The sequence below is a fragment of the Thermobia domestica genome, chromosome 17 (assembly GCF_964235325.1).
Source record: "Thermobia domestica chromosome 17, izTheDome1.hap1.1, whole genome shotgun sequence".
Taxonomy (NCBI): domain Eukaryota; kingdom Metazoa; phylum Arthropoda; class Insecta; order Zygentoma; family Lepismatidae; genus Thermobia; species Thermobia domestica.
This window is the reverse complement of record NC_137470.1, coordinates 36,497,696-36,569,784: the sequence shown is the minus strand read 5'-3', so window position 1 is coordinate 36,569,784 and position 72,089 is coordinate 36,497,696. Positions and strand designations below refer to the sequence as shown.

The 72,089-nt window shown below is 35.1% G+C and overlaps 1 protein-coding gene across 1 annotated transcript; it reads left to right on the top strand.

Annotated features, from left to right (window-relative positions):
• The first annotated feature begins 41,147 nt into the window (after positions 1-41,147).
• On the top strand, positions 41,148-67,299 carry LOC145673932 (uncharacterized). The gene is made up of 2 exons (XM_081743742.1): positions 41,148-41,660; positions 65,001-67,299. Exons 1-2 carry the CDS (start codon positions 41,296-41,298, stop codon positions 66,772-66,774), a joined length of 2,139 nt encoding a protein of 712 aa, XP_081599868.1. The 5' UTR covers positions 41,148-41,295; the 3' UTR covers positions 66,775-67,299.
• Positions 67,300-72,089: the final 4,790 nt, after the last annotated feature.

Below are 72,089 nucleotides of genomic sequence, written 5' to 3'. Positions count from 1 at the left end.
AACTTAGTCGCAGCAGCTATCGTGGTCTATCATTATTATTATTATTATTATTATTATTATTATTATTATTATTACTATTATTAAGTGTATTATTATTATTATTATTATTATTATTATTATTATTATTATTATTATTATTATTATTATTATTATTATTAAGTATTCTACCTGCTGGCAGGTACTGGGACTAATGGGAGATGTGAGTGTGATTGTGTGTTTTCTTAGGTTCTGGTCTGGAAATTCTTCTCTCACCTTTCTCGATCTTCAGCTTCCTCTTTTAATTCCCAATATTTGATTCCATTCTTCAAATCATCGACCAACTGCATTCTTATTCTTACTATTCCTTTCTTATCTTTCATCTCTTACTTTCAACTTTTCTCTTCCTCAGTGGGTTGAGAAAAGCTAATACGTTTTAATCTGGTTCCTTATAATTATTACCAGACTGCAGTTTCCTCTATCTATTTTTGAATGCTATTTTTAAGAAATTGAATTATTATTATTATTATTATTATTATTATTATTATTATTACAGTAAAACCTGCCTTCAACGGACTCTTTATTAAACGGAAAACTGTCTTAAACGGAAATATTTCACGGTCCCGTGAATTTTCCAGTAAAAAAAAGTGTAAAAGTCCCTTCATTAAGCGGATTCTGTGTTATGCGGACAACGGAAAACAAAATAAACCTTTAACGGAAAATTCTGAGTTCCGGACTACAGCATTTAGACATCCTGTGAGAGGGGATACACATACATTTACACACATATATTCTCTCTCTTTATGGTCTATGGAACCCGGAGGTTCCATGCCGCGTTCACAAAATCTCTCCACTGACTTCTATCTTTAACCAGCTATCTGTGATATACATTATACTGTCTGTGATAAATTCTTCGTTCTTTTGTTAAATCTTTTTGGGCATTGTTGACCTTCCCCAACCATTACTCATATTCACCCCCACAGTTTGTCCTTAATCCCCTCACCTTAATCAAGAATCATACGGAAAGTCGGAAAGGAGAAGACGAGATGGAAGAAGAAGAGGAATACCGTGTTCCAAAAAGAGATTAGAATAAAGACGTATTAAGATGCTTTCAGAAGTTTGAAAGAACTGCAACAATTTGCCTTACGAAAAACTGACTCTGATTTACTTAGTGCAATTTCTCAGGCTAAAGTGTGTGCGGAAAGTAGAGCAGCCAAGCAGCAATGCATACAGAAAACACTGTTTGACTACTGGAAAAAATAAAGAAAGCATGTGCTTGGCATATTTTGTATTAATTTTAAGCTTTTTGTGTATTAATTCGTAGAAGAAAGAAATACTGTAATTGAAAAAGGTACGTAGAACATTTTCTCAGTATGTCCATTATAAGCATGTATTTTAAAAAAGACAACGTCTACCTCCATTAAGCGGAAACCTGACTTTAACGGAATTTTTTGCGAGTCCCGCTCGATTCCGCTAAAGACAGGTTTCACTGTATTATTATTATTATTATTATTATTATTATTATTATTAATAATAATAATAATAATATTGATATTATTATTATTATTATTATCGCGTCCATGTTCTGCTATTCTTATAACTGTTAGAGGAAAGGTTCATTTTTTTCTACAGTCTCACTCTATCTATAATGGTACTTCGGTATTATACTTAATGTTTAGTTAACTCAAGAAGAAGTGGATCTAGTTGTATGAATCCTCCATTTCATATTAGCTTTCGGTGATCATTTAGTACTGCTGAGCGAGGTAATTTAACAGAAGTACAATGTTCTTATAAATTATTCGTTGTAGTGTTATAAAGTAGGAAATGATACAAGACACTGTGTTTTCTAAACTAATGTTTTGGGATCCTCTAGGGCAATTGCTCCAATATTTTTAACATGCGCCCACATTCTTAAACCCTACATACTTCACGCCTACATCATTCGCGCATGTCTTTGACCGTTTCTGCAATTTTAGTTGCAGCATTGTATTCTCAAATCATCAGTAATAGCAACAAAAATAATCACAATAATATTAATAATCTATACTGTATATAAGACAATATAAGTGAGTTACTCATTATCGACCAAGCCATAATGCTATAATTAGCAAAAAATACTCTTTTTGACGAAAGCAAGGGATAAAGAAGGATTTTTGGAAATATGTATCCTTAGGAGCGTAAATAGGATAGTGTATCTTCCTAATCCCTGAGGTAAGGAAGAAGTAACTAGGCATATAAACTAACCATTAAAAATAACTGAACATGTTTCTCACAGTTTCTGAAAATTCCGCACCTAAAAAGGGACGGAGTAATTCGTATAACATTAATTTTTCAACTGTATTTTATTTCATTTATTTTTAGAAAATGATAAATGTAAGAATTCTTTATATTGAAGACGTAAAATTTCAAAATTAAAGTCAATTAGAAACAAACCAATACATGTTTAGCTTTTCCGAAAATTCTGTCCTAAGATGAGAATGGAGTCTACCTATTAAAATTTCTGCATTTGCTTACGTTTAAGGAGTGAAATTTCGCTTTGATTTCTTAACTAGAAACAATTGAACGTATGTTTCCGGAAATTCCCCTCTTAAAGATGGAAAAAGAGACGGTTTCTATAATATTAAAATTTACCACTATTTATTCAGAAAATGTCATGAAATGTGAAATTCGCTTAAATTTGAAATGTGAAATTTCGTATACCAACTGTGAACTAAAAATAATGGAATACGTATTTCAGAGTTTTCGAAATTCTCCTTTTAAGCAGAAGGAGGGAGGAATTAATTTACTTATTTCTCGACATTGAAATCGGCGTTCGCTGTCTCATCATCACAGAATGTTCGAAAATAACTACTGAACATACTTAGAACTACTCTAGAGCATGGTTTCATCATATCACTTTCACTAAAATACGTATCCTAAGGGGAGGGGTCAAGGTTTGAAATATTTGCTAAAAATACAGTATCTTGCAAATCTCTCATCTATGAAGATGAAATTTAATATAAAAACCAAGTAGACACGCAACCCAGCATTCTAGGAAATTCCTCTTCCGTCTCATCTCATGAAAAATGATTGAGAATTTTATAACATAGTTAGCACTTGGTTGAAGCCATTTCTTAACCATGTCACATTCATTAAAATTCGTATCATAAGAGGTTGGAGGAGTTAATATATACAGCGAAAATTAAATATCTTCCAAGCCAAGGAGATGAAATTAGGTGTATAACTTTTACTTAACGAGGTCATCATGTGGACATGCCCAGCGTTTTCGAAAATTCTGCTTCCAAAAGAGGTTACAGTGTGGCAAAGTGTTTGAAACGTCTGAAATGAATTTTTAAACATATTTAGCATGTGGGACATTTCTATTTTATCAACTCACTTCGAAAAAAAAAAGAATCGTAAAAGCAGAAGAGAATTTAGATTTCTTGCAAAGAATAAATACTGCATCGTATGAAACACATTTTTGAACATGGTCGAGCAATGGGTTTTATTTCACTTTTGTTCAAATAAGTTACGTAATGGGGAAAGAGTGATCAAATATAACTTTCAAATATTTCCCATAAACCTATTCTACCCGTACGAAGAACGGGCTTGCATATAATAATAGTAAATAATAATAGCCATATTCTCTCAAATTTATATTTATTTCCAGCATGATTCCTGCCTAGCATTGTAGTGCAGTGGAATATTATATTTTACGAGTTTTGTAAATGAAACCACAGTTCTTACAGAATAGTTATTTCGTGTTTAAATATTTAATTCAATGTTTATTGCAGCATTCGTAATATTTGTAATTTTAAATTTAGTTCTGTCAGAGACTCGCACCCCTAGATTAGGAGCCACTGATCTAGGGACTACCTAGAAACTTTGAATTTACGCCTACACCATTTGTGACGTGGGGTACCACTAAGAATTTTTTTTTAAATTCACGAAAAGAGGAGGAATTGGGGTGAGAGTTATTTTAATAAGATACCCTTATTTCCGAAACGTATAGGACTGGGAACTTAAAATTCGGTATTTGGATTTCCAATTTCAAACAATTTAACACTTGTTTCACCATTTCGTTTATATCTTAGTAATAAAGGAGAAGGAAAAGGTGAGAATAGGAATTATTACTCTTATAATAGCATATCGGTATCTCAGAACCTCTGAAAGTTACAAACATGAAATTTGGCTTTAGGACTTCTCACTTAAAACAAAATCACTTAAAGAGAGTAAATAGAACCACCCAATATTTTTCAATTAAAATTGAAACCAGAAGTTGTAGTAGATATCTACAACTTAGTGTTATTTACTAGTGATTAGAGTGGAGATCGAATATATTCTAGGGACGCTTAATCAAATACAAAAACCGTGCCTATCTATTGCCGTTTGTCATATACAGTCTTATTCAATAAAACTTTGCCACTCACCTCTCTTTGAAAAGGCCTGTGGTCTTACCTATAGTTAGAATTAAATGAAATAAATATGAATTTTGTTTGGTCGATTAAGAAGTTTATTTAGAGCCACAGCATTATAATTTCCTTTTGCGGTTGCAAGAATATCATCTTTCATAGCAGGATGAGTGGTCAAGATTTCTTAAACAAGACTGTACAACGAAAAACGTTAAAACCAGAAGTGGTTGATTTCTAATAATTACGTTTGATAAGAGTAAAAGAAGAGATGGTACCTATCTTAAGAACGCCAACTCAAAAAAAAAAAAACCTCTTCTCGCTGTCTCTTATAGGTCATGTTCTATGTATATTACATTGAACCTGGAAGTCATACTGGATTACCAGGGTGTCTATCGGTCACTAAAAGGATTAAAGAAAGTCACGAAATCAGAAAATGGTCATGAAAGTCAAGAAATTTTCCTTTTGGGTCACGATTCATTTTATCTGTACAAATATAAGTACATACTTGTAAATGTTGTTCTATAAAATGCCAAAATTCACCACCAAAAACGTATATGGTTTTAGACGCTACCAAGTCACAAGTAAACCACGCTTCTATCACGTGGGTGAAAATTGGCCCAAGTCACATTCAAATTCGCTTTTGAGAATGTTACTAAATTTAATGGTTTGTTAAAGAAAAGGTCATGAAATTTCATTTTGTCATTTCTGATTCTGTCACCCTGTCATTTCTGATTTTATTAGAGTGTTATGGAAAGACAAAATGTATTCTTGGGATGCTCCGTCGATTGTTGAAATCAACTTCTCGCTATATATTACAGCTTTTGCTCCACAGTAATGAAAAGTAAACCGAATATTCTTGATTTTTACCAGTTCTAGTTTTATCAAAGTGTTAAGAATAGAAATGAAAGGTGTTCTTGGAATCTTTTAGTCGATTTCCCAAAACTGCTTCTCGCTATATATTACCGTTTTTCCCCATTCAAAGTTAAAGCGGGAACTTGTTTATTTCTGCCACTTTCTATTTCAATACAGTATTAAGGATGGAGTTGAAAGGTATTCTTGGGATGCTAAATAGACTGCCGGAAACCGTTTCTTGGTATCTATTACCGCTTTTGGTTTACAGGATTAACGTTAAAAGCAAAAATGGTTGATTTCTACCACTCCTGGCTTCTGATCCACAACCTCCAGGTTTATGATCCTCTACTAACGAACTCTTTCGAGATAATTACTTTAGCTATCAATTGCAAAAAAACAGAAGTAAAATTTAGTTTCGTTCAAGAGTTTCGTGCGGAGTAACGGACGGGATGGACGAAAGTACTACTGTACAATATTATTATAAATCTTACTCTGTAATCCCAATAATTAGATACATATTTCAGCGTTTTTGATTTTGATCTAGAAGGGGAGAAAAGGGTTTGGAAGAGAATAGAGGTGGATATTACAATTATTATTATACTAAGATGTTTATATCTTGGGATCCCGTAAGGTTGAATATATAAAACGTGGTATTTGAACTGAAATTGGTATGCTTCTTGATATATAAAGTGCAGGGCCATAGGCCGAACAAACACGGTGGCCTGGGAGGAAAGCCCCCCCAGGTATTTCAACTGAAATTCAGTATACTTGCAGGTATGTGAGGTGCGAGACCGTAAAAATAGCAAACACTGATGATTACAGGTTTGAGATGCAAAGCGTTAGACCGAACAAATTTGCGAGTCTGAAGGCAAAGCCTTCTGCAAGACGAAGGCTTTTATTGAATAAAGTCTGATGAAGACACTAAGGAGGCTCACACAATATTTTCTTAATTAATAATGAAATAGGATGTGATAGTAGATTTATACAACTCCCGGTGTTAGTAGAGGGATTGGATTGGTGACACAATTATATTCTTGGGGTGCTTAATTGATTGCAGAAAACTGCGTCTTGCTACCTACTTCCGTATAGAGGTTGATATCTACCAGTTCCAGTTTTAGTAGAGGGTAAAGGATGAAGATGAAGTGTATTGTTAGTCGATTGTAGAAAACCGGGTTACGGTTTCTTTTCTGCAGTGATCAACGTTAAAACCGGAAAGGGTTGAGGTCTACCACCTCCGGTTTTAGTATAGGGTTAAGGATGGAGATGAGAACGGATGGTTAATCGATTATGGAAAACAGCGTTTTGTTATCTATTACAGTTTTTCTTCCATAGCAATCAACGTTAAAAACTGCAAATAGTTAATCGCTACCACTTCCTGTTTTACTTGTAGGTTAAGAACAGAGATAATATGCATTCTTAGGACGCTTAATCGATTTTCAGAAACAGCTTCTAATTTTCTACTAACGTCTTTTGTTCTACAGTCATCAATCTTAAACCGGAAGTCGTTGATTTCTGGCACTTCCAGTTCAAGATTCACCTCCATTAATTTTAAAACATTTTATCCTACATAATTATGTAACACTTGGTTTAATTCCAACTAAACGTGATACATATATGTCTTACAATTTGGAAAAAAAATACGCGGGAGGGTAAGGAACCCCTAGCATCACAAGGAGTGGGGATGGGAGAGCTGACATTTTAAAATAATTGTAATGATCGATATTCGTGTTGAATCCATAGTTTTCGGGTGAGTCGCTGATATGGATAATGACTGTTTCCATGCCGTTCAAGTTCATCCCTGAAGAATCGGGAAGAGTGACATTTTAAAAGTAATCGAAAACGACGGATATTAAAGGCGAATCCATAGTTCTCATTAGTGCTAAGACGAATAGTGGTACTTTTGATACAATTTAAAAAGAAGTTAGAATGCAACTTTTGAATTTAATTAATGTAAACTTATACATTAAGAAAAACTATACTATTTGCCATCCAATGTTGTAGGTGCGACTGTAGAGTTTTTTATAATTATTATCTTTAAAGTATACTTTTAAGTAGCACCACGACATGGGAGGGAAATACAGTGAGAAATTTCTGGCCTTTTCAACATATTCTTAAACGTTTATAAAGATTTTATTAAGATTGTCTTATAATTTTAATTTGTGTTTGTTTCTTATAATGCAAGTACATACAACTTGTAAGATGTCAATACAACTTAATTTTGAAGAGACTAAAAATGGTGACGCCATTTTCGGTGTTCTAGTAGCTAGCACGCGCGCCTTTCGTGCACGTAGTTGCACGTTCGATTCCCAGTGGGAGTCTCTTACAAAATTTGGACGATTACTCTGTTTGAGTTTCATCATAATCTTTGAGTCTACATCTCATATAATCTCGATGCAGAAATGGAATCCTAAACTTAAATAATTAACTAACTCGAAACCGATGAGTGTTCAAAACTCAAGGTTTCGACAGAAAACTATCACAAAACATTGGAATAGAAAAAGTATCAAGTATCCAGTTGAAGGGGGAGGGAAAGGATGCGAACACGGACATAAGACCATAAAACACATTATTGAAATGGCAGTCAGTAATTATTATAGAGGTGGCTCTTGGGCCTAGAGCTTCGAAATTCCCTCTAGGGCATTTCCCGAGCGTGCTCAATCTGAGTTAACGGAATTTTCACAGTACTATATTCACCCATCGTTTATTCAATCCCTCCGCACTGGAAAATCTGAAATGAACATTGTCTCCTATCGTGCTCAATATGAATTACATGTATTTTTGCAGTACTGCTTTTCACCTATAGTGTAATTAAATTCTTCCACGAGAAATTCTGTAATCAACACTCAGGCACGTAGCCAAGGAGGGGTCTATGGGGTCCGGACCCCCCTTCGAGACCAGAAATGAAAAAAAAATAAAGAAGGATAAAACAAAATGAAATGAGAAAAAGAAGGATCAGCTTTAAAAGTTAAAAAGGAAACTACATGAAGCTTTTGCTTACTCTTTCTTATGAGGAGATTTGTATTACTTGCAATATGGTGGCGAGGTAAGCGAGGTATTCTGGAAGAATCAGAGAGTTTGAAAAATCAAGAAAAGTTATGGAATTCTCAGAATTCCTGCTACTAGTCAGGGAGATTTCAAGCTTTCGAAAACTTAAGTGCCGTTGTGTAACAGCGTGGACATTTTTAATAATAACTTTTCGTCATCAAACATGTTATTTCAAGGACAATTTTCTGTTGCTCTTTTAACCTGTCATTTAGAACCGACAGTAGTTGACGGAATAATACAAACAAAAAAAATGTTGAAATAAAGTTCTGTTAGAATTTGGTTCAAGAGAGAAAGGAACGCATATATTGCAAAACTACTTGAATATACACATGCTTCCCACAGGGGCTGTATTTGGAAATCAACGCCTGTGGGAGTATCACCATTGATCTCAGCGATCGCGGAAACTATGGATTTGACACTAATATCGGCCATTTTGGATTACTTTTATATGTCTTGGTATCTCACCCCCTCCGGTGACCCCCGGCAAGGAGCCGAATAGCGTGAATTTGGAAGTTAATGCGACTGAAGTTTCACCATTGATTTCAGCGACCGCGAAAATATATTTTGTGTATTAAAAACAAAAACTTCCACACTAATAAGAAAATTACCTACACATATGTGATACTATAGACTACACAAATGAGTATCACGACTTCATAAATTTGTTCATTAAAAAAAATTACACCAAATTTTCATTTTATGAGAATGAAATTTCACTTTTAGCCAGTTTGCAACGATATGGATGACTTTGATTCAGCATTTTTCGAATCAAGGTTAATTCAAACATCCGCTTTGCTCTTCCATTCGGGCGTTGTCTTGCTTCAAAGTTAACACACAAGGAAAATTTTAGTGAATTTTCGGAAGTTTTGCGTTTAAATAACGATAATATCGCAGGGATAAAAAGATTCTTTGTCGCCGTTTTTCGTGTGTTCACTTTTCGCAAGTTTATCGGGCGTAATCACAAAAATGTTTGATTGGAAATTGGTGACGTGTCCCGTTTTCGTCTCCTGGTGCTCAAGATTTAACACGTTATTTTTGGTGTTATTTGTGTTACCTTAAGTTCATAAACAACGCTATTGCTTAAGTAAGCTATGCTAAATCTGGCATTATATGTAGTAACTAGTGGATAGTGACAGAGACATTCCTAACATAAAAAATGTGTAAAACAACAATAATCTACAATTACAAGGGTGAGTACAATGACTATAATATCAATATTTAAATATTTAAATGTGTATATGTGTTTACAACTACTTAATTAATTATCCTATCATACTACGAAAATCAACTATTTATTTATCTATCGCTAGATACCTGAAACCAAAACCCGTTTAAGATTCAGGGGTAATGAATCGATGGAATCTTGTATTTCCCCAAGACTCTACAGAGCGTTGGTTGTTAAACGGCTGCTCGACTAGCCGTCCATCCTAACCGTGAATTGTTTCCAGTTATCATCGTTTACTACCTACTAAAATATATACAAAGCAATAAAAAGTCTGACTTGTGTTGATTTAATTGTTTTTTAATCCGATTCTTCTCCATACTTATATTTTCTTTTCTTCTCTCTTTTTTTTTCAAATAATCACTTCATGACAAAATTACAATCATATTTACTTAATCAATATTCGACTAAACTTAACGTCTAATCATTCTAAATATAGTCATAATCAGTATTCTACCTAAGTTATTCGCAATGGTGGCCAACCAGAAGCAAAATCACTTTGGCTAAATTCATATTCCTTTATTAAAATCCTATAAATTGAATATTCGCGCGTTATCAAAATGATTTTATTATTTATGTATTATCTTATTCTCATTATTATCATTATTATTAAAACTATTATTATATATTAAAAGTGCCAACAAGGCCTATCTTGTGAAACAGATCACTATATTCGGTCATTGGACTACGATATTTTCTATCCGTCTCGAAATGTTCTTACTTGTTTAGGGATTTACCTTTCAGAAATTACTCGTCTGTTTTTTATCCCCAAATCTAAAACGCTTTTTTTCTCTACTATATATATATTCACTTATATATATTCTTCGTAGCATGCTATATCTTCTCTATATATATATCACTTATTTCCTCTATAGTACTATATTTCTTCTATTTTATCTATTATTATCTATTATTAATAACGTTATTCTCTTCATTCTTCTCTATATTTATATTTATATTTCATTTACTTTACGTCTATATCAGGTATCTATATCTATTAATAATAGTCTTAATCTGCTATTTTTCTAGTCTCATTCTGTTTGTTTATTTAAATGCTATCATCACCTATCTTAATTGATCTATTTTATTTCTATTTACTTCTTCTTTCTAATCACATTCCTTCCAAATTCTTCTCTATTTCTTCACTCCATGTACAAATTCGTGAAAATTAATCGCTAGATTTAATTCCTAACAACTTCAGCAATCAACTCAAGATATAACTCTATTGTAGCTATCCTAGGATGCTATCTTACTAGATATTAATGAATACCCTCCTTTTTAACTCATTAACGTTATCCTATAACTACACACTAGGATACTAAAAAAAATTCGGTAACTTATCTAAATTTTAAATCTTAATTCCGTATTCTCTAGGTTCTTGGCTAAAAAGGAAAGATTTCACCTAAAAAAAAAAGTTCACTGCTTTCACGTGGCAAACGAGGCATCTCCTGTGTCTCTTCAAACCTTGCCACTGAAGACTTATGTGACTACCTAAATAAAATATTCTCGTCGACGTTTTGGTAATCGCCCATTTTCAACTCGGCGAGAATGGGATTTCCTTCCTAATTAGAGTTTCCCCTATTGAAAGGTTTGCCAAATCTCAAAGTTTCACCATTCTTCTCTATATTTATATTTATATTTCATTTACTTTACGTCTATATCAGGTATCTATATCTATTAATCATAGTCTTAATCTGCTATTTTTCTAGTCTCATTCTGTTTGTTTATTTAAATGCTATCATCACCTATCTTAATTGATCTATTTTATTTCTATTTACTTCTTCTTTCTAATCACATTCCTTCCAAATTCTTCTCTATTTCTTCACTCCATGTACAAATTCGTGAAAATTAATCGCTAGATTTAATTCCTAACAACTTCAGCAATCAACTCAAGATATAACTCTATTGTAGCTATCCTAGGATGCTATCTTACTAGATATTAATGAATACCCTCCTTTTTAACTCATTAACGTTATCCTATAACTACACACTAGGATACTAAAAAAAATTCGGTAACTTATCTAAATTTTAAATCTTAATTCCGTATTCTCTAGGTTCTTGGCTAAAAAGGAAAGATTTCACCTAAAAAAAAAAGTTCACTGCTTTCACGTGGCAAACGAGGCATCTCCTGTGTCTCTTCAAACCTTGCCACTGAAGACTTATGTGACTACCTAAATAAAATATTCTCGTCGACGTTTTGGTAATCGCCCATTTTCAACTCGGCGAGAATGGAATTTCCTTCCTAATTAGAGTTTCCCCTATTGAAAGGTTTGCCAAATCTCAAAGTTTCACCAATTCTAATTTTCTTATCTAGGTCATAACTTAACATAAATTTGCACCATTCATTGTCTTCTAGAGGAGTTGTTCATTCTTGCCTTACTTATTACTAATTTTCCCTGATCTTATTCTCTGATAGCAAAATCATTCAATTTCTTTTCTGTTTTCTTCTCCATAGTCACTTTTACTCTCTCACAAATCTAATAAATCTTTCTCTTTATCTGAAAATAATCCATATCAATTCTATAATTATACCATATTCTAATATACCAATTTTCTAAAATCTATATTTATATGTCTTGAAGACGTAATCAAAATTTATCTAATATTCAAATCTCAGACTTTCTATATTTAATTAATCAATAATACTAATAATAGTAACTTATATCTCTACTTGTCCTGTATACTTTAATTCTAATTACTATCTCTAATTACCCTTTAAACCTAATTATTAACTATAACAACACAAATAATTATACTAAAACTAATACTAATAACTCAAAAATATCCCTTACATTACCATATTTATTCATAATCTATATAACTAAAATATTAACCATAAAAATAATATATAACTATATACAATGTAATTCTCCTGTCTTAGCACATTTTTACTGTGACAACCACGGTGTCCTCTGTTTGAATAGTGTAGCAAAAGCTACCAAATCTAGAGATAGTCTATCGCTAGAAATAACGAGCTTCGCTTGTTTCTCAATTTGAGCTATCGTGGTTATAAAATCAGAAATTCTGATCGCTTGTGTACACTCAAACTTGTGCCTAAAACGTTCTAACCATTGATTAACAGTTTCTTGGCTTGTGCCAGAAGTAAACAAAGCACAGATTTTATTTTTTAGCTGGTCAGTTTTTATAGCAAAGAATATGGACTCACGCACTAGCGTGTTTGTTTCGGCAATGCCAGTAACAACTGACAAGAAATGCCGTCTTAATCCAAGTTCTACTAAATCGTCTATACTAAAGTTCTTGTCGCTAAATTCAATCATGTAATAACGTTTGTACTTAAGACCTAGCAGGTTATTTCTGAACACTACCTCCTTATCTTCATTATATGTAGGATTAAACTCTACGAAATGCTTTAAAACACCCAAGTCCAGGTAATAATATCTCGACTTGGAAAACATTGTGGCTGGTTTTCCATTGTCCTTTAAAACAGGATAGTGCACCCTGTGATTATTCTTTAACGATAGCATTTTCTCAAAATTAACCTCTACGGTCCCCTAGTGCTCATTTGAGTACATTCATTTTAATATTACATAAATATATGTTGTTTCATTTCAATCGCATCCTTAGACGTTTTGATACTCAGGTACTTATTCGAGGACACATTTAGTGGACTCCGGGTCTATTGGATGGCAGCATTGAGCATACAGTGTGAGATTCAGAAGAATGGCTGCAGCAGGAGAGGAAACGATTGAAGATCCTGAAAAAAAACTTGAATATATTCTTTTATTTACCTTCGACATGGTTTAAAAAATTATTTTCTTGTAATTTAATATCAACTTCTTGATATAAAGGTATTATTTGTAGTAGGGACGTTCTGTACATTTCAGAACTGAGTAAAAACTACCGTGTACAAAGTAGAAACTGGATGCAGTTAGCTAAGGATAGAAGTCAGTGGAGAGCTTTTGTGACCGCGGCATTGAACCTCCGGGTTCCATAGGCCATAGAGTTAGTTTAGTTAGTTAGTACTCAAATGAGTACTTTGGTACTTACGTATACATTTCCCTGTACTCACTTGAGTACATTTCATATTGCTAGATATTTTTTTTTCTCTCAAAAGCTATTTTAAGTTTTGTTATGTTTTAGTTGCATTTAGAAATAAATACGCATTAGATGCTGGATTAAGATGTGTTAAAAGAAGTTGAGATATAAATAATGTAATAATGTAGGTTTGTATTGTAATATTCTCTTTATAACAGTTTTACGTCTATTTATGCTACGGGCGTAAGCCGTAATTGAGGTTACCGACCATAACATCGATTTTAACCTTTCTCTGTGTATGCTTTTAACTTGTTTTCCGATTAAGTTGTGTTAATGAAAGTTTTAACTGCTGGAATATCATGAGTGGGATCGCTACTATAATTTCTAAATATTTCAATATTAAATTGCGCTCTTTCTTTGTTTTAATTTTACCACCTTTTCTTTGCTTGCGAATAAATTCAAGTAACATTTTTTAAAGAGTAAAGTTCAGCAGTAGCTACTTAAATTCTAAGGAATTGTTCTCAATTTATTTCAGGATCTTACAGAAGAAAAGTACTGTATAATCCTGATCACATTCTAGAAATTTAGGTAATGTCCTAGTGACATTTCAATATCAGAGGACAATGAGGCCAGCAACAGTGACTTCACATTGAATGAAACCAGTATCAGTACGGTATCAGAGTATGATGCTCAGAAGACTAAGATGGAATTAGATTCCATTTCTTGTTTTCTAAATGAAGCACCAAAAAGAGACATGATATGGGAACACAGCATGTGTGAATTAGATCGATGTGATAGTTAAGGACATTAAGAGTGTTCTCGTTAAAGTTATTCTCGTGATGTAAAATGTATGATTGTTCTAATGAAACATTGACGGTACATGATTATGATAGCAAGCATCTTATAAGCTACTGAAGGTAAATATACAATTAATACATTTTTCTTCGTTTCTTATTTTGTTAGAATACATCACAACAATATAGCCTATTTTGTTCCAACTTTGTTGTAAACACTAAAACATTTTTGCCATTAACATTCGATTTTTCATTTAACATTTGCAAAATGTCGTTTGTGGTATGGAGTGAATTCAACAAAATTCTCAGGAGTATTACATTCATACTGAATGGATCTTGAATGATGTTGAAAGAAAGAATTCTGCTTGAAAACGAAAGTAAATTAATTTTTATTGATAACTAGCTGCTAATATTTGCCTCATTCCTAGCAAAAACAACCGTTATTTATTTTTATATTTAGAATAAATACATGTAGTACGCCCCAAAAGTACTCAAATGAGCACATGCCCTCCCTGTGCCCCTGTGGCACTTTTTAATAAGAAATATCTTTTAATAGACCGAAATACATATATTTAACTAGAAAATATTCAGAAATAATTATTTGGTGCAGTAAAAGAAGTTCAGGTCTGTAGAGGTTAATGTTACCACTAGCAATAATACTTAAATTTAAGGGTGGGTGGGTGGGTTTTACCCTATATTCTAATTGTCGTAACTTTATAATTAAACTAATTTTAGTTTCTTATTCATATTTTCCCACTGCTTGCGCTCGACCTTGAGCCGTCGCTGAGGATGGATACACAGAGCCTCTCTCTCTCTGATTTCGTGTACCGTCCGTGACGATAGGGAACGCTCGGAATTGATATCATTAGCAACTCTCTTCCTACAGCTGTCAAGGATTCACACAGCGTACCACCTTGCTTCATTCATTAAATGAATTCATAACTTATTATTTTACGTAACGTATGTATGTATATACTTCTAAATTAGCAGCAAAGGTGGGTGGGATGGGAATTATAAATATTATGGATCACACCACTACAAAATTATTTTTTTATGAATGCTATAAATCACAATGACATTGGTGGGATAATAAAACTAGAACGCATGACAATACGCTAAGTCTATCAACTGGGAATCGAACTCATGACTACTGTACCATAACATAGTAAGGACTTAAAACTAGAATCGCTACATAGGCGTAAGTATTTCTCTACCATGACACTGTGTTATATACTATTAAAATCCAAAGCATACTTCACCATGACCTCGGTGAGGGTGGGAGGGTGGGAATTATATTCATTGACTACACGACTTAAAACCAAAACTAATAATAGACCGGGAACGAACCAATAGCATCTCCAGCGTGACATGCCGCATACTATGGAGATTATATAATATAAATTACCACTCTAATATAAATTATTAAACCGGGAACGAACCGCTAGCATCTCCATCATGACAACCTCCTCAGTTCGTGTCTAAAACGGGGATGAAAATGGTGAACTGAAGAAGTCACCTTCCACTCACCATCTAAAATGAGTGGGAACGTTTTCTATTCTAAGCGAGAGGTTAATGATTCGTACATACTCTTATAAGGTTTACCATAAAATGATAACTCAGATATAAAATTAATAATAGATGTTTGTATTTCTCATAATTAATGTCGAAGTGTAAAATGTGATGTTTAGTTTCGGGTATTTAGAATGATCGCCAGATCGAGCAACGCAAACCAAGCATTGAGCTGTTGATTACTGTCATTAAGGTTACACATACCTCTGGATTCAAATTCAGCTGGTGGTCCTTGGTAGTCTTCTCCGTGACGGGTCTCTGGTTGGAAGATATCGCCTGGGTTGATATCTCTGTCGTGGTTTGTGCCTCAATGGGTAAGACACTCCGCTGCAGTCATCGACGACGATGGTGTGATTTAACTCCACATCCAATGTACTCAATGAATAACCCAAACGTTAGTTCGCTAACAGTAGTAGAGTTGTGACTAAGGGTTAGTCACATTGGAACTAAACTTCTCAGAGCGATTTCTGGACTTCAATCTCAACTCCTGTCTCCTGTCCTTCTGTCGCACTTCTGTCTCGAGACCTCTCGTCCCTCCGTTTTTGTTTGAACTTCCGTACCAAGGAATTCGACTGTGGCGAATGACGTCAGACACGTGCGTACTCCTTTCTTGAGGAAAACGAAGTCGCTTCCTCAGAGCGATCAACAACTGGCAACACTTGGAATGCTCTTGTCTCATGATTCTCGACAATTTCTACATACCCGTGAATGTGTTTTCTGTTCACAATAATTTTACAAATGCAACATCGTAAATTCTGTCAATTGTTCTCGTTTACACATTTGCAGAATTCAGTTCCTGAATTCTCAGACAGAGAACAATGTGCTACGATGTTTTTTAAAAAGCTGACAATACAATCATGTCAATTTACTTAGAATTGCATTCGTGAGATTACTTATATTAACATTAATTATTTCCTTGTTTTTCAATCCTTCACCAAAACAAAAATAAACTCTTTAATAAAGTGAATATCCCAAAATATACATGAAAATTAATCATAAAATATGGGCTCTGCCACATTAGGTATTTTAGTGTACTCACCACCATCCAGTAATAGTATTCTTGAAGTGGGAATTGAACTTGTAGAAAAGTAGCAGCAGAAACTTTCCATTGATAAATGATTTTATTTAATAATAAGAACTTTTTACTGCAGACACACACTACACTAATAGAATGCTGACTACGAAAAAAAAAATATAATTCTTGTTAAATTTTTTTAAAAAATGTTTATTGCAATATTTTTATTTTACGTTGGTGCGCATTCTCTTTTGGCTGTTTTGAATTTTCCCCACTCTCTTTCTTTATCTATGAGAGGTCCTGAGTTTGGTATTTGGAGCACTTCCCTGCTGCTGCTATTTTGTAGTAGTTGGTTTCTACTGACGTGCTGCTGCCAGTTTTATGTTACAGTAGTTGTACTAGTAAACTAGTTTGACCATATGCAAGACTTATTACCAAACAGTTTTTAGGTAGTTTTTAATGTTAATTATATATGTTGGAGTGTTGCTGTTATCACTAACAAGTGAGAACTTGTAATACTTAATGTAAATATTTTAACATTGAATTGTTTGATAAAGGTCAATTACATTTTGACACTGTTTTTCATTGTTTTATTAACACTGCTTCACCAGAAAAAACGACTGTGCCATGTTTGTAGTTTTAATTACTTGTACATATTTTTATGCACTTTTAACTTATAATAATTTATTCCTTGCTAATAGGTAGGGAGTTTTTTTTTTTCAAATTGATGAACTAAACAGTTTCAGCTGACGTAGAAACTAAAATAATTACTTGCACAATTTATATGTTTCTTTAATGTTATTTTCCTGCCGACAAGAGTTGACGTATAGAAGACGCCAACCCTCCTTTAACAAGACCCGAAGTAACACACGACCTCCCAGCCTTTAGAGATAATACACTCGTTGATAGGGACTATTTCCTGAAACTCTTTTTTTTTTTTTGGCTGTATTCTCGCTTATGGCCAATCGTCAATGGCGACCCGTGCAAGCACTGTTTTGATAATTGAGGTTATTGGAAAATTTATGATTACTGTTTATACAGTTTGGTGTTTTACTTTGTAAATATGATTAGCAGGAAGCTACAACTTTTTATTATTATTTGAAGCATATAACACATTTTATATAGAATAACTTATTAACACATAATATTGTAAAAAATGGTATTTTACTACTTTTGCGGACTTCCCTTCTTTTGTACACACCCCTTGATAAGTGTAAACATCTGTAGGTGAAAGTTTGAAAACCTTGGACTGTGTCAATGCAGACGAAATATGTTAGCATCTTATGAGAAGAATTTTAAGAACATATTTATTAGATTGTTACATTGTAAATAAATACAAAAAGCTTCTATATATATATATATATATATATATATATATATATATATATATATATATATATATATATATATATATATATATATATAAACGTTTGGAGATGTGACATATAGTGTGACAACATACATAATTAGTGTTTGGGTGTTGTTTTAGCAATTGTTTTTTCACTGTTTACCCGAGTACCGGACAGTAATGGATTTTTAGCAGCCGGCTGTAGACTTCCGGCGATGGAGTCTTTTTGCAATTAGTACATGATTCTGGTGCAATGTAAGGATATTTTGGCATACGAGAACATGACAACACGATTTACAAATAGTAAAAGTAAGTTTCGTTATGTCCAAGAAGCTTTGTAATTTAAATACACTTTAGTTAAACATTTACTTTGCTTACCATTTGAAATTTGTATTCCTCCGCCAAAACGTAAGGGCATCTCCAGTTAGGTCCGTTCTCGTAGGAAGCATTGGAGGCGGGGAGCGGGGAGTTAAGTGTGAGAATCAGTAAACTCTGAAAGTTTTGACTTTTCATTGTATTGTAGTTTTTGCATTTGAATGGTAGATGGAATACAATGGAACTCACTGGCGACAGCAGGCCTACCGTTGCAATAGGCCTTACTTTGAACTATTGTACTAGGTTGGAGAGTAGTACTATTTAGCCATTGCTTTATAGTTTGTGATAAAACATTTTTCGAGTTAATTTCAAGTTTTAGTTAGCAACATTCCCAAGTTTAAACTCAGATGTTTAAAATTACTGTGCTGTGTCTTGTATGATCTTAGCCAACACAAAGACGTTTAGAAAAAAAAAGTTTGCTGTAGAGACTCCAATATACCTATCCTATTAATTGAGAGGTATTTTTTTTTAATATTTTGTAAATTATGTAGTTTTGATACGCTGAATTATCATATTTGATGAATATATATATAATGAATTATATAATAATAACACTAATGCCTATTAATAAACAATAAACATTACCATTTTGATAGGCAAATAATTTTATAGGAATAAAATTAAAATTTGCATATCAAAACGAAAATAATACAACACTAATTGTATACATGGAGCACATGTATCCGCACTATCTGTCTTTAAAAAAGAAATAGAGAGAGAGGGAGAGAGAGAGAGAGAGTGAGATAGAGAGAGATAATTCGAGAGAATAAATCCATATGGTGGGCCTCCAAAAAAAAGAAAAAAAAAGAACTTTTACGAAAGCAGCAGATTACCCTTTAGTCCATTTAGTATGTTATTTATATCCTTCATATTTGTAAGCTTTTAGTTACTGAGTTTTGAGGAATGATTAATGCAGCTTCAATACTATAACAAGTTAATGATAATTATAGCCATAATTATTCGTTAAAATAAGCTGCACTTTTAGATTTTATATCCCTTGCTGGGAGATGTTATTCCATATTTAGTTGCATTGGACAATAGCTAAATAATATTTCTTCTTAATTAGATTAACTCTTCAATTACTATTTCGAGTTGTTTTATCAGAGACAATATAAAATTTGGTGGAGAAAAAACCTAAATAAAATTGTTTTCCATATTTATGTTTGCTGAAATTTCTATTCAACCGCAGCAGTCGAATCACTAGTTTATTTAAGAGTCCAATTCAAATGACGATGGAATTTTATGCGGATATTATTATCGTGAGACCACAAGAACTTCCTGAAATCTTCAGCTCGCATTATCTTCAAAATTAACAGCTGCGACAGTCATTCCCATTATCACTCCCTCACTCCTTTAAACCTTCAGAACGAGATCCTTTTGTCCCGTTGAAGGTTTCCTCAACAAATAAAATCCCTGCAGAATACAAAATGAATATAATGTATCCTCTTGAATGTACAAATATTTTCTTGATAGAGCACTTATAGATTGAAATAAGACATAAAGTATGTGTTATCTCTTCTACTTCTATTCAAAACATGCGATAGCAAACGAGGAGGTTATTTTCAAGTGATAACTTTTGCATTTTGCAAACCAGAACATTTATATTTCCCTTCATTGTTGACCAAGTAACAATGGAAATAGCGCAAAAGTAGGTTATGGAGTGGTAAAAGATTATCAAAGTATTCTGTTCCTTGATGAACAATCGACGGACACACACACACATTATATATATATATATATATATATATATATATATATATATATATATATATATATATATTGGACATGTTCCGGTTTGAAAAATAACCTTTTGAAGTAAATGAAGCAAACCGCTGTCAATCAAAAATACAAAAGAGCTAGTGTACCAAACGAAACAATAATACAACCAAGCATTCAAAAATGAGAATACATAGATGAAATGATCAAACAATCACAAATCATCAGAACACTGAATTAGGCAAGAATTGAGAAAATAAATAATTATCAAATGAAGACTACAGAGGAAAAAGGAGGTGAATTAAGAAATGGTCGAAACTGATTTAACAGCAGAATTATGTAGCCTGAGAGGTGTAGTTTCCATGGACTAAATCCCACAGTATGAAGAAGGTTAGTCAGTAAGTAATTTAATTCTAAAGATTTCGCCTAGAGTACACTGAAAAAAACAAATGTAGGTGGCGTACTTAGAAAGATAGGTTACTTGAGTAATTCCTGTACTTAACGTAATTTTTGGACTTAACGTACAACAAACGTATAACTGAAAACGCATGTTTTATAATACTTTCTGTAAAAGTGTTCCATCTATACGTACTTTCCGTATGAAACAATGTAGGAAGTCAGGATCTCACATACAAATGGACGTATATAACATATAGCTGACGAAGGTAACATAATTATATGCATGTGATATACGGAAAACTGTTAGATGTCAGACATCCTGCAACAGCATGATGTAACATCTAAGGGCAGTGCCTATTTAGCATACAGATAACGTATGCTCGGTACGGATTACTATAGTAAGCAAGAGGATACCGTATATTTGTACAATATACCGCTGTCCGGAGAACGGATTTTTCTCTGTGTAGGAGAAGGAGGTAAGTCAGTGAAAAACAGGTCAATTGTGTAAAATCATGAACAGCTGACTTATCTCCCTTTCCCACTGTAGTGTTCAAATGAAATTAAACAATTGCATAATCGACGTAGATTGCACGCGTCTTTTAGGTGAAAGTAAATAATTAGTGACTTATCAATGGCTACAAAAGCTACTGATGTTCGGAATGTAACACGATACTGATATCCAACACCTCAAAATGTGATGACATAATGAAATGACTGAAAGTCAATCAATGTAACTATCAAACTATTAATAAAGAGTCGAAATAATAACAATAGTAAAATCTTACAATAAATCAAAGAAGAAAAAAGAACATTTAAATGAGAAAAAAACACCATTCAATTAACCCAGAAAATAATCAAGCAGCTGAACAACCAATCAAAGAAGCAAACAATCCACCAAACTGTCAAGTAACAACAAAACAAAAATCAAGTCATAAAATTAGGGGAAAAAACATTAATGGGGCCAAAATAACCAGTTTAGTTTTAGAACTTTAGTTTCAAAGTATTAATTATATGTTGTTTAGTGCCGTCGAAATTGCAAAATAAACTATGGCTGTACCATACCATTCATGAGAAATCTATCACGACGCCAAGTCATTTCCGTTATAGGGCCCATACACTGCCCACGGTTTGTGCAAACAAGGCTGTTTGTGCAAACAGTTTGACTATGTGTGGCGCTGTATGGACTGTTTGCAGAAACGTTTGTGCAAAGTTTTTCCACGTCGAACTTGTTCGAAAATTGTTTACACGAACATGATGTTTGCGCAATCACGTGAACCGTGTATGGGCGTGTTTGTGCAAACACGAGGTTTTTTCCGAGTAGGAGGCCTAGTGTATAGGCGCTTATTTCCTGCGCTATGGCGTCAATGAATACGAATTAAGATTTCTGGCGATAATTTATTGAACTTTATCGAAATTTACCTGAACTGTGGAAGGTAGAGAGTTAAGATTATAAAAACAGGGATCTGAAAAATATCGTATCAATTTTCCAGTATTTCACCACATGTAGTTGAATCCATTCGTAAATAATTTTTAAAATCCACAGTCGAACTTATCTCAATCTTGTTATTGAATTTTCATGACTAAACTTAAACCGTTTATTGAACCACTCTTTCTTCCACACCCACTTCTTCCGTTTTAGTTTCGCAAGTCTTCCCCTTCCAAAGCACAAGTAATAAGTATCGCTAGACACGCTGCTTTAGTGGACATGTTTACATGACCAAACTCAAAATTAAACTGAAGTTTGTGCAAACAGTTAAACCATGTATGGCCGAGCGTTTGCGTAACCACAGTGTTTTCACAAACCGTGGATCGTCTATGGGCTCCTTTAGAGAATGTCCGAATGTGTTTCCTTTACTTACTATGTATATACAAGATTTTACTGATCGATGAAATTTACTACCGAGTTTTACGAGACGTAACTTCTTACTTAAACTACGATCAGACTCATTAATAGAGTTTATATATGTGAAAGTAAAACACCTGACAATCGAATTCGTAAACAAACGCACAGGAAGAACGTATTAGCAATTTGATTACGAAGGGCAATACAAGAAAAAATAAGGCCTTCATCATTATGTGTGGATCATATTTTGTTAGTTTTCTCCTGAATTCGAATTCTGTAGCCGGGGATCACGATTGGGGATTTTGTTTTCCAGCTCTAGCATGCTCTCGCTTAATGTAGTCGCTAATGTTTTTACTTTTAGAGGGAGCGAACGAGGGTTTGATATCCGGTGGAGACACTCCGTCGAAGAAGTGTTAATACTTTTGCAGGCCAGCTATTCTGAGTGAGGTCTTTCTTCAGGACACGGTGGTTAAATGGTAGATCTCTTACCCCTGGTATGTGCGGTTTGTTGTTCGATTTCCGGCGAAGTAAGTTTGTTATATACAACATCGTGTTCGTGAGTTTTCTCTGGGTACTCCCGCTTCCTTTCACATTTTCATTCCAGAAATTCTTCCATCATCATTCAGTTGTTTTAATCATCCGTCTTTCATAGCCTACAGGCCATAACATTGGACGTTAAACCAAAAGATTCCAAAGTGAGTTTTTTTTTTTTGGGGGGGGGGGGAATTTCCTCATTCACACCAGGCAAATGTCGAAATAGTACCTAACATAATGCTTCCTGGCCGCTTCCTTCCTTCAGCATTCATTTCTTCCTCCTCAATTTATCTGATAGTGACACGCTAACCTGGCGATATATGCCAAAAACATATAAATCTAATTTTTAATTCTAATTGACAGGATAAGCGCAACAGTGGTCTAACCCACATTTTTAAAAATGGAGAAAGACAAAGTTAAACACGTGTGTTTTTTGTACAATATATATATACGTACAATGTATGGCACTTTCAACCACGTTTGGTTGCTTTTGTTATATTGCACAAAAAACACATGTGTTTAACTTTAACTTGATTTTTCTGCATTTTTTTTAAAAAATGGAGGTTAGATCACTGTTGCGCTTACCCCGTCAATTCTTATCAGATCTACGAAAGGGGAGGTCAGTTGTTCCGTGAAATTTAGTTGTTTCTTCCAACATGTTCCTCAACATCCGCTGTTTATGTTTATTGTATAACAATACTTCGAGTGATGTTCAATTTATCATTCACACAGTTTTCATTTTACGTATACTTTTCACCTGGAAATATTTAGAGGAAAATAGTTGAAGTATAAATAAAAAAAATAATGGGAAGGATGGAGGTAAAGAATTTCAAGTGTCAGACGATATGTCCATCTAGTTTCGCACGATCTCTGTAGGTCTACCATTAATCTTAATGTATTTGTCATCTTGATAACTAGAGAGCGCGTGACCAGGGGTCAAAATCAAAAGGCCAAATGACCATTTTTATATACGATTCTCTTTCTATGCTAACAGACAAACAGTGGCTGATGGGGAAGCACACAGTAAAAAATGGTTATGGTAATTCAACTCAATTTTAAAACAAGGCAGTGGTTCCAGTGTGACTACCACTATACGGTGTTAGTTCAACACATACCCCGCGGTGTTGGCGTTTAACACAGGAGGTGTGTTACGTCTTTAACACACAACCGGTGTTGAGTCGTGCCGTAAGCGTTAATGAATCACAAAATTAGTCCCGCATAATATGTTAAATCGCCTGTATGCTTAATGTGTTAACATTATGCTGACACGGAAGGGTCCCACAAGTTGTCGCTAAAATCTGATTGTCCCATAACACATCTGATAGACCATCATGAAAAATGAACATTCGCAAAACTTGAGGTGATATGGGCCAAAATGATAGGAGCTAGGGGGCTTCAAAATTTGAAAATCCAAAAAAATTATATCATAGAATTATGTACGTTTAAAGTAAATATCTTGAAAACCGTTAAATCAATCCTAACAAAAGTTGCACAATATAATGAGAAGAAAATGCCCTATCAAAAGCAATAAACAGTGTTGCCATAGGAGAAGCAGTGTTACCAACTCAGTATAACATATTTTATTTAAAATAGCACCATATACAAATGTGCACAGATTTAAAATGAACTATTGTCACTAAACATAACAGTGAAGTGTAGTGGTACAGTGTTGCACACTATTGATCTACAAGTGCACAATAGAGAAGTATATGTGGCAAGAAAGGGTAATAAAAGAATGTACTAGAAACAAGTGAGAATTTTCATTACACTTCTGTAGCCCCAATGAATATGCAGACAACTCGCGAAAACAAAATGACACACGCGAGGGAAGAAACATGTGTTTTCTAATTCTGTAAACTTGCTCTCGATTTTCTTATCAGTATTTAGAAGAGTAGTTTCTTGGTTTCTGTCTTTCGTGTTAAGTGACATATTCTTTTACTTCCTTTCCTACATACCATATGATTATGTTTGTACATTGTAATATTACCATATTTACATTGGAAATATAATTATTTTATTACTAGCTAATTTCGCTTTTAGTCGGCCAGGATAGCCGTGTGGTATAGAGAACCGACATATTAGGCATCGCGGGTTCCAATCCCACCTCGGACATGTTTTTGTTGTAGTTTTCACCTTGCATTTCATTGTAATCTTTCTCTTTCACAGTAATTCGGATTCCACTTTACACTCCTATATAGATTCGAAGCTGACACAGGACGTAAAAATAGCATCACTCAATTTCGTTTTTCAAATGCATCAGTATTTTGTGGCACTGCAAATTCATAGTTTGAGACCCAGATTTCTTTATTACAATCTGTTGTCACATATCAAACTTCCCTATTGTACATTTTCAGCACACGTAGCTCCAATAGCGTGCAACACTGTACCACTACACTTCATTGTTATGTTTGCTGATAATAGTGCACTTTAAATCTGTGCACAGTTGTATATGGTGGTATTTCAAATAAAATATTTTTATGCTGAGCTTGCAACACTGTTTCACCTATGGCAACACTGTTTATGGTTTTCGATAGGGTATTTTGTTCTCAATGTATTCTGCAACATTTGTTTTGATTGCTTTAATGTTTTTTTAAATATTTACTTTAAACGTACATAATTCCATGATATAATTTTTTGGATTTTCAAATTGTGAAGCCCACTAGCTCTTATCCTTTTGGTCCATGGCACATCAAGTTTTGCGAATGTTCATTTCTCATGACGCTTTATCAGATGTGTTATGTGGCAGATGCATTCATTTACTCAAATGCTAATAGTTTATGAATACAAAGAAATTGATTAGTCTCTCGTGAAGTCTCCCTTTTCGATTTTGAACATACTGAGTCAATAGTGGTACTACAAGTTTCGGCTTGAATTCTTCTGGACTAAGCCGAGACTTACACTTCTAGCTGTATGTCGCATGCGGGAATTGATACCATGTGTTGTAGATCGGAACTTGCAGATTCGGACAGCTTTTCATTGGAAGGGAAAAAGTGTGCACCTCTTAGTAAGATAACAGGTTCATAGGATGCACCTGTTAGTAGGATGTTCTTTGTATTCTTGAAAGCGTTTACTTTGGAGAGGAAATGGTCGTAATGAGCAGGATTGTTCAAATCAGCGTCTCTTCTTGAAAATGAAGATTTGTATATGTAAAGGTCGTCGATAGTATCCTGTGATGTTCTCAGAATTCGAACTATGTACGTTGGTTCCTGATTGTTCCGAATACGGATGCATTTTTAAAGGTGTATCCCACTTCAAGAAGTTTAGTTTATACATCGTCATGTGTTATAGATTGAGGGAACCCTGTACTACTATCGACATAGTATGTGGCTGAGGTTGCTAGTGTCGGATGTTGCTGAGAGAAGTTAAAGTTGCAGTTTTCCTGAACATTTCAAAACTGGATTGTCACGAATTATTTTCCGAACTTAGCCGACTGTGATTTAATGATGAATCCATTTTTTCTACCATTTCGAAATATCTTTCCGTTGGCGATACTGGAGAAGTTACAGAAGTAAAACCTTCGAACTAAAGTACTTTGGATTGTAGTTTTGCAGTAGCAAGCTGTAAACAGGGTGCAGAGGAGGATAAGCCCGTTGGATTCAGAGTCGGAGCTCGAGATGCTATGTGCATTTGTATGCTTCTTAAAAAGTGGTGAACTCGTTGATGATGCTTGGTGGTTGTCACTGATTGGAGAACGAGTACTCTGAGAACTTGGTTCAGTGTATGATCTGTCTAGTCGATTTCTCCGCATCTCGTTTATCTTCAAACGAATAAATGAAATGAAATTTTGAGTTTTACGTCCCACGGATATCCCGACTAGGCTAAGGGAGACAGTGATGAGTAATGAATGAAATTGTGAATGAATTTACATCCTAGTACACATCTTATCAGGCAAAAATGTTCCTGGGTCCAGGGGGCAAAATGTTACCATTCATGAAATTCTTTCACGTCACCACTGTGCGGTTAAGAACGATGAATCTCACGAGGGTAAAGTGTACTGACAGAGCGTAAACACTAGAGACAAGGGATATGCTGATAGCGATTTGGTGTGTGGTCTAAAGTGAGGTACTAGATATTGCATCAATAAAGGGTGCTGAGTTTGGAAACGTTTGTTGATATAGGTGAGATTTAGTTTTTCGATATAGTAGTGTAATATGGGGAAAATTATGCATTGGTATAGCTCCAGAGTGGGACTAGGTAATAGAACACGGAAAGCTATGTGGAAATTTTTGGTTAGAGGATTAAAAGTTTTTGATAAATTTTGGATGATGCGGCTATCCGCACCGTAAATCTGTATGTTAAATTTGGCAGTACGAAATCTTTATATGTACTTAGGATCGTCTATGCATAAAGTTCAAAAAGATGGCATCAAACCGTAGAAAAGTTAAAGTTCGTGCTCCTGCTTCGGGAAAAATATTTGTGCTATCTCTGTGCTTTATCATTTCCACTGTGAACCCTAGAGGTAAGGTTACGGCTAGAGTCTGCGTTTGACAGTATCTTCAGCTGGAAATGCAGTGAAATACCGTTATCACTTATTGCTACAGGACACTCAATTAATATAATTTACAGTGTTACACACAGATGGGAAGAAAAGAGTGAGAGTGACTAGGACAACATGATCCCACGCTAGAGAAGTGTGCCAAATAAGGTGCTCCATATTCTGCGTTTAATGTGGTGATGTACAGAAGAATGCTGATCAAAAGTGCAATCAATAGAAAACCACGTTTAAACTATATTACCAAAATATATAAAGCATTAAAATAATTTTACGGACTGTGCTATGAATATTAATTAGTTGCTGGAATATGGCTGTTTAGTGGTGAGTAAAACATGTCTGAAAGTATCGGTATGGAACAGTGGAATGCCGTTTCTCAACCAATTCTCTACATAGATAAAAGACCGCAATACCACAGGGGCGGATTGTTTGTAGTATTAAAATAAATGGGGCAGCAGAGCACAGAACGATCACGTACGTGACTGTGAAATTATTTGAGCCGAGGTAAGTCTGTCTAAAAACAAGTTTCGTCGGGTGTTTCTGTAGACCATATACGAACAGTCCTCAAAGTCCTTGACACATGCCACGAATCATTTCCAGATGTTGTCACAAGGTGGCAAAGTTGCTCATTTTGGTGACTATAACTTGGGCTTAGATATGAATCGACAGGAAACATGGGATAACATCAGACACAAATGACATCCCTTGTCGACTATTCTACTCAAGCACTCGATTTGGGATAGTACAATTTTCATAACGCGCGTAAAAATAACACCTTAGATTATGTCATCTCTATTTTTCCGACAGAATGCGTCATCTCATATAAAGAGTTCCTTCTTCGAGACCGCGAGCTCCCCGTTCCCTTTCTTACTCCCAACGCCAGAAGCCAGCAATCCAACTCAAAAAGAAAGTTTGTACCTGACTGAAGGAAGGTCCCTTTGGCTGAAATTTATAAAGTGCAACAGGAGATACAGTGGAAACTTTTTGTAGATGGAACAATAGACGAGGCACTGGATTCCCTCGCTCATGTTTTTAATGCAACAATAAATACTTTGTAGTGTTCAAAAAAGTAAAAACAATGAAATTTCCAATGAGCATGGCGAACAGAGTCGCCACCCATTACGAAACAAAAAAAAAAAAAGCCTTGGGAAATGTGGTGTGCGTTTCCAAATGAATACATATCCTAAAAGAATTTCTGACATAGAACTTAATATAAAAAAGATATTGAGATTCAGCAAATACCTAGACTATATTTTAAAAAAAAATCAGACACCAGCATCAACAATGCTAAACAATTTTGGTATCTTACCAGATCTAGATCTTAAACTTCTAGCATACCTCTTGTAAAGTACAATGATGTATCAGGTGCACAAGTTGAGGAAAGAACAGAAAATTTTAATGAATTCTTTTGTAATAAATTCTCAACTTCATAATCAACGTACTTCCCTGTTCAATCCGTTTACTCGTCCACTTTATCTCTTTTATATATCACTCCTCCAGAGGATGAGTTACTCTTATTTTCTCTCCGGCCTGAGAGCCACTCGCCAGGACAATATAAGCTAGACCTTTCTATGTTCGACTTCAACTATTATTTCTTTTCCGCTTTCGCTCATTTTTAATAGATGTTTCAGGGAAACCTGTTTTCCCTGCTCTTAAAAAACAGCCCGTTTATCTCCCATTTCTAAATGTGGATTAGAAAGTTATGTGTCATCCTAAAGCAATATCTCGCTACTCTGAAAGATATTAATCCTCTGCGAGAAAATTATCAAATACATTACTTCCCGTTCAGTACAATCCCAAAGTTGGTAGTGGAGGGTGGGCGGCCAATCTGCCGACAGAGGGAGCCAAAACGTAATTTTTTTGTTTCGCATTTACATAAAAATGTAAATAAAAGTTTCATTATGTTTCGGCCGCTGTTTAATTTTGAACTGCCCTAACATAAAAAATAATACAAGAAGACCTATCTGTACTTGTTAGAATTGGAACTAATAAATGAAAACCTGAAAGCTCCTCCTAAAATACCAACTTCGCAAAAACAATTTGCTGGTGTGCTTGGTACAATACAGAAAACAAACTACCGATGATGAACTAGTCTAACCAATCCGAGGAGATATATGTTACATCTGTGGGTCAAGAGAGAACAACAGAACTCGCCTTGAATGTAATGATTGTGGAAAAAACGTGTTCATAAAGCACTCAACAATTACCACTACTTGCAACACATGCCAGCAATGTCAGAAAGAGGGCAGTAACGTGGATGTTGATTAACTTTGGACCCGCCATGAGTCTACATATCGTGGAAAAACATATGCAAAAAGCACTCAATCATTACTGCTCCCTGCAATAAATATCAGCATTATCACAAGAAGTTCAGTGACATGGATGGTGATTAGGTTAGATTCTTTTCTTTTGTGTTTTGTTCAGTGTCTTCACTCACATTTGGCAGTATTGAACTTAATTAAATATATGCTTTTGGTCAACAATGATTTGTTTTACTGTACTAAACCTAAATGCTTCAAAAGATACACTTTGCATCATGCACAATGCTGAAAAATGTGAATAATCAATCACGGCCGAATTGCCGTCGTCGCGAGAGGAAAAGTGAATTGGCAGTACGTGAGATTGAACGAATTCTATCGCACTTTTGATAACTAAGATATTTAGCATTTGTATATTGTATCACGTGTGTAACTTGAATATACCTTTTTATTTACAAACATTATTTTTCACTAACTAGTTTCACATATCTTACAATGTCTTTCCTGTAACAAAATATCGACTTTATGTAAACGCTTTTCACAATTATCCACAGCCATCTTTTACCTGTATGAGATAGCATGTGTCCCCAAAATTGAACTGCGATTATGCCATTGTTCATAGTCTTGACACGAGCAGTTCTTCCCCATCTGTATTAATATATCTGTTGCGAAATATAAACTTTAATTAAGTCCTTTCTACACACGTAGAACGCTTTAGTTTCTACCTTAGTATTTGATATATTTTCTCCAGTTTGTTTTAACATGTGCATTGCAAAACGTGAGCTCCTTATAAATCTTCTTTTCAACTGTGTGTTTTCATGTGTGTGAGAGTTCCATCTGTGTATTAAAATGTCCTGCTAAAATTGAACATAGACCAAATACTTTTCCAAAATAGTCGTATATATGAAATTTTCCACTTGTGTATATTAAAATTTGTCTTGCCAAGCTTGAACTCGTATAATATGACGCACTAGAATCAGAAGTTGCTAACTCATTGCTAAATTTTACCGGATCACGCTTTAAATTTTATAGAAATGTGTTGAAATAGCGATATATTAACACAATGGTCTAAAATTTTGTGTGCTGGTTCGTTTTGACAGGTGTGACGATGTCTTACAGTACCAGATACTTACAAGGTAAACAGAATGTTTTTGAATAAAGTTTAAAACCTGATTTAACAACTTTTCTTATAAAACGAGTGAAAAGTTGGTAAGTCAGTATACCCAATAACTTCTGAATACATAATAAAGAATAGGTAAGGAATACGAAACATAGCTTCGAACTTTATTTTTAACACCCCAAATGCACAATCACTTTATATCATCATCCCGCGCTTCAGAAACGACTGTGAGCGAGAAATAATAGAAGATACTGTGTGACGAACTTTTGGTACACCCTCTTTCCGAACATACAGCACGTATTCCGGTAGTCATTAACACTTTGGATAAGAATGCCCCTAATGTCGCTTTTAAATTAAAGACGACAATACCTGGAATACAATCATGTTCCCTATTATTAGTGAGTCATTTTTGATACATACAACCTTAATACGATTTTAACCTAAAGTTTGTCTGATCACTTTAACCCATGTGGAAGGGAAGAGGACTTGAGTTCTTGGTCGCTTCTTATCTTCAATTTTCCCAAAATTCCTGTCAATGAGCATGAAAGAATGTCCTGGAAACGGGAAATATAAATATATGCGGTGGAAACGGAACTGTGCAACCATGTATCGGCCAGCAAAATGCAGCCAAAACACAGATGGTCTAGAAAGTCCTAGTGTTGGTATACACATGAGCATGTTTTTCCGCTGGATCTACACTTGTAGCTGATGAGGAAGGTGCACACTCATTATCGATGTCGCTTAAAATTATTGCCCTTAGCTCCCTTATATATAAGAAGTCTCAAGAACGGGTATATTTGGAGTTTTTATCTTTAGATAAATGTTCATTTGGTGAATCGTCAATCGAATCTCCGTCGGCATTCAGCCACCTTTGAACTATGCAGCAATCCCTATGGCGGCAAAGCAGAAGCGCCTTTCGTAGAGTAGATGGGGAACCAATTTTCCGTAACATCTGCACTCAAAATACGGACTTAACAACTTCTCTTCAAAACTCACATTCCATTACAATGGGCAGGTAGGAAATTTGAAAGACGTAATGTGGTCTGATTCCTTTAATATTTAATTCTATTGAATATTTCTTTAGAAGGGTATTTATCGTGCATTGTTAAAATTTCTTCCAAGACTTAACAACTTGTGAATGCGGCAAATTCTCTTCTATATGCTACGTCCAGTTACGTGTCTTGCCAAAGCTGATTCCAAACTAAATACTACTGAACACCCTTCGTATGTGTGTGGTTATTGAACTATGTGTTTTAACGCGCGATTTGCCAAATGCGAACTGCCAGTAAATTTCTTTCTACACTCGCAGCGCGTGTGAGAATTTTGTCCTGTGTGGATTAACACTTAATTTGCTGTATGTGAACCTTGTGTAAATGTCATACTACGCTGTATGCATCTCTTTGGTTTTCCACTCATTTATTGAAATGCCTTGCAAGGTTTGAGCGTAGACTATATTATTTTCCACATCTATTTACTTGTGAGGTTTTGGTCCTGTGTGGATTAACATGTGTGAAACCATACTTGAACGATGTTTAAATCGCTTACCACACTCCTGACATGTGTGATGTTTTACTTCTGTGTGGACTAACATGTGTGTAGCCAAATGTGAACGTCGAGTAAATGACTTACCACAGTATTGGCATGTGTGACGTCTTTCTCCTGTGTGGCTTAACATATGTGTGCCAAATTTGAACGTTGATTAAATGCCATACCACACTCATGGCACGTGTGAGGTTTTCTTCCTGTGTGGATTAACATGTGTGTAGCCAAACTCGAACCTCGATAAAATCCCTTACCACACTCTTGGCACATATGAGATTTTTTTCCTGCGTGGATTAACATGTGTTTAGCCAAATTTGAACGTTGAGTAAATGCCTCAAAACAATCTTGGCACGTGTAACATTTTTCACCACTGTGGATGAACATGTGTTTAACCAAATTCGAACGTAGACTAAATCCCTTACCACATTCCTGGCATGTGTGATGCTTTACTCCTGTGTGGAATAACGTGTGTTTAGCCAAAGTTGAACGTAGATTAAATACCTTACCACACTCTTGGCATCTGTGATGTTTTTCTCCTGTGTGGATTAATATGTGTTTAGCCAAATTTGCACGTAGAGTAAATGACTTACCACACTCTTGGCATGTGCGATGTTTTTCTCCAGTGTGGATTAACGTGTGTGTAACCAAACTTGAACGATGTTTAAATCCCTTACCACACTCTTGGCATGTGTGATGCTTTTCGCCTGTGTGGACTAACATGTGTGTAGCCAAAGTTGACCGTCGATTAAATGCCGAACCACACTCTTCGCATGTGTGATGTTTTTCTCCTGTATGGATCACCATGTGTGTAGTCAAATTTGAACGTCGATAAAATGCCCTACCACACTCTTGGCATGTGGGATGTATTTTTCCTGTGTGGATTAACATGTGTGAAGCCAAATTTGACCGTCGATTAAATGCCGAACTACACTCTTGGCATGTGTGATATTTTTCTCTTGTGTGGATTAGCATGTGTCTAGCCAAATGTGAACTTCGTTTAAATGCCTTATCACACTCTCGGCACGTGTGGTCTTTTTCTCCTGTGTGGATTATCATGTGTTTAGCCAAAGTTGAACGTCGATTAGATGCGTAACCACAATCTTGGCATGTGTGATGTTTCTTTCCTGTGTGGATTAACATGTGTGAATCCAAACTTGAACATACACTAAATTCCTTTTCACACACTCCGCAGATGTATATCTTCTCACCGCTTGACAGAGTTGAACTTTGACTAAAGTGATTATCACTCTTTCGGCACTTATGTTGCCTTTCACTTTACTGTGTCAGCATATGTCTTGACAAACGTGATCCATAAAATGCTTCGCCAAACTGCATCGAAGTATGAGATTTATCATCTGAATGAGAAATGCCTTCCTTTAATGTAATAAACGTATCCTCTTCTCCATGGACAGTTAATACGTTATCACGCCTGTAACAAATTCGACATAGAAGGAAATGTGAATGGAGATAATGATTAAGTAGCAACAAAAAAATATAATCATGAAAAAATTACGCTTAATTGGTTTTATTACATGAAATATTGTACAAATATGAAATGGAGTAGCAGTGAGAAATCTCCATATATCTTTATTCTCAAAATAAGACGTTGTAGTTTGTTTCACTCTATCAAATTGAACATTCATTTATATTGTGGCGGTCATAAGTCTTTGACCTGATAATGACGCCTGCTTTGAAACAAATGCACAGTATGAAAATTAGATGTGCCTTATCTGTAGTTTCGTGTGGAGAAAAAACAAACTTGCGAACCAAAGGTTTAAGAACAACTCAACTTATTAATATAAACTCTACCGAAGATCATTCACTTATATCATCATAAGAGGAACACAAAAGGCATTTTGAAACGAAGAAAAAAATAATATACAACTTTCCAAGCTGAGGCAGAGAAACTTAACGTAACCAGACTAAAGACGAATCATTAACAGCGTACTGATCTTAGGTCAGTGGTCTAGGCGCTTGACCAATAATCTGGAGGTTCTTCGATCGAATACATGTCGAGATTTTTTTTTTTTTTTTTTACTTTAGGAATTCTGATGGCGATTGGTCGGCGATAACACACGTTTTATTACATTCAAATATTTGAATACTCGTTTGTTTCAACACTTGAACTGTCAAATTTTCAGGAATAATACTAGTAATAATAATAATTATCTCGAAGAATATTTAGAAATTAAAAATTTATTATCTTTCATGTCATACCATTACAAGCAGAAACGTGACATTAGGCAAAAAAAATATTTCGGTTTTGTGTAATGTTTCCCACGAAAAGACGAACTTCTCATCTCGATTCTAAAACAAAGCAGACAAAATCGGGATGAGACTTATCATTTTAATTCGATATGGGACAAGGCTAACTCACACTATCGTCATGCTTTGAAGGTGAGAATCAAGACGAGATGATAAGTATCATAAACATTTCTTGTCTTATCTCGATTCACGAAATAGTGTTGCTCTTTAAGCAACAATTGCTCTTTACACTGAATCTTATACATTATTTTGTTACTTTCTATTTCAGAGCTCACTGAATTATGGTCTGTGTATATATTTTTGTAGCAAAGTTTTTATAATTACATCTGAAAACTCCACCATTTAGTTTATTACAAGCTTTAGTGTTCAATTATATTCAGTTCTTTTTATTAAAGATACTTTCCTGGAAACGTGCAGTAGAATATTTTCTACATCAAATATTAGCGGAAAGCTTTCGTTTAAATTTGAGTAGCTGTGGAGGGGTCTCATGAAGGTACGCAACCTCTTCCCCGAAACCCCTACGTTTAGGGAAGTTTTGCCAAATTTTAGGGAAACTTTAAAACTTTTAATAGCATTATCATTATTACTATTATTATTATTATTATTATTGAAGTGTTGTAAATTTAATGATACAACCTGTTCCACCCAGCTCCCGCCTAGTGGGCATTGTGCTGAACTAACAACGTGTGTATAGTTTTCTCCGTGTTCTGCTTCCTCCCACTTTCTTTATTCCAATATTTATTTCATTCTCATCATCGGCGTCTTCTGTAGGTTAGCCGGCGCAACCATTGCTTAAAAACAAATTTTCTTATGGCTCTTGTGAGTTCAGATTCCCTATTTCCTACACGAAATTTGTCTCGAAACTTTCCTTTATAACATTTAAGTAGTAGTAGGGAAACTGTCCGCTATAACATTTAGCTAGTTGTAGGTAAACTTAACGTTATAACATTTAGCTAGTTGTAGGTACATTTGGAGAGGGTATGTCCTGTTGGTCCTGACACTTCTCTCCGATCTCGACTATTTTGTAACTTCTGGTTAACGCAACGGGCGATTTTACAGGCTTTAATACAATGTGTCCACATACGGAATTTACATTCTACAATACTCATAGTTGATCAAGTCGGAATTGATTTGCAGCACTAAAATGCAACTTACGTTAGACATACACGATTACGAAGACAAATTTGAATTTGTTAAGTCGCTCAAAACCATTTGCCTGCGACACAAAAACGACAACATTGTAACTTCGTTGCCACACAAAACCAACAATTGAACTCTCAAGCCTTCCCTGGCTTCTTCAAGAGCATGGGTACGCGCAACCTCAAGGCTACCGCTCATCATGTGTAAACATCTGCATCCCTTGCCGGCAAAACAATTACATTAGAATCGCTTCTGTCACAGACTGTTGAAATTTACCTACTGATTCAAGAATTTTTTTCCTACACGTCCAATATTTCTTTCCATTTTCTGAGCAATGGTTTCTAATTGTTTCCCTAATTCCTCTGTCACCATTGTTTGAAATTGTTCTAAAACACTAGTTTATATTGATACGAATTACGAGCAACTAATTCAAAGTAAACAAACATAAATGTCTAAGTTTAATACGAAAATACGAAATATACACTTAAAACATGAAACACTAAGAATTTTGACATTACGACCATTAACAACCAATCCTTCTTTTATTCAAAACTCAGGTTTCACTTTGCAAAGTGATTCAATATAAAATTGACACATATAAACTAGTATCATATACAAAACATTGTCACTTATTCATAAATGCATATGAAGGTGCATAGTTTAAAACATGTATGTGTGTGTGTGTATACTCAATCAGCTGTTTGCTATCCACTCTCATCTACATAGGATTAAAAATCAACAAGGAAAATTTTTATGAGCTACAATAATCTGTGTCGGTGTCAAAGTCAAAACCTATTTATTTAACTTACATGAAAAATCTACATTACTTACTTTTTGTGTCTATCTATCCCTTTTGTTTATTTCTAATTAATTGTGTTTGCGCATGAGCTGATAGAAATTGACTGTCGAAACTAGGCTAACGAAATACAAAAATCAACACGTTATCTGTATAAAAAATGGTATTGTAAAAGCAGTTGTAGGAAGATTACAATAATTTAATCCGGAAAACGTTCGCCATGTAGTTGAAATCGTGTTTTTTGGTAGTCGTTAGAGTCTTGTAAATATAATCGTAACGTTCACATCGATTTTCGTCTTTTCCCCAAAAGTTTACATCTCTCTCTCTCCCTCTCTTTTTGTTACTTGTTTATTGCGTTTATCCCAGCTTTCCTACGGCAAATCACGATTTCTTCCATACCTACGTTCTGTCATAAGCGGAAGCTGGGGAGAACGCTAGACAAAACATAGATACCGTAAAAATGGAAAAGTGAGCAAATGATCAAATTAAGCTGATATTAACAAGCTAAAATTATCTTGTGGTGCAAATCACAAAACCTGGTTAAACAGTAAAGAAAATGTAATAATACTGAATGTAATTTATACAAATTAAATGAACATCTAAACATTACAAATGAACAAATAGCTTTCACTGTATATGTTTACAGCCGTTTTAACTTCTTTTATTTCCCCTTTTATCTTATTTTATTTTATTTTAATACTATACTGTGTGGCAAAACTGATAAATTAATATTTCACTTACTCACAATAATCTTCGACCGGTCAACTCCTTTAGGGGAGTTGCAGTCATAAGGATCTCAGGCGTTCCACATGGGATAATCCCAAGAGTCAGCTGGAGTCCTCTGCTGATAGTAATAAGCGAACGTCCAAGCCTGCACAATTATTCCTTCCTTTTCATTGATTTGGAGCCAGAGTTTGTCACAGAAAACTGAGATTACAAACGAATGTTAGGGTGCTTTCACATATGCATTAGTCACTTCACTGCTGATTTCTGCACAATATTTAAAAAATATATATTTTACACGGATGCATATGCAAATATCGCATAATCACTGACGATAAACTAATAAAATTGGCTCTCAGGTATGCAAACGACGATTTAGCTTGCGAAGCTCAATCCGTACAATTGGACCACCCATAAGAGTATAACGTGTGTTTAGAACAATGCACCCCACGCCTTCGTGGGTGCCCTTCCGAGTGACGACCAGGCGTTCGTTTAAAGCGCTGAACGTTCTTCTAACAAATCAAAGCTTGGATATGGTCAGCCGGGAAAATCCCGATTTTCACCCGTAGCATCGGGACCAGAGTTATCGTCCAATTACCTTTTAGTCATAACAGTGAGTAAGTGGAGGATGATTGTCCCGAAAGTCAGATATAAAGAAACAATCTCCAGAAACGCAGGAGTCACCTGATCAGGGTTCCTGTTTCTTGACCATATATGGCCGTAAGACCGGAGCTATGCTTACTAACACAAATGTACAAAGTACCAAACTGCTGGAAAAAGATTCAAGATTGCTTCTCCATATACGAGGCTTGGTTAATACAGTTTAAAATTAAAATTGTCCTATCTATTTTAAATTTCAAAAAACGAGCCTCAGGTCGGTGATAGCTGAAACGTTGTCTTTAAGGGGTTATGTTGTGTATAGTACTTAATTTTTGTAGGAAACAATTTACATCTACGAAACAATTTACATTTTATTTCGCATTTTTGCACAGTAAATAAAACAGACAAACCAATACTTCCAAGGTTGATTCGGTGGTCAGATGGTTAACGCGTTGATGTCTGTAATAAATGGTCGTAGGTTCAAGTCACAGCAGTTGTAACATTTTATTTTCTAAATATGTTTCTATATCTTCACATATATTATTAATATTTCTTTTCTTACATTTCACATGTTATCTTAGACCATGTGTTCATGGATTAGGGTAATTTAAACCAGGTTTCGTTATATATACCTACAGTTTCCTATCTTTTCTTCAAAATGGATTTCTATATGTTCACATTTTTTAATAATTATTTATATATTTCAATTTTAGTGTTCAGAGGTTAGCGGTGATTAGGTAAGGATATGTTTGTAGAAAATATAGAATGATGCCAAAGTACATTATTTTGCACAGCAATACGTTATTTTTCCTTTATTCAGAAAGTCACTGCGAGTGTGTGCTATGCAGCTAAACCTTCCACTCACTGTTTGTGCCGGTGGCATTAGTTTTCCAGACGTACACGCATTGTCAAATAGTTCTTTTTCCTCAAAAATGACCAAAGGACTATTATTCTGCTAAAATATAGAAAGTATCTGTGTTAAAATTGTATTGATTTTATTTGAGCACGCACACATTTTTACACTATTTTTTAGAACAGGAATTCCAAAACTGGTGTCGTCTGGCGTAATATCACGACTAATTTTCTCTAATATATACAGAAATCTTAGTTGTGTGCTATTGTTCATAATGTACATGAATACAACCAAAGGTTTTTAAACTGAAACTATGCTCTGTGTAAGCCACGGCAGTCTTCTAGAAAGAATTTGCTCGTCCGTGCGTCTATCAACGAGTATTAGAGCAAAATGGTTAAAAAATAAAGATAAACGTTTTCTTGCAATTGGTTCCGCCTCCAAAGAATATGTTTCTTTTTATTTAACTCTCTATTCAAAACTGAATTGTTTCAAGTTAACCATTTCGAATTTCAACGTTCATCGCTTTACAGCGAATATTGTAATATAGCGAGAAATATTTGTTTGCAAACGATTCAGCGTCTTAAAGCGGGCGGATCCACTACGTAGTTTGTGTCAGTGTCAACAGAGGTCACCTGCGTAGGTCGCTTCTAGCGCTTGTAGTGAGCTCAAGTTGGAACTAGCTCCTCAATGTAAAGTAAACTGTTTCCATTCCAACATACCAAAAGGTTTCGTTTCGTTTCAATAAAGTACAGGGTAAATCACCCTGAAATTGGCACAGATCAGGTTTTTTTTTCATTTTGTAGATTTTCCAGATTTATTAACATTGGCACCTTTAATCTTTATTTAATAATATTGAGTTTCAAAAAGACTTGTTTACAACTTTCTTTTTACTAGTAAGGAGGAACTTATACATTTTAAAGAGGTATGTATAACATAAGGCATACATGTGTTATTAATATATAATTTTGAAAGCTCACGTGAGGCAAGACTTGCAAGTTTACTTTGATTTCCCACATCCCTGGTTGAATATCGCCTCACCATGCTTCCTCTTCATACTCACTACTTATATATTCAACATCATATTCCTTACAACATCTCCTTGCGATGTCTTGGACTAAATATCTGCATAAAATTCTTCTTTAGTTCTTCGTTTATTTCGTTTATGTGTTGTGGTATTGATACCACGACATTTTACAGCACAAATTTTTGTATAGTAACTAAAGGGATTATAGGGATGATGATCGCATAGGTCCTGACCCGCTAGTGAACGTGCACGACCCTGGCCACAAAAGTTTTTTTTAAATTTGAACCATTTCGTTTATGTGTTGTGGTATTGATACCACGACATTTTACAGCACAAATTTTTGTATAGTAAGTAAGGGGATGATAGGGATGATGATCGCATGGGTCCTGACCCGCTAGTGAACGTGCAAGACCCTGGCTACAAAAGTTTTTGTAAATTTGAACCATTTCGTTTATGTGTTGTGGTATTGATACCACGACATTTTACAGCACAATTTTTGGTTTAGTAAGTAAAGGGATGATATGGATGATGATCGCATGGGTCCTGACCCGCTAGTGAACGTGCACGACACTGGCCACAAAAGTTTTTTAAATTTGAACCATTTCGTTTATGTGTTGTGGTATTGATACCACGACATTTTACAGCACAAATTTTTGTATAGTAAGTAAAGGGATGATAGGGATGATGTTCGCATGGGTCCTGACCCGCTAGTGAACGTGCACGACCCTGGCCACAAAAGTTTTTGTAAATTTGAACCATTTTTTTTATGTGTTCTGGTATTAATACCACGACATTTTACAGCACAAATTTTTGTATAGTAAGTAAAGGGATGATAGGGATGATGTTCGCATGGGTCCTGACCCGCTAGTGAACGTGCACGACCCTGGCCACAAAAGTTTTTGTAAATTTGAACCATTTCGTTTATGTGTTGTGGTATTGATACCACGACATTTTACAGCACAATTTTTTGTTTAGTAAGTAAAGGGATGATAGGGATGATGATCGCATGGGTCCTGACCCGCTAGTGAACGTGCACGACCCTGGCCACAAAAGTTTTTGTAAATTTGAACCATTTCGTTTATGTCTTGTGGTATTGATACCATGGCATTTAGCACACAAAATTTTGTATATTATGTAAAGGGATGATGGGGATGGTGATTGCATGGGTCCTTTTGAGCGTGGAGTAAGCTTGCTATGGAATTTTTATTTTTCTAAATTTAAATTTGTAGTGCTTGCAACCCTGTGTGTTGTGTGGATGACCTTGAACGTCCTTAGATTTGTGGCTGGATTTTGTGGTTCAGATGGGCGAGGTTGAACGTTCTTGTAAATCATTTCATTAGCATTGGCTGCATAAAATATAATGGAAGTATAAGAATAGTGTCAGATTCTTATTAAATTTGAATCATAATGGCTGGTGAGGCGTCTGTTAAGTTGGAATGGATGTGCAAAGAAGAAATTGATTATGACTTACCTCAGCAAGATCCACTCGAAGGGAAAGAGTGGACATCCGAACTGATGACTGATAACAAAGAACTAATATTATCTACAACGGAAGGAAAGCAAACAATGGACAAGGATAGTGCTAAGTATTTTTTGAATGTGGAAATAAAGGATGATAGGGTGAAACCAAAATTTGCAGTAGAAGAAGATTCTGCATTTAAAAGTAATATAGATACGCTAAAAGAAATAGTTGTTCAAGAGACTTGCACGTCGTACTCTAAGGACTCCCAACAATTAACAACAACAAGTTTAAACTCAGTTCGGCCAGAAAGGTAATGTTGAATTTTTCATATAGTAATTAGCTCAGGTTGGTAAAGCGGTTACATGGGTTCGGAAAGTTTATAGGTTAATAGCAATACTTCACGAGAATTATTTATGTATGGGAGATACCTCGAACGTAAATTAATAACCTACAATTTGGAAACGACATGGCACAGAAAGACTAGTTGTAGGCTATACCAATTAATAGTAATAATAATAAAATCGGGGTAATAGTATACATGAGAACCCCCTGATCTGCGTTTCTTCTGTGTTCTATTACCACTTCTACATAAAATACCATAAATTTTCTACGTAGTGCAATAGTAAGAAGTATCCATGTGCACAAGACATGCGATATGCGTTAAATTCCTCCCCCCCCCCAACACACACACACATAGTCATATATAAAGTACAAGGGCACTACACATGCAGATATAAAGTGCAGGTACGTTCTTTTTTATTTTCGTATCAGTCGATAAGTAAATAAAAGTCGCTTTTTTACCCCCTTTTTAAGTTCGTACATACTCAATGAATAATCCTTAAAAGTATGAGCGTCCTGCTCCGTCGGGAACTGATGCAGCTTCATATATACTATATCCAAGATGGGTACCACCCATATAAAAGGTTAAGTTTAAAGTTACCCCTCCGCTTTTTTTTTCTAAAAAAAAAAAAAAAAAAAAATAGGAAAATTTAGAGGAGAAATGAGGTAAGAAATGATAATTTGAAGTTTTTATTTGATGTTTAGGAATGTAAGTTCGGCAGAAGAGTTATGTTTTATACGAGAAGAGGTATGTGATAGTACTATTTGCCGCATGCGGAAGCATTCGCGGAAGGTTTCAGCAACATGGTAGTTGTAAAATATGGATAATAGGTGTAACGGATACGCAAACATAATGAAGAAAACCTTTTAAATTTTCGTGAAGCCCACGGAGCACTGAAGTTACGTAAAATGTAACAATTTTTAATACTTTAAGGACTGTTTTTTGTATGTTGTAGAGTTCAAGGGCACCTTCAGACTGGAGGGGCAACTCTAAACTTAAACCCATATAAATCTTATATAGTTCGAATTTTCATGAAATAATGATTGCTTTAAAATTGATTACACATTTGTCATCAATTCTTGTATATATTTACAATATGGGTGCTCGACGATGGTGTTTAATTTATATACAGTATTGTTTTTAAAATAAGAGATCGCGAGAATGAAATTTGCCCCAAAATTTTCTAAATTTAAACGTGAAAGGTGTTGTACTTGGACAACAATTATAGTCGTTTGTGGTTTTACTCAGCATTTAGCTAGAATTAGTTTACTCTTACTTTTCCGGAGGGACATTGACAAAGTACAAGATGAAAGAGAATTCCGACAAACAGTGTATAGTCTTAATTCTGGAACACAGCACTACTCATTTCATATTTTAGAGGCCCATAACTGTACATTTCATACCGGTATCAATTTATTTTTAAGGAAGTCGACTTTTTTTATTTTCGGCAATCAGTTCTACGGTATGGAACTTTTATTTCTCCCTACAGGTTCACCTTAGGGGCTTATTGCACGTACACGATATAAGAATTGTTGTATCATCAACACTAACCAACATGTGCTAGATAGCCAGTGAAAGAATAAGATTGCTTTGTAACTTAGGGAAGAGCGCAGGATCGTCCGTCTAGATGCAAAGCGATGAGTCGCTTAGGATAAGATGGGTCACCGACGATAAGTATACACGTAAACAAGGATAGCGCAAGACACTGTATATAGCATAAACTTACACATGTTACGTGTTTAATATGTATTTGTACGTTCCTAAATCTATTATTGGTAACATCCTGAAATGCTTTCATTGCTTGCATATTTGTATTCCAAAGTAATACAATACATGAGGAACGTAAATTTCTTAACTCTCAAACATTTTTCCAGTTCTATTTCATGATTTAGCACGTTGAATTTTGATACTTGATTTTGCTTACAGTGGTTACTAGCTACTTTGTGTGCGAATTAGGAATAGGGCATTAGGTATGTGTATCCGTGCATAACATTCACACTATGGTATTATTTAAAATACTATTACTAATTTGTTCTGTAAATTTTACAGTAAATCTCGACCGGTTAATGTTTGCCTATTGGTTGATCTTGCATTTCAAAGTAATGTGTATATACCATTATTTGTATATATACCATTAAAGTATATACAGGGTGGGCCATTTTAATTAATCCACGGAAATATCTGAAAAATGATAAAACATAGAAGAAATGTTTGCAGTACACGTTATATATTGCTAAGGGGGAAAACCAATTCCGCCAAAAGTACCCCTCCTCGCCCCCCGTAAATGGGGGTAACGGGGGGTAACTTTGAAATGTCAAATGGGAACATGGGTCGAGTAATACCTCGTTCGAAAGGTCTTGGAAAACTAAGTAACGCTGTACCAAAAGATGTTTCATATTGTGCACCAGTTTCAAAATGGCCGCCATGATATGGTTCGGAAACTCCAGTACCCGTAGTATGAAAACCATGGAAGGTAAATGAATGGAACAAAATTGAAATACGTAAATATCATAGGATGATCCCTGTGATCCCAGTGGCCTCCCTGAAGGGGTCTTGGGAACTAACTTCAAAATTTCAAATAGTAACATGAGTCGAGTGGTACCTCGTTCGATAAATCTTGCAAAATCAAACATCTTGCAGGAGAAAACGATTGAGGTGAAATGGCAGTGTTCTCAAAAGGCCGCTAATAGTTACTCAAAATGTAACTGTGGCCATCCGCATTAACTCAGTGCACCAATTCTCTATCCATGAAGTCTGCCTTCCAAACAGCATTGGGTAGGTCAAGCGTACGCCCGAACCGTTGTCCAGTCGGACATTGAAATTTTGAAGTTAGCCCCCAAGACCCCTTCAGGGAGGCCACTGGGATCACAGGGATCATCCTATGATATTTACGTATTTCAATTTTGTTCCATTCATTTACCTTCCATGGTTTTCATACTACGGGTACTGGAGTTTCCGAACCATATCATGGCGGCCATTTTGAAACTGGTGCACAATATGAAACATCTTTTGGTACAGCGTTACTTAGTTTTCCAAGACCTTTCGAACGAGGTATTACTCGACCCATGTTCCCATTTGACATTTCAAAGTTACCCCCCGTTACCCCCATTTACGGGGGGCGAGGAGGGGTACTTTTGGCGGAATTGGTTTTCCCCCTTAGCAATATATAACGTGTACTGCAAACATTTCTTCTATGTTTTATCATTTTTCAGATATTTCCGTGGATTAATTAAAATGGCCCACCCTGTATATCAGAAATGGTAGCCTATATATCATTATTTGGTTTACCTGAACTGGGGAAAAGGAAGTGTTAAAAAATATGTTAAAAGTTACTATCTCTCTCTCTCTCTCTCTCCCATCACGTTAGAAGGATGATGCTCGGTTCGTCAGCAAATTAACATGCACGTAATTTTAACAGTATGGAGAAGAATTCTATAGATGTTTAAGACCCATAAATATTAGGAAGAGTAGAGATGGGAAAACAATCAAATAGGGCCGGTATCAGTATCGAATCCACAGTCGTCAGGCGCAGTTGGTGCTGCTCATTGGTATTTATATTGGTCAATTTTTCTAATAATATTTATTATTATAATTATGATTAGGAATGGCAGTTGTACCGACAATAGACATGGAAATCGCAATTATGTTGCTTTTGTTATTTATTCGCATCAGTTCTTTACTTCAACATATTTTTTATAAGCATTCATTTTCCCTAAACCTAGTTTTAAAATACAGGATAAAATATAAGTTTATGCAGTATTATAATAATAATTTTTACCTGAACTTGTATAAAATGAACTTATTATAAATCACTTTATGAACATAGCGTACAGGAAATATAACTGCAAAATATTTGGTCTAGGAATTAATTCGAGCGGTTTTTAATAAAAATTGAAGCTTTATTTCAAAAACAAAGTAAATGAATACGTTAACAAAAATATTGTCCATCGCTAGCCACTACTTTCTCCCATCTTTCAGGCAATTTACGGATTCCGTGTCGAAAGAATTCCTCATCTTTTGACGCAATCTAATCAAAGATCCATTTTTCGATATTTTCTGAAGAAGTGAACCGCTGTCCAATCAAATCGTTATTCATGCAATCGATCAAGTAGTAGTCAGACGGAGCAGTGTCTGGTGAATATCGCGGGTGGAGTAACACTTTCCATCCGACATTTTCCAAATAGGTTTTGACCGGTTTTGCGACATGTGGTCGAGCGTTATCATCTTGATAAATAAGTTTATTATGCCTGTTATTCCATTCTGGTCTTTTTCAGGCCAGAGCTTGCTTCAAACGCATTAATTGTTGTCGATAGCGGTGTCCATTAATAGTTTCACCAAGTTTCAGAAGTTCATAGTACACCACACGTTTCAAATCCCACCATATATACAGCATAACCTTTGCACAATGAATATCTCGTTTCGGTTGTGAAGGACCTGGTTCACCTTGCTTCACCCAGGCCTTTTTTCGTTTAGGATTCTCGTAATGAATCCACTTCTCATCACCAGTTACAATTCGATGCAAAAATCCCTTCCTTTTCTGTCTTTGAAGCAGCAATTCGCAAACGGTTTTTCTTCTTTCAACGTCTTTCTTTTCAATTCATGTGAAACCCAATAAGACATCTTTTGAATCATTCCTATGGCTTTGAGACGTTTGGAAACTGTTGTTTGCTCAACTCCAAATGCTTCTGCAAGTTCGTCCTGCGTTTGACACGAATCCTGATCAAGCAATGCTCTCAATTCTTCATCTTCAAATTCTTTTGGCTGTCCAAATTGCTTTTGGTCTTCCAAGCTGAAATCACCACCTTTAAACCGTGCAAACCACTTCTGACACGTTCGCTCAGCTAGAGCATGGTCACCAAACACTTCCACTAAAATATGATGACTTGCGGTAGCACTTTTCTTCATGTTAAAGCAATGAAGAATAACTCCCCGCAAAAACACTTTATCAGGCACAAAATGCGCCATTTTCAGTTCAAGAAAAAATGTTGTTGTTTCCGCTTCAAGCAACTGACATATACTAAACAAGATGCTCAATGACAGTAGTTTTCAACGCATGTTTGGATCAACGAAACTATGGGACAATAAGCTAGTTACGCCATCTTTTGTAAAACCGCACGAATTAATTCCTAGACCAAATATTTATTAATAAGCATAAACTATTGTGTAATATAGGAAAATGCATAATGGTCCCACTGATGTATAAAAATATATATTTAACAAATTCTAAAACATTCACCACTTTGAAATTAAAAATGGCATCAGTAATCCCAACAGTTTGGAAACACGTCTCAAATAAATAAAAAGTAGGAATTAGTTTGTTACTCATATCTAGGTCCATTCTTTCTTTAAGCCCCTAGAAAATTTTAAGTCATTTCACTTGTCTTATGAAATGGCATGATTTCCAATTGTAATCCCTATGGTTAAAACCAGAACGTTCGCAGTTAATAGATCAAAATTCAAAAGATGTTACCAATAAAACGATTAGGAATATTTTTATAGCTCATACCATAAATATGCTTACCCTTTCTTAGATTATAGAAAATAATAACTAATCATATCACTCATCGAGTACCGATAACGTGATTTGAAGCCAAACGCTTTTAGTTCCTCAGAGCGCGTAATTGGGAGGCCAAAATTTAGAATAGGTAAAAATAGAACAAATCGATAATTTAAGTTCATGTTATCTACAGACGTACTTGTATCGTTTATACTGTATCCTATAGCAACAAATAATTTGTTTCCCTCAGTTAATACGGATAAGGTAATTGCAAATTACATCCTTGCGTTGAGAGGCGGAAAATCTATCATTACCAACCACAAGTTGGATAATTCAAGAATACGGATTGTAAACATTTTCGTAAAATATTTCGGATTTTCCCCTTTTTAATTGCAACTATTCTTCAACCAACTTTGCGGAGTGTATAATTTATTTATTTTCATTTTTATTAGTTTAATGTTAGAAATTGGGAGTTTGTGCTTTCTAGAATTTTAATATTTGTAAGAATATCTAAAGCTGTAAGCTACAAAGAAAGTTCCATTTTGTTTTATTTCGAGCGCTTTCCAATTCTAACTTTTTTTTTTTAAATTTGCTTTAGTCTTAACCTATCGCACAAATATGTATTTCATCTTCTGCTATCCCTAGTGGAAGAGGGAAGTAACTCGTGTTTTATATATATATATATATATATATATATATATATATATATATATAGTGAAGAAGAAAGTATTAACTTCTGTACTGACAAACAATGAAAAAGTTCTTTACCGCTGCATGAAACTTCTTCCACACTTGGTGATCAGAACGACTCCTACTCTATTTCCTATTGCCGATTGTATAATTTGAGATAAGATGAGAGATATAATTCATTTTAGGCGAGGGAAATGAATTGAGATCCTAAATGAGAATTGAAAGGAATGTATTAATATCCCTCGTACAAATCATGAACAATTTCCCACCCTTCTATTTGAAACGTGTTTCTTAGTGTAACAACTATTGCTGGTTGTTTTGCTTAAAACTGCAGTGCATGTAATCTGATATGAAGTCTTTCTTACTAGGTGAGTGAATATTTTTTTTTTTTTTCTGCTTTTTGTTTTTAGGCAGACATGATAATGACACTAGAAGCAAGTCCAGCAGGATTTTGTATTTTTCATTTAAGAATAGCTTTAGAACAGAAGATCAATAGTTTTATCAATACAAAATAACTATGCAAACTATCTTTTTTGACAAAATAGAATCTTAATACCTTTCAATCTGTGCCCTATGCTAGTTTCTTCTCTGTGGCTTTCCTTTAAACTGAGATGGCCAATATGACTAAAAATCGATTTCTAAGCCACGATAGTCTCAATTTTTGTTAATGAGCAGCAGCATTTTCTCAGAACCTCTCGTTCCACTTTTGAAAAGGGTATTTTTTAAGCGACCTTTCGTTCTTGTATATAGAGCTCCTGTAGGCTGACATCAACATTAATATTTAATTTGATTTGAAAGTGATGTTAAGTCAATTTTTAATGTGATGCACGAAGATATACTCATAAAAAACAGCGAAGCGTTATTTATTTATTTATAAATTAGCCCTATACAGTCCAGATTGATAATATAATCGTCAATACGAAATTACTAAGTGCATCTCGCCTTTCTTAGTAGCATAGAAAAATGTACCTTCTGAGCGGCATTTCGTTCTTTAATGCAGGCTTACATTAGGAAAGCACAATGATGGCTATGAATCCAAGGTTCTGTGAGAGAAAAGATGTAAACTCCTTTAAGAAAAACTATTGTCCACTTTTATTTGATTTCTTGCACGGGGGTGATATATTCTAGGATCCAATCGAAAATGCAAGAGCATGAGAGTACAAGGAACGAAGACGGAGAAGAAGGTTATGGAGCCAGTGGTGTATAGTTTACTTGTGTATCAGATTTTTTATATACTTTATGTTTCCGCTTTTTTCCTTTCTTTAATTTGCACTTTTTCTCGATTTTATATATTATTTTCACACTATTTTCGATAGTATTACTCCAAAATATGAGTTCTCTGTTATCTTGTCAGCACTGTGGTGAATTTGTAGCATTTACCATATTTCATACTGTCTTTTTGCAGAAGTCTGTACTTTGTGCACGTGGAGATGGAAACACTGAGCTGTTCCATATAAAATCAGCAAGACGATAGTTGAATCCTTAAGAATTACAGTTGAATTTTGCATTTCTAATAGTATTACAAGTTTGCGAAAATAGTGGAAAGCTGAATGTTTTGGGAGTCAGTTCTGAAATATCAGGGTTACAAATTACTTATGTTTTACCAATATAATTTTGCACGCTTGATATTTGTACGATTAGCATTTGTAGGTGGCTCGAACCCTCTAGGATACTGGTTTGGGTTTCGTTTTTAAGCTTTTGTATCTCCCATTACAAGAATTTCAATTATCAGTCATGGATTTTTTAATTTTATACTATCGTTTCCTTTTAAGATTATAGCCTACATCCGTACCCGATCTTGATCGATTTCTTACAGTCTTATCTACAATACTTGTCTCATGCCGTTTCTCATGTACAACATAAATCCCTTGTATTACGGGGCCCTCAAATGAGCTGTCTGAAAGCAGTGAACTACATGCAGTTTTGAACTATATTTAACTAGACTCAATTATGTAGTTCTTCATGATTTGAGATAAATTAGCACTTTTGGAAACGGTGGTTTATAAACTCGCATGAAAAGGTGACGTAAAAGTGTGGCAATCTACCTGTTTTGTGCTATCTGACATCCTGGGTTTAAATTTTTACGCGTAGTTGTTGAAAGCTCGAAAATGCAGTTAGGTTCAATTTGGTTCAGACAGCTTAATTGCTATAGATGCAGTGCCTCAGTATATATATATATATATATATATATATATATATATATATATATATGTGTGTGTGTGTGTGTGTGTGTGTGTGTGTGTGGTGTGTGTTATTTACTTTTCTCACTTTGATCTGTTTACATGACATGAAGCAAGGACATTTTTTACCTTACATCGAAAATCTTTTCAATTATGTACTATCATGACAAAGTATATTAATTATGACATCTTTATTTTTATTTCGTATATCACTTTCATACTGCATTAACAGAAACGAATCAAGGTTGTCTTGCTCGAAATTCGCCCTTATCTAGATGTAATAATCTTGAGTTTGGAAAACGCTCGTTCACAACTTGCTTGTGTGAGATCGTAATTAATTTGTACGCTTTAAAGAGCTATATACAACTTAAGGCATACGTGTGATATTCATATATGCATAATTTTTAACGCATACGTGAGGCAAGACCTGCAAGTTTTCTTTAAGTTGATTTCGTACATCGCTGGTTGAATATAGTCTCACCATGTTTCCTCTTCATACTCACTATTTAATTAAACATTATCATATTCACCCACATCCACTTCCGATGTCATGGACCAAATATCTGCATATAATTGTAGTTCTTCGATAGGTTTCCCTTTATTTATGCTGGGGCTTACAGATTTTGATCATTGTATTTGAGGGTATTTCGTCTTTTAAATCAAAAGTCCGCCTAGAATCGAAACACACCAAGGCGTGATTAACTTTTTCGTGTTTAGAGAATGGTAAGTCATATTTGATTGATTTTGTCAAGGGCATCATTGAAAACACAATGTAAAACTTTCCTCTTGTGTATTGTGTATTATTTCCAAGATGCCAATTCAAATCACACGTTTACATTCTATTGAAAGAAAAGTTTTACACTATCGCAGGTAAAGGTAGAGAGTTTATGAAGCTATAGGGTTTGATCTTTCTGGGTTGCTGTTCCGAAGAGCCATTTTTATGAGGGTTCTGGTTTCGGTTAACTTTGGGTTACTGTTTAAGGAAACAGATATAATGGTACCGGATTTGATCCATGTACGTCCTTGCGAAATCTTTACTAATTCATGAAAGAAAACAGATTCATTAGTTCAAATTAGCTCTTTCCAATTTCAGCGTTTATCGGTATAGAACGAATATTGCAATATAGCGACAAGTATTTGTTTCCAAACGATTCAGGCTCTTAACACAACTTTCACGACTATCCAATGTACTTTACCGAAAACGAAGATAGTTCAAATTTACTATTCCGTCCAGTTTCGAAAGTGATTTCCATATAGAATAAATGGAAATGCTGTCATTATGCTGTTTCTTATAGATATTTCAACGTTCCTTGAATAGATTAAATTTCGCCCGTTAACCCTCTACTCAAACGAAATTTCTTCAGACTAGCCATTAGTTTCAGACTTAACGAACGAAACCATTAAAAGAAACAGTAATCGATAACGAGAAGTGATTGTTTACAAATGATCCTGTGTCTATACACTACACATGACTGTCTACAACGCTCTGCTAAAACCGGCAGTTTATCAAATTGTCTATTACTAATACCGATTTCAATGTTTATTGCCGTAGAATGAAAACGGTAACAGGGAAGGAAAATCGTTTTGCTGCAAAGAATTCAGCGTCTCAAAACAACATACCGCTACTTTCTTGGATATTACTAGTATTTCTGGTTTTAATATTTATTTCCGCAGAATGAACACTGTAAAACCTATTTGGAAGCGACTTCTGGTATTGGACGAAGCATCTCAAGCATAATTTCCATCTTCTGTGTTGAAATATTATTCAAACCAAACCTGGTTAATACTAGCCACTTCCGGTTTTAACTTCTTTGCCAGAGAACGGAAACATGGCAAGAAGACGTCTTTCAACAAACAATTGAGCGTCAAACATAACATGACTCTTGACAACTCTCTACCAAAACTAAGTGGCTCAAATTTAATATTAATTAAGGTTTCGACATGGATATCGCGGTAAGAGTTATTGTGTTGCGTTTCTACAATCAGCTGAGCGTTCTATGATAAGGTTCACATCATCTACTAACCTCTATTGAAAACTGAGCGATTGAAATTAACCATTTGTGGTGTTAATATTTTTCATCATGGGACGGAAACGGTAGCAGACAGTAACAAACTGTTTGTACAACCGATTGATGGTTTGGAGTGGAGATATCACAACCCACAGTATTTTACCAACATCGGAAGTTGTTGAAAGTTTCTAAACAGGTAATTTCAATACTGATATCTGTAGAGTAAGGACGAAAAGATATATCGAAACACGGTTCCGTACAATCGATTCAGCTCCTCAAGAATAGGTTCATATCCTCCGTTAACCGTCTTTTCTAACAGTAAGCATTTGGAATTAGCCATTTCCGGTTTCAACATTTATCCCTACAGAACGGAAAAGGTAACGGATTGCGAAAGGTGGATTTCAGCAAACAATTCAATGTTCATATTGCACGTATCGCGAATACCCACAGAACTCTACCAGAAACGAACATCGATCAAGTTTACTATTACATCCGGTTTCATTTTTTTTTTCAGCTTTTAGTGCCACAGAACAAAAATGGTAGCATATAACCAGAATCAGTTATTCCTCCGTTGAAATTCAATTCAAACTGGAAGTAGTTAGAATGAGCCATTTCTTGTTTCGATGTTCACAGTCACAACACGAACACCGTGAGATAGTTAGAAGCGTTTTGTGCAAACGTTTTAGCATCTAACACTTTTAAAATATCTCTACTGTTCACAAAACTATATCAGAACCGCAAGTGTTTAAAACTTACTATTACTTCCGATATCAGTACTGATGTCCGTCAAGCGAAAATAGTAAGATGTATTGAGATATGGTTTTCTAGAATCGTGTCAGCTTGCCTGAAAACGATCTATATTCCCGTTGAAGCTCTATTCAAACACGAAGTGCTTAAAAATTATCCGTCTCCGGTTTCAACATCTGTCGTTAAAACGAAAATTGCAACATATCGAAGAGCTTTTCTTTTTTTAAATTATTGGTACTCCAATTATCTGATTTTCATAGAGAAAACTGAATAAGATGTCGAGAAACTCTTCTGCGATCGGATGGGCGTCTACCTCGGTCTTTAACTTTCTGGTCAAATTGGAATGTGCTTCAAATGAACGATTTTTTCAATGATTATCTCTATAGAAGTAAAAGAGTAACGGATGGCAATTAATTGCTTTCTTGAGATGGATCGTGCGGACAGATTCTATCTTCGATTTTGTAACTCTATGGAAACCGGTTGTTACAGATGTACTACTTCAAGTTTCAGTATTGAATTCGCATATTTTGGAAGTGTTAGTTTCACAGTGTGAAACCATATTCTCTTGTTAACTTGGGTATGTGTAACATTTTTACACACCCCACCAGATTGATACTGTTAGTGATACTTAAAAATTTGTAGCTATTGAACAGATATTTGGCAGAAGCTATGTGAGTGGTTAAACAAAAGTATGTCGCTCCCACAGTTTGGCCTTCACTGCCCTTAATTTAAACCTTTATCCTGATTTGAAATATTATCTTAGTCCAAAGTAATACTGTTACTTTGTTCGTCTTTCATCATGCTTTATCCGCGACAAATTTTTAGCATTCTGACATTTACGTTTGTTATTTCATACATGCCGCTAACACTGTAACACTTGTCCGTTTCACTGTATCATTTTGAAGTCATCGTGATAGTTTTCTTAGTGTCAACAAAATGTTCTGTGAGATTTCTAAACACTTCTTTATTTCCATTTGTATGGAGTGTTTTCCCCAGTTTGGTATATAAAGATATATACCTTACTGCACGAATAATTATGTCAATAAAGTTTCGCCCATTCTTTACACTTTAATTGATATCTGTGTCCCCAAAGTTTACAAGTTTGTACAATTATAAGGGTTAATACCAGTAAAATTACGTTGTAAGATAAATTTGTTTTAAATGTATAATAATTTGTTTTATTGTTGGTTGATACTGTAATGAAGGGAATTAATTTAGTTGTTAGAATGGGCCTAACACGAAATTAGAGTTCTACTTGCAGTCGATCACCAAGGAGAAAATATCTGTTGATCTGTTTTACAAAATGTTATCTGAACTGGGAACAATTCTTAAGAAATACCAATTTGAGAAAATTATGACTTTATCTTGTATCTCATCTTCAATTTAAGTTATTTTTTACAAGTGGAGAAAATCCATTTATATTCCTTTCAACCTGGACGATTTTTTTTAATTTTAAAAAAGAGAAATTAAGAAACAGAAAACTTTTTTTCCTAATCTAATATGATCTACTTATCCTCATAGATATGATTTTCTTTTTTCTTTGAACTAGTAGCTTTCGGGAAAATTCACTTGCTCAAGTGTGCATGTTCGGCCGATACTGCATATATTGGTGATTTCATCTACATGTAGAATTATGTAGGTCAGGTCTGAAAGGGTTAAATATGGTAATTACCACGCAGGAAAAAGATTGACAATTTTGAATAACTTACTTAGCATGAGATGAACGAAAAGAAAGTTTACGTCGGTATATGTATAATTAATTTTTACAATATTAAAACATCAGAAATTTTTACACAAGTAATGAAATCGATATTTCTATGATAAGCGGATCATGTCACTTGCGTCAGTAATACGCATGAGAACTGTAAAATACTTGTGAAAGGTTGGTATATCAAAAACGATAAGATAATATTATACAATACGAGACTATAAGAATGAGTGATAATAATCTAAGTTGGCATGGTTTAGTGCAGAATGATATCCAGTTGAGAAGTTTAAATTTGTGAGCTTTCGGATTTCTGGTTTGGGAAATTACTGGGTGAATGAGTTTCGTACATTCCTGAATGTTTACTACAGTTTAAGGTAAAGAATATATTTTTTTCTTGAGCTTTTAATATTTGCTGCTGAAAATACACAGTTAAAATTAATATGAAATCTTCAAATGAAGGTCACGTTTGTTGCCAGTAATTAAATCATTCGGCCTTCATTAATAATTTCGCGAATGTGTGCTCAGTACATTTTACAATCTTCTAACCAACGATACACAAACCTGGTCACCAGCGTGCGACGTCTGAAATAAAATGTACAGAAAACCTATGCTTAACTTCAACTTTGAAATTTCACAGATCATTCAGTAATTACAACCGGGGCAAGTTTATGCTTATTGTCCCTGGTTTATGATTTGTGTAAGATCTCGCTCTTAATTCTTACTTTAGTGAGATGTGGACAAGTTTCAGGACGCATCTTTGTAAACAAAATGCACTTTGACTGAGATGATATAAATGAAATGTATACTTTCTTCTTAATGCCTTATTAAACTCGGCAAAAGATTTTCTTAACAGACTATTTTATATGTGAATTATTTTTTGTAGTTTTTACGTTGTAAGGGTTTATAAATTTCCAGTGTTCATGACAACATTAGGCACATAGTATTATTTAATATTTATTCCGTCAAGTTTGAAGAAGTTATATTACGTATAATGCCATCAAAAAGACGTACAAATACTTAATGTTGTAACGCGGGAATAAAACAGGTTATATTAATGTTAATTACTGAGGAAGAGACGCTGATTCTTCGTTTTTTTTTCGCAAAAAGTGTAATGCTCCATATAGGTGAAGAAGCCCGTCCGGAAAGGATGAAGGCGTTATTTGAAACAGAAATAATGAAAATACTTTGTTTCCCTCCAAATAATTTTTAAATCGTGTAGTACAAGTTTTTTTTTTTGCTGTTTTTGATGTGGCATGTGCGGCATCTAAAGAAGTCTAAAAATTGATTTGAAGTTAAATGGGTTAACAGTTAAATTTAACAACATCCATTCAAAATGTACTTTTTGTTAAAATTTCTTCTATGCTCGCAAAATTGTGATCACTTAAATTCATCGGACACTGCGTGATAGAGTTCTATACACTAAATATTAATTTTATATCATATGTTAAATTTATATGTTAAGAAATCTACGGAAATTGCCCGTTTTCAACCCTATAAGACGTAGATTACTGGCTAAGTTTTACTGAGTAAAGATTTTCTATGAAAAATTTCTCTTCTCTAACCTAATCCACTCGTCAGATAGTCTGCTTTTAGCGTAAATTTTAAACCGCTTACTTGTAAGATCTTCACTCTAATGACAGTAACGTGAAAAACGAAGAAAGAATTTTTATAGCTCACATATAGGTCTGGCTAACTGTAGTGTAAAATTTAATTTAAATCGATTCACCTCTTTCCTTAGCTAATGCCTGATTAGCTGGTGTTCAATTTCGTGCACTGAGATATAATATGCAGATTGTTCATCATCTCTCTCTGGAATGTTGTATTTCCCAAAACATTGGTGCACGCGACAGTTTTTCAAAGAAAAAAAGCTAGTGTGCAATTCCCCTCTCTCTAACGAGAGAGACCTGTCTGATTATAATTTTTGACGTACCCATTTCCTTATGAAACCCATTTCAATCAACGTAACATGATAAAATGCCACTTAATGTAGACAATCAACATATATTGGATAATTCATTTCAAGCAGTTCAGTTTCCTAGCTTTTATAATCTGATGCATAAGACATTTCTTCCAATTTCCGGTACTCAGATTGTAGTATTTATCTTCACACACCCTTTTTATTTTAAACATAAAAAACAATATTTTTTAAAGTGTTTCAGGATATTAATAACACTCGAGAGCATCGTTTGGAAAATACCCTGTAATAGGAGGATTTAAAACCCAACTATATTGTTAGATATTTAAATTGTATGTTCTCAGCAAAACGTACATTAGTAATAATATACGTGTGACGAAATTGTTAATGCTTGTCTATATTGCCTTACTGTTGATTTCTGGAATCATAATATCATATAAATAAATAAAGAAATATTACAAGAAATTGAAAGCTCGACTCATTTCAAATACATTTATTTTATTAAGCGGGCCTAAATATGTATTAGATGTAACCGCTATATATCAACATCCGCAAAGATTGTAGTACCTATAAAAATTTACTATATCAGAATATCGTCAGATTATATTAAAACACACCTACGGAATGATATACTGACTGAAATGACGTATTTTGTGCAAAATTTTAAAAGTTGTTATGCCCTTCCTTTGTTTCATTGTCATAATAATAAGTTTTTTTTTTTTTTTGTAGCTGCAATTGCAACAAGTTCTTGCGATTTTTAAATTTTGTGACACAACAATTAAAGATATATAAATATTTTAGTGACAACGAATTTATTTTTTCGCTTATAATAATGAAATATTTATTCGACGTGGCACAAAATATGTATGTTGGTATGTACTTGAGTTAACTCTGATATCGTATATTTAAGGGAGTGCAAAATTTGATATAGTAAAGCATATTTTGAGAATGGAGAGATATGGAAAATCCTCGATAGCTCTCTGTTCCATATTTGTATCGTCATCCGCAAAAAAAAGTTCGCATATACTGTAACTTCCACATTTTCATTAATAACTCAGTTTTCTTAATATATTATCGCTTCTTTGTGCTTTCCTTAACAAAGCAGTGTAGTAATGAATATTTATTTATGATTTTTGTGAAAAAATAAACCAAAATAAGAAAATTATAAGCAAAAAACTGTGATTGTTATGAAACTTTAGTCTGTCAGATAATTACGCGAAGAATATCCCGAGGGAAATTCACTGCATACAGTGCACAGGTATTAGGAGCACTCACAAATACGTAAAATTGAAGGAACAGAAAATAATGTATTTTTGAGATGAACATACAATTCACACTTCACGTGAAGTTCCAATATGGGAAATCAATCAATATCTTCAGTTGAAACTACTGAAAAAAACAGAAAATGGCTATTTAAATCCCCAAGTTTAAACCTGCGCTTGGAGCGAGTCTATTTCTAATATCAGAACGCGTTATTTCGTAACATGCCTGCGTGGCCAAGCGGGTTTAGCAATGCTGTTGAAATTCTAGAACCGAAGGGTGGCAGTTCGAGCCTGAGTGCGGAACGCATTTTTTTTTTTTCAATATAGTGAAATATTTTTTAAAATAGAAATGTCTAGTTTGAAGTGCTTAAAAACACAAGACCAGATGAACAATCACTTTTCAAAGCTCAATCACATTTATTCACTATGTTCATCAATTAAGCTATATACGAAGACACTAAAATGTGGAACGTTAACGATCCTTATTAACGTTAATACCACATCCGTTATAATTACAACAGATTTGTGATCTGAATACCAACCTTAAACCATACGTCCAAAATGAAAATTATTCATGTTCTTGATACCTATTGCAACACTCAGTTGTAATATAGAGAGTGAGAGTGCGAAAGAGAGAGATAAAATACTGTATACAGGGTGCGGAAAAATTCCCGGAACGGTCCAATATCTCGCGAAGTATAAATATCACCAAAACAAAAATAACACATGTTAATTAGTTTTAAAGAAGCTATCCAATGATAGAAAACACAATCACCTATCCCTACCTCCTTGGGGACTACGAGGGATAACTTTAAAATTTTAAATGGGAACCCCTATTTCTTATTTCATATGTGGATTCTCCAAAAAAAAGTGATAGTGATTTGATCAAAAATTGAAAACAGTGTGTGCGAAGATGAAGTTACATGGAATACAATATCGATAATTGTTTTGCAAAGTAGCTTTATGAAGTAGTTCTTAGTAGTAGGGTTATTTACAACAAAAATAAGCTATTTTTGTCACCATTTGTATTTTCTTGCAAATTAATAAATATGGACAAATGCATTATTTTATGGAAGTTAAATGTATGAATTCGTTATGTGGGTAAAAAAATCACATGAAAATTTTACTCTGCGTGGAAATCGAACTCATGACCTTTCATGCCGCAGTCCCGTACGCTAACCGCATGTCCCAGAGCTCGACACTGAGAGGCCACATTTTCATAAAGATTTGCCGCCTCCATTTTTAATGTGTCGATTCAAGTGCTATCTGTGAAGGCACTGTTTTCAATTTTGGGTCAAATCACTGTTACTTATTCTGAAGAATCCAAATGTGCAACAAAATATGGGGATTTCCATTTAAAATTTTAAAGTTACCCCCCGTGTGTGAATGGAGGGTTGCGTTTGGTATCATTGGATAGATTTTTCAAAACTGTTTAGCACTTTGCTGATCTGTATATTTCGCGAGATACTGGACCGTTCCGGGACTTTCCCCGCACCCTGTATAAGCTTGTATTTTTAATTAAAACAGTTAGTGTAAATCATAATCTGGATTTTTATAAAGTAAATGAAACAATCATATAGAAAATGTATACAGTTTAAAATTGAATTAAATTGCAATTCCAGAATCTGTAACATTATACATTTCTTATTTATTTACATCGAATGTTAACTTATTGTATAGTTTATAGCATGAGTATCAGCTGATATGTAACACAAAATTATCTATAAAATGAATTTAAATACGAAATGATATAGTTACTATAAGAACAAGTTTATGAAAATGAACTGTATAATAATGGTTGTATTTGAAACAGAGTTTGCGTAATGGAGTAAATATTTACACCGCCAGCTTTGCAATACTGTGCGGTTTAAATTGTCAATCTCATCAATTTTACTTATTTCGCTTGAATGTTTATGGAATTTAGTATAGCATTATAAAAACATTCAACAACTGATCTAGTAGTGAAACATATTTAATAAGATTACCGCACATTACGGTAGATTCCGAGATCGCTCCCAGCTTTGCGAGCACTTGATAATATCCTATTATTATTTCAGATAAAATATTATGTGGAAGAGCTAAATTAAATTAGAAAATGAAATGAAATATTTAACATCCCACTATTACGCCCTTTAGGCGGGAAGGTTCTAGATTGCTGGTCCTCACATAGAGGAAAATTTGGATTAGTAACCAGTTTGGTTCTTTTCTTTATCAAATCTCAATACACAATTCATATAGTAATGTCGAGCAAGCGATAGCGAGTGAAGGCAGGTTAACCAGGTTGATTGCTTTCATCACCACTCAATTGGTATACGGACCAGTGTTCTAGAATCCTGCTATTTTAGGCTAAGGGAGAAGATAATTAAAGTAAGAAAAATGATATAAGAATCGGTGGAATGAGAAAGTGGAAGGAAAAGGAAATGCTTTGAGAAAAGTCACGGACATAATGTTGTCCACCACAAGCTTACTTGAACGGAATAAAACCAGAGACCGCATGCACCAAAGGTAAGCGCTCTACCAGTGAATCATCGCGCCCCATAAATTAAATAAGAAAGATAAGTAGTAGGCATTTTATAATTGAATATTGTATGTAAGAAACTTATTGTCCATAAAGATTCTTTCTCTTCAAGCTTTTGTAATTGATGTTGCAAATTGTCCGATGCTTTGCAATGCGGTTCAAAGGAATAAATGCATTTTTTCGGGATAGTATTGTCTGCCCCTTGCTGCTATTGCTGGTATAAAAGTAGTGTTGAGTTGATTTTTAGTTTCTTGTTCCTTTTGTTATGTGAATATAGACTAGACCAAAATTTTTTACTGGTGTTCATTTCAGGATCAGTCGGTAGCATGTTTTTAGTGGAGGAATGTTACGTGAATATAGATTACACCAAGTCACAAATATTTTGGCAAAGATATACATTTTTATTACACAAATAGTTTCTGCTTTTCCTTTTACTGCAAATGTTTGTTTCTAATAGTGATTTTTATTCTTATTGTATCCGTGAATACATATTCAAGACTTTTTTTTTTTTTTAAAAAAAATAAGTTGTTTAATAAGGCACTGAAAAGTGTTGGATTTTGTAACACTCTAACACTTAAAAACATAATACTGAGTGAGCCTGAAATGGACACCAATAATTAATTTTGGTCTATATTCACGTAACACTTTCAACAGCGAGGCTATATGAAACGTGGGCTTACTAATTAACATGGAATAAAAATTAAAAAACGTCTAGTGGCTAGCGCTAGGAGTGTTTTTGGTTCTTGTAGTCTCGGGTTCGATTTCCGGTAAGGGTCGATTCAGGTTAAATTTTCAGGGGAGTTTATGGAAAAAAACGTTAAAAAATATAATTGCAAAAGTCTGATGCCAGTGTTTTGTAAGCTATTGACAAAACAATAGAAAGACAGGAAAGAAATTCTCTTGAGAACTGAAAGTGAACAATGTTTTCGCATTTATGCTTGATTTGCTACTAGCGTGACACATTACATTGAATATAATATAAATATTAGACACAAAATTCGCTACTTCACGGTTGATAACATGGTAAATGCTAGGTATTGTTAAACATTAAACGTAACACCTCAATTTTATATCAATAAATAACTTAAATAAATAAATAACAAGACAGAACAATACTATTAACCTATATTTGCATAGTATATAAATTAAAAACACGTTGTTTATCATAACGAAAAATGGCTGAACCGTTTGAAATGAATTTTATTAACATAGTTAACACCTACCTCGGACTGGGTTGTTGTCACGCCATTTTTATTGAAATGCGTATCCAAACAGAAGAGAGGGGGTTAAAATGTATGCCAAAAATAGAATCTCTCACGTTTGTGAGATGAAATATGATACATAGATTCCTTATTTAAAACGAGTGTGCACGTGTCCGACCGTGTTTAGAAATTTCGGTACTAAATGGAGAAGAGGGGCAATTTGTATCGTTTTTGCTCAATATTTAAGAATGATGACATCGAGATTGTGTCTTGTCTTCACAGCAAAACGGATGAAGCACTTGAAATTATCTTTTAAATATACGGTATTTAGCATTTGGTCCAGTCGAATTCATTAACACATATGTCCTAAGAGGAACAGATGGATACAAAACACCTTATTTTAAAAATATGTGAGCCCATCTTCCGTTGTCCTTAAAAATCCACTTTTGAGGGGGAAATGGGGCAAGTTCCAAATAAGGCGGTCAATATGTAAAAGTGACGTCGTGTTTGTCTGTCCGATCATCACGGGAAATCAAATCAGCCGTTTGAAATAAATATTTGAATACTTTTAGTACTTGGAAGAAAATGGTTAGCTGACGTTCACTAGAAACTTGACAAAACTTCGATACAAATTAGAGGATAGTCAGCTATGCCTAAATCTAATACTGTAGGTGGAAGTGAAAACGACGAACGAAGTAACAGCGGATTAAAATTTAGCATTAGAAGTTACTGAAAAACAGAATGTGATGCGCGAAAACGAGAAAAAAAGAAAAGGAAAAACGTAACGTTGCCGACGACAACACACTGGATTGTGCTTATTGAAAGACCCATAAACGCTATTCATTAGCTCATTCTTCACGGTTTGGATTGCAAGAAATAAAACTATTTCTTCGTGCTAATACGCCTCTCAAAACGAAATGTTATATTTCTGCAAAATTTGTTTTTCTCACATGACTGGATAATTTTTAAAAAAATTCTATTGTGCTGAAGAAAACAAAACCATATGACAAGCTGTATTTGATCTGAAGACCTCGTGATCTTTACTACATGTTGTTATTCATTACATCAGCGAGACGTTGTTTGCAATGACACTGATACATTGAGTGGTTTGTTCGAGAAAGTTGCTTGTCTCGATTTTGTTTACTCTTTAGGTTTCTCGTAGAATACATGAAAAAGAAATACATTTTTCGCTTAGATATCCAGGAATCCTGTTTTAACTGATCAGAAAACAGCAATCTACTGGTGAAATGATATGGGGTAATGTGTAGCATTTTGTTTTCACGCCATCGATAGCAGCAAGGGGCACATGAATTACATAAAAAGGGAGTGTGTTGTTATGAACTACTAATATATTTTTCAAAAAAAAATCTACGTGTTACTTCGTAGCTCAGGAGATAAGTGAGAGATTACAATACACAAGTTCGCACGATCGAGTCTTGTCCACTGCTATTATGTTTTTTTTTCATTTTCATTGTTTAACGGTGAAAGTGACGTAGATACATTTTCATTGGCATTCAAAAAAAAAAAAAAAAAAAAAAAGAATGGAAGGGAATACGTAGCCCTGAAAAGGGCTGTTTATATATAAGTGTCTAATAGGAGGTCCAATGACCTTCTACATCGATGACTGCCTGGAGCCTTCTGGGCATGCTTTCGGTAAGTCTGCGGAGAAACCGTTCACTACGGGAGACTTCCTCCCAGCTGTTTTAAACGATTTCCCATAGTTGATTTTTTGTGGATGGAGGCTGGTTAGGCCAGTTCTCCTTCATCACCCTTTTGACCTCTGCCCATACTGTCTCAATTATATTCATATCGGCTCCACGCGGTGGCCAATCTAGGACCTCTAAATCAGCCTGCTGCGAGAGCCAATTCTGAACTAATTGACACATATGAACCGGAGACCTGTCGTGCTGAAACTGGATTACTCCATCGGGGTAGATAAAACGCACAGATGGCAACATAACATCCCGAAGGATATGTAAATATTGCTCACCTGTAAGACGCCCCTCTACCCTATGGAGTACTCCAAGACACTGTGATGTCATGAAACCCCAAGCAGATACAGATACGCGTCCACAGTGACGTTTGTGGAAAACGTATCTGGGATCATGCCTGGAGCCTCTCGGATGATACACGACTACTGGGCCATCATTTGAGGAAGAAAATGTGCATTCGTCGGTGAAGACAACATGTCTCCAATCACGGTTCACATTTTCTTCCGCAAACTGAAGCCGTCGTCTTATATGCTCTTCCGAGAGGAATTCTTTCACCGCAGCACGACGGGCGTGAAGATTAGCTTCCCTAAGACGCCGTACAGCAGTATCTCGAGAGCCTGAAAAAGCTGATGCGTGCCGAAGTTATCTGGCGGTCATGTTGGGATTAAGTCGCGCAGCAGCAACAAGCTGGGCATCCTGCTCAGGTGTTGTCACACGACGCCTACCACTACCTCGGCGCCGCATTGTTTCTCCAGTCTCTCGAAAACGCTTTATCCACTTCTGTGCTGTTCTTGGTAAAACTCCACACCTTTCAGCGGCTTGTGAAGCGCAATAGCCTTCTAGCACTAAAGCAAGAACACGCTCTTTTCTATTCTCGGCCATTTCTGACTTCTACCCTTTTCACGAGTTGAAAGTTGAATGAGCACCCCTTTTAGTTGAAGCTATTAAACGACATGCGCAGTTGGTTACTCCAAGAGCTAGTAAGATCGTAGTTTTTATTTGCTAAGAGGCAGAAAACACGTTATTTCGATATATGTTGTTTGACTACAAGGGAGCACTTCACAACTGATTACTGAGTGATAAGATCTGTGGTATTCTGTTCAACTTTCCTTTAGGCAATTTTAAACGTTATTCTGCCTCAGCTTGGAATGTTATATGTATTTTTTTTTTTTTTTTTGTTTCAAAAAGCCTTTCGTGTTCCTCTTATGATGATATAAGTGAATGATCTTCGGTTCAGGTTATATTAATAAGTTGGGGGGCGCGGTGGCTCAGTGGTAGAGCGTTCACCTCTGGTGCTTGGGGTCCCGGGTTCGATCCCAGCCCCCGCCAAGTGAACTTTGTGGTGGACAAACACCTTGCTCGTGGGTTTTTTCGGGGTTCTCCCGTTTCCTCCCACTTTCTTCATTCCACCATTTCACTCATCTCTCATCATCACCGTCTCCTTTAGCCTCACCGGCATAATCGTGGGACGTAAAACTCAAAGATTTCATTTCATTTTATATTAATAAGTTGAGTTGTTCTTAAACCTTTGGATCGGAAATTTGCTTTTTCTCCACACGAAAGTACAGACAATTTTAATTCTCATACTGTGCATTCGTTTCAAAGCAGCCGCCATTACATGGTCAAAGACTTATGACCGCCACGATATAAATGATGGTTCAATTTGTTATAGTAAACAAACTACAGCCTCTTATTTTGAGAATAGAGAGATATGGATACTTCTCTGTGGTACTCCATTTCATATTTCTACAACATTTCATGTAATACAACAAATTAAGCGTAATTTTATCTTGAAATATAGCGATTGATTACATTTTTTTGTTGATACTTATCTCCATTCATATTTCCTTGTTTGTTAAATTTGTTACAGGCGCCATAACGTATCAGCTTTCAACGGAGAAGAGGATACGTTTATTACATTAAAGAAAGGCATTTCTCAGTCAGATGAGAAATCTCATACTTCGCTGCAGTTTGGCAAAGGATTTCATCGTTCACGTTTGTCAAGACATATGCTGACACACGAAAGTGAAAAGCTTCATATGTACCAAAAGAGTGATAAAAGATTTAGTCAAAGTTCAACCTTGTCAAGCGTTAGGTTACTGCATACAGGTGAAAAATCCCACATCTGCGGAGTATGTGGAAAGGAATTTAGTGTACGTTCAAGTTTGGCCACGCACATGTTAATTCATACAGAAGGAAAACTACACACATCCCAAGAGTGTGGTAAGGCATTTAATAGACGTTCAACTTTGGCTACACACATTTTAATCCACACAGGAGAAAAAGCTCACACAAGCCAAGAGTGTGATGAGGCATTTAAAGAACGTTCAAGTTTAACTAGACACAAGTTAATCCACTCAGAAGAAAAAGCTCATATATGCCAAGATTGTGGAAAAGGATTTAAATATCTTTCAAGTTTGGCTACACACATGTTAATCCACACAGGGGAAAAAGCTCACATTTGCCAAGAGTGTCATAAAGGATTTAAATATCGTTCAAGTTTGACTAAACACATGTCAATCCACACAGGAGAAAATCATCACACGTGCCAAGAGTGTGGTGAGGCATTTAATCAACGTTCAAGTTTGGCTACACACATGTTAATCCACACAGGAGCAAAACATTACACATGCCATGAGTGTGGTGATGGATTTAAATATCGTTCCAGTTTGGCTTCACACATGTTAATCCACACAGGAGAAAAAGTTCACAAATGCCAAGAGTGTGGTAAGGCATTTAATCGACGTTCAAGTTTGGCTACACACATGATAGTCCACACAGGAGCAAAACATTACACATGCCATGAGTGCGGTAATGGATTTAAATATCGTTCAAGTTTGGCTACACACATATTAATCCACACAGGGGAAAAATGTTACACATGCCAAGAGTGTGGTAAGGCATTTAATCGACGTTCAACTTTGGCTACACACATGTTAATCCACACAGGAGAAAAAGTTCACAAATGCCAAGAGTGTGGTAAGGCATTTAATCAACGTTCATATTTGGCTAAACACATGTTAATCCACACAGGAGAAAAAGTTCACATTTGCCAAGAGTGTGGTAAGGCATTTAATCAACGTTCAAGTTTGGCTAAACACATGTTAGTCCACACAGGAGCAAAACCTCACACGTGCCATGAGTGTGGTAATGGATTTAAATATCGTTCAAGTTTGGATACACATATGTTAATCCACACAGGAGAAAAAGTTCACATTTGCCAAGAGTGTGGTAAGGCGTTTAATCGACGTTCAATTCTGGCTACACACATGTTATTCCACACAGGAGAAAAAACTCACATTTGCCAAGAGTGTGGTAAGGCATTTAATCAACGTTCAAGTTTGGCTAAACACATGTTAGTCCACACAGGAGCAAAACGTCACACATGTCAAGAGTGTGGTGATGGATTTAAATATCGTTCAAGTTTGGCTACACACATGTTAATCCACACAAGGGAAAAAACTCACATTTGCCAAGAGTGTGGTAAGGCATTTAATCAACGTTCAAGTTTGGCTAAACACATGTTAGTCCACACAGGAGCAAAACATCTCACCTGTGAAGAGTGTGGTAAGGCATTTAATCAACGTTCAAATTTGGTTAGACACATGTCAATCCACACAGGAGAAAAACATCAGACTTGCTAAGTTTGTGGTTTGGGATTTAATGTACGTTCAAATCTGGCTACACACATTTTAATCCACACAGGTGTTAAACATCACACATGCCAATAATGTGGTAAGTCATTTAATCAACGTTCAATTTCGGCTGGCCACATGTTAATCCACACAGGAATAAAACATCGCACATGCCAAGAGTGTGGTACGCATTTAACCGACGTTCGAAATTGGCTATACACATGCCAATCCACACAGGAGCAAAATCTTACACGTACAAAGATCCTGAAATTGAATTTATTGAATGTTCATAACTGATGAGCCACACAGGACTAGTGATGGTCATTTTGAATATCCCGGTGGGAAGGAATTTAAAAGTGGGAATATTCCCGGGTTTTATCCCTGGCTCGTAAATTTCCGGGAAGGAATTAATTTCCATTTCATTAATATCTTCCAAATTATAGGAACCATATGACTAATTATTTATTTGATATTTTATGATTTCTAGATTTTAAAGAATTTGGAGGATTAAAAATTTAAAATTATTTGACGGTACTTTATATAACTAAGAACATAATTTTTTAAGTTTCATTTCCATTTGCACTAAAATGTGTGGTAATTGTTTATTATTGGAGGCCGAAACTAGCAAAAAGTAGGATGATTTACGGAAGAAATGAGTTGATAGTTATGTTCAAGTAGTCAAGAAAGTATCGCACATACTTTTTAAGGCAGTAGGGGATTCATACAGAACGGAAAGGTAAGTGGAAGTTATTTATGTTAGAAAAGAAAGTGAATTGTTGGTAACGAAGAAAGAAAACAACGTGTCATGCAGTGCTCAAAACCCCTCTTCATTCGCTAACGGTCGCTCCGCAATGCTGTCTGAATTTAATGTTGGTAACATAGTTTAAGATATGAAACCATAAAACAACCGCATCGGAATAGAATATCGCAAAATAGTAGGTGCAAAAGCTGGCCCCCAATGCTAAAGAACGGCCAAAATTAGCAAAGTACTAATTTACAAATGATGAAAACGAACCATTTTGTAAAGTAATTTAGAATTATGTAGAAATAGAGATGAAATACTATTAATAAACCCTGAACCACCATTAGTAATAGACGTCTGTCTGTCTCCTCTCTCTGACTCGAATTTCTGAAGAGGTGCTCGGACTTCTTTTACATCCGAATTAACGTATAACGTATGGAATTTCGAGAAATAGGTAGAATGGAAGGTTGTGTATGGCAATGTTACGTGCTAAAACATAAGGATAAGCATCTTGTAAATTTTGTGAACATACATATGTATGCGTAAAAGTTGATAGATTGGTGAGACATGTATCTTCTAGCATTTACCCAAACTAATTGGTTTATAACATTTATAAATTTAATGTGTTTATAATATCAGTAATAGAATCAAGTTGAGCAAATCCACTTACATATAAATTTAAACTGTTAGTATATATTTTTTTCACTCATATTTAATTTATAGAACATATTGTAAATAAATATACATTTATGCGTACTCTCTAGATATAATAAAGTGCTAATAAAGTAACATAGTACCGTTCAGAATAAATAAATTTTAAAGAATCCTCTGTGGACAACAGTAATAATATGCTGTGATATAAAAATTAATTCAACTTTGAAATCATAATATGGTAATAGAATGCAATTTTCTTTCTCATTGTACATAAATTCCCATTTTGGGAATTTTCCCAAAGGATATTCCCGAAAAACATCTTCCCGGGAATTTACTCATCAATACGCAGGACCAAAACATCACTCGTGAAAGATGTAGAAAAGGGTATAGTCTACGCTTAAACCTTGCATGGCATTTCAATACACAAGTGAAAAACTAAAGAGACACAAAAGGCGTAGCATGGTATTCACTAAAGGTTCACATATATCAAATTAAATATTAGTCAACACAAGACAAAAATCTCACACCCGCGAAGAAGCTTGGCAGTTCACATTTGGCAAATCGCACGTTAAAGCGCCCAGTTCAATAACCAAAGACAAGCGAAGGGTGTTCAATAGGATTTAGTTTTGAATTAGCTTTGGCAAGACACGTAACTAGACATAGCATACAGAAAAAAATTTGACGCAGTCAATTTTTGGAAGAAATGTAAAGTGCACGATAAATACCCTGCTAAAGAGGTCTAGAATAGAATTAAATGTTAAAGGAATCAGACCACAAGAGCCCTTGAAATGTCCTACCTGCCCTTTGTAATGGAATGTGAGTTTTGGAAGACCAGTTGTTAAGTCCGTATTTTCGGAGAAGATGTTACGAGAAATTGGTTCTGCATCTAAACTACGAACGGCGCTTTTGCTTTCCCGCCACAGGGACTGCTCCATAGTGAAAAGATGGCTGACGCCCAGGAGGATTCGAGTGACGATTTCACAAGTGAACTAACTAACTAACTAACTCTATGGCCTATGGAACCCGGAGGTTCAGTGCCGCGTTCACAAAAGCTCTCCACTGAATTCTATCCTTAGCTAATTGGATCCAGTTTCTACTTTGTATTCCTATCTCTGCGAGATCCATCTTAATATTATTCTCCCATCTGCGCCTAGATCTTCCTAGTGGTCCTTTCCCTATGGGTCTACCAGCCAAGACTTTGAAAGCGTTTCTACTTTCTTCCATTCTAGCTACATGACCTGCCCACCTAAGCCTCCTAGATTTGACGACCCTAACAATGTTGGGTAAACAGTATAAACTATGTAGTTCCTCGTTATGAAGCTTCCGCCATTCCCCATTCTCGTTCCTCTTGGGTCCGAATATTCTTCTCAGGATCCTGTTCTCAAATACTTTCAGTCTATGTTCTTCCCTAAGAGTAAGCGCCCATGTTTCGCAACCATACAGAACAACAAGTGAATATTTATCTAAAGATAAAAGCTCCAAATATACCCTTTCTTGAGACTTCTTGTGTGTAAGGGAGTTAGGGAAACCGATAATGAGGTTGCACCTTCCTCATCAGCTACAAGAGTAGATCTAGCGGAAAAAACATGTGCCATGTCTATTCCAACACTAGGACTTTCTGGACCATCTGCGTTTTGGCTGCATCTTGCTGGCCGATACATAGTTGCGCAGTTCCGTTTTCACCGCATATATTTATATTTTCCGTTTCCAGGACATTCTTTCATGAATTGACTGAAATTTTGGACAAATTGAAGACAAGAAGCGATCAAAAAATCAAGTCCTCGTCCCTTCCAAATCGGTTAAACTGATCAGACAAACTTTAGGTTAAAATCGTATTAAGGTTGTATGTGTCAAAAAATGACTCACTAATAACACTGTTCAACAAATTTTGATTGAAAGTATGTAAATTATTTGAAATTGCGATTTTTACATTCATTTAAGCATAATATGAAAGGAAATGATAATAGAAGAATTTTCTTAGCTCAGGTTGTGAAAAAAAAACGCCCTTGTACAATAGTAGCTGTATATATACAAATGTATTAATATTTATAGAACATTTAAGCAAAATCATTGTAAAAACCTACATTTCACTTTTTTTTATCTATTTCACTGTGATGTGATAAGCTGGGGAGTTAAGAAGTACCCTAACCTATAGCTTTCTATAACCTTGTACTTCCTGTTTCAAAATTGCACAAATACCTGTTTCACAGCGATACAGAAAATAAAGTAACTGTGGTCAAGTTAAACATTAACAATTCCGTAATAAAAATCAGTATTAACATCAAAATATGAAAAATATGTACAAATACCTTTTTGTGCAAGAACTAGACTTCAATGTAGACAAAAGTTTCAAGTGATCCCTTGTACAGGATTATGTTTATTTTATTTTGAGCGTCTTCGCTTGGCTTGCATTTTGTAGGTTACATCTGGAGCATCCCTTGCAATAGTCCAACAGTAGTCGGCCAATATGTTAGAACTCCACTTTCCCTCATATCTCTTCTCCATGGCTGCAATATCTTGATGGAAACGCTCACCATGTTCGTCACTTACTGCTCCACAATCTTCGGAAAATAAGTCTAGATGTGAATGAAGAGAGTGGAGTTTCAGAGACATATTGCAACCAAGATTTTCGTAGCACAATAACAACTTTGCTACCAGTTGTTTATAATTTGTTGATCGGTGCCTTTCCAAGAACTGTGAACAAACACTCTTCAAGCTTTCCCACGCAGCTTTCTCCTCACCTTGGAGAATTTCGTCGAACTTGTGATCTTTGAATAGTTGTTAATCTGTGGCCCTATGAAAACACCCTCTTTAACTTTGGCATCACTTAATCGAGGGAATTGTCCTCTTAGGTACTTATAGGCCTCATCCTCTTGGTTCATGCTCTTAACAAAACTTTTCATAAGACCTAATTTAATATGTAGAGGGGAAAGCAAAATTCGGTTACGATCTACCAGTGGTTCATGCTGCACATTTTTCACTCCCGGCTGAAGAGTTTCTCTGGTACTCCAATCACTTTTGCGGTAGTGAGATCCACGATCTCTACTGTCCCATTTACATATAAAGCAACAATACTTTTTATACCCTAACTGCATCCTAGCAACAGTGCTATTATTTTAAGGTCACCACAAATGAGGCACTGAAAATCGTAATATTTTATGGCTTGAAGTAAACGTTTCAAGTTTTCATAAGATTCCTTCATATGAACTGCGTAACTTACAGGAATTGAAGGAAGTTCATTTTCAATATGTAAAAGCACTGCATTTAAACTCACCTTGGACGAATCTATAAAGAGCCTCCACTCCGTAGGTTCGTAATTAATTTTAAGTGCCCTCATGAGACCATTTACATCTGTACATACCACAAGTGTGTCTTCCATAGTAAAAAATGAAGTGAACATTTTCTCCCTATTCCGATACACTGAAATATTTACTTTTTCCTGCAATAAATTCCATTGCTTTAAGCTTGACGCTAAAATTTCGGCTTTGCTTTTCGAGAGGTCCAAGTCTGATTAGATCACTTAGTTCCTCTTGAGTAAGTCTATGTGGTGCACATGGAGGTTCTTCTACAACAAACATAGGGTCCTTCGAAGTACTTGATTCACGAGCTTCAACTTCTTGATCATCGTCAGAAAAAAGATCGTATTCTTTAGGTGGGTCAGGAACAGGTAGTCCTTATCCATGTGGAACAGGGCGCATTGCAGAAGGAATGTTAGGATAGATCAAGGCCCGCTTCTTCTTCGTGGAAATTCCCTTCTTGACGGAAGGAACCATACAAAAATAAGTCTCTGATGTGGTCTTTTTGCTCCCTCCAAATCATGGGCACTGCAAAAGGAATTGAGCGCCCCTTCCCATTAATCCAATTTCTTAGATAGCTGGTACAAGGGTTACACACAATGTGGGGTGCCCAAGATTTATCTTGGTCTCCA

Excerpts from the sequence above, each read along its gene's own strand:
- LOC145673932 (XM_081743742.1), top strand. The coding sequence starts at position 41,296 with ATGGCTGGTGAGGCGTCTGTTAAGTTGGAATGGATGTGCAAAGAAGAA. Across the intron at positions 41,661-65,000 it reads AACTCAGTTCGGCCAGAAAG|GCGCCATAACGTATCAGCTT; the intron begins GTAATGTTGAAT and ends AATTTGTTACAG.